Genomic DNA, 70,633 nt, shown 5'->3' on the forward strand with positions numbered 1-70,633 from the left:
GACGTTCATGGGGGTTTCGGTTTTGGTGATAGGAATGAGACCGGAACAGATCTTCTAGAGTTTGCGGTGGCACATGACCTAGGTATTATAAATTCTTTTTTTAGGAAACAAGATTCTCTTTTAATCACTTTTAGCAGTGGCGGACGCGACACGCAAATTGACTACCTTTTGATGAGGCAAGGAGACCGACGTTGGTGGAAGGACTGCAAAGTCATACCTGGAGAGGCAGTTGTGACTCAACATCGACTACTAGTGACAGATATAGCCTTCAGAAATAAGGTGACTGTTCGAGAGAAGAAAGGTACACCGAGAATTCGATGGGGAAATTTGAAGGATGAAAATCTCCTACTGTTTAAGGATAAACTCATGATGCATACGCGGGCTCGACTAAATGGGGACTCAACTCATATATGGGAAGCTATGGAGACAAAGATCATCCAAGTAGCAAAGGAGACTCTCGGGGTCACAACAGGAAAGACAAGTGGGCATAAGGAGTCTTGGTGGTGGAATGACGCAGTGCAAGACAAGATAAGGGACAAACAAGGATGTTTTAGGGAGCTAATGAGATGCACGAATGAGGAGGAGCGAGTGGAATTAAGGGACAACTACAAAACGGCCAAGATAGAGGCGAAGAAGGCAGTGGCGGAAGCAAAGAAGGCGGCCTTTAAACGGATGTATGAAAGTCTAGAAACAAAAGAGGGGGAACATGCTATGTTTAAGATTGCCAAAGCCAGGGAGCGTAGAAGGCAAGATCTAGGACCGGTGAAGTTCATAAAGGATACAGATGGGCATGTACTGGTCAAAGAGCAGGACATCAAGCTAAGATGGCAAACCTACTTCCACAATCTTTTTAACAATGGGACAGCTTTCCAAGAAGAACATGACAACACAAACTTTCAACGACAACAATCGAATAACTGCTACTGCCGTCGGATCACACGAGAAGAGGTGAAGGATGCACTTAGGAGGATGGGAAGGTCTAAGGCGGTTGGCCCAGACAACATACCCATCGAGGTGTGGAAGTGTCTGGGGGAGGAAGGAGTCATGTGGTTAACTACTCTGTTCAATAGTATTCTCAAATCAGGTAAGATGCCAGACCAGTGGAGGAGCAGCGTTGTAGTTCCTATCTATAAGAACAAAGGAGACGCCCAATGTTGTGGTAACTACCGAGGAATCAAACTACTAAGTCATACTATGAAGCTATGGGAAAGAGTGATTAAGGGTAGACTTAGACGAGAAACTCAGGTTACGGTCAACCAATTTGGCTTCATGCCGGGGCGTTCCACCACAGAGGCAATACACCTTATAAGAAGATTAATGGAAAAGTATAGGGAGAAGAAGCGTGATCTACATATGGTGTTTATTGACCTAGAAAAGGCCTACGACAGTGTGCCACGACAGGTGCTCTGGGAGTGCTTGGAGGGTAGAAGAGTGCCCAGGAAATACATAGAGATAATTATGGATATGTATACCAGGAGTGAAACAAGTGTCCGTGCGCCAGTGGGGGATACTGATTTCTTTCCTGTAGAGGTAGGTCTTCACCAGGGGTCAGCGTTGAGCCCGTTTCTTTTTGCAGTAGTCTTGGATGAGTTGTCAAAGTCGATTCAGGAGACTCTCCCGTGGTGCATGATGTTCGCAGACGATATTGTGTTACTTGCTGAGAAAAAACAAGATCTAAACATGAGGCTTGAGGAGTGGCGAACAACCTTAGAGACAAAAGGTTTAAAGATTAGCCGATCTAAGACGGAGTACCTCCACTGTGATTTTGGTGGGATAAACGACAATGAAGACACACAGATCACAATTGAAGGGCAGGTGGTCCCGCAGGTAACGAAGTTCAAGTATTTAGGATCTTTTGTACAGAGCGATAGGGAATTAGACAGTGATGTGACCCACCGAGTTCAGGTAGGATGGTGTAGATGGAAAGCAGCCACAGGTATATTGTGCGACAAGAGTTTCCCGACTAAACTAAAGGGAAAATTCTATAGGGTGGCAGTTAGACCTGCAATGCTATATGGAACAGATTGTTGGGCCATCAAAAAGGCACAAGTGCGGAAGATGGAGGTAGCAGAAATGAGAATGCTACGTTGGATGTGTGGGCACACAAGGCTAGACCGAATAAGAAACGTTGTGTTTCGCGAGAGATTAGGGGTGGCGAACATAGCAGACAAGATAAGAGAGTGGAGATTGAGATGGTTTGGACATGTAAAGAGAAGACAGACGACGAATCCTGTTAGATCCGTAGAAAACATTACTATAGAGGGGAGGAGGGGTAGAGGACGACCGAAATTGACTTGGGATGAGAGGATTAGGCATGATTTGATAGACCTAAACCTCTCCGAGGACATGGTTGAGGATAGGAATTCGTGGAGAAGTAGAATTAAAGTTAAGGATTTTTAGAGAGAATTGAATACCTTAGGGCTTAGACTTAACTTATTTAGTCCACATACCATAATGGTATTTCCCTTGCATATATTATTATTATTATTATTATTATTATTAGCTTTTATATAGCTGTTAAACTGTGATCTTATTATTAATATTATATAATAATATTAATATTAATATTAATATTATTATAATTAGTAGTAGTTTTTATATAACTGTTAAAATTTGATTTCCTTTATTTTGCTTTATTTTCCTTTATTTTGCTTCATACGCATGTTCTTAGAGCCGAGGGTCTCTCTGGAAGCCACCTCTTTATTCCTTTGGATAGAGGTACGGTGTGCCTACATCCCACCCTCCCCAGACCCTACTTATAGCTTTGCTGTCGGTGGGATTTTACTGGGCATGATTGATTGATATAATCTTTACTTTTTCAAAAACATATATTTTTAATTTGATTTTATTATTATTATTATTATTATTATTATTATTATTATTATTATTATTTCCTCGTAATTCAGGTTATTGAAATCAACCCGAATAATATAAATTTAGCTACCAAATTTTCACCAAACAACCCGAAAACTAACCGGCTAAACACCCCAAGCTCAAGGGCGCGAGTATAATCCAACCAGGGATCATCAGTTTTCTATGATCTAACATTTTTACCCAACTTGCCCCAATGCTTATGCAAGATCTATGACAAGACATCAACAAACAATATAAATGGAAATATAAATGATTTGAAAAAATAGAAAGAAGAAAAAAACTTCCAAACATATTCCTTTTTTCTAAGTATTTTAACACTGCTTACTCGCATAGGATGCACTAAGCACATACCTGCACGAGAGTTGATCCTCTGTCCGCTACAATATTAATAAAACGGTACCAAAATTATAACAATAAATAAAGAGCCCCGTCTAAGGCTGGGCTTTACTTATCTACAACTCTCAAGATCCAACTGCAGCACCCAACGGGCTGGGTCGGGCCAGACCAGGCCGCCATGTGGATTTTTCAAATGATCAGGATTGTTTCTAGTTATGGGGAGTATGCATAAGATCAGCCAGCGTGATCTTCCCACAGTTTCCTGTATCAAGCCGATCAAATATTTTGCATATTTGTAATATGTCTTTCTCCGAAATCTTTCCCATTTCCTTTAGCTTGTATATCACAAATTCTGATTTGCTGAAACCATGTAGATATTTAAATTTAGAATCTAGTAAGCAAGCATCAGAGTAAGTAAGATAACAAATTATCAAGCACTAATATTCTATGTACATTTTCTTTCTTGGTTTATAATAAATATCCAGAATCTTATGTTTGACATTAGCTATAGACCATGGTGTCACCGATATTGTACAGGGACAGTTAGTTTTCTATATTATTATTAGATAATCGTAAGTATTAAAATTAGGATTAGACTATTAACGTTAGTAAATTTAATAAGTTAAGATTCTTTATTGGAGAATTATACAAATAGGGATTGAAGCAATATTATATTAGGGCAAATTCGATGCATTAAAGCTAATTAGAATTGTATTTTGCATTATCAGCGAAACGGTTGATCATAGTTAATCATACATGTTGAGCATACTCGAGTCACATCACATATATGCATTTGACAAGGTCTAAAACGCTCTAAGTACCATATATATTCATACAGCTCTTTAAAACGGTATGAAAAGGTAGATTCGCTTAAATTCCTATTTTTCTCATCTCTTTTGCACTTGTTTGATTCCAAGAAAAATCTCCATACTTTAGTTTCTCTTCAACACGTAAATCTTTTTGCTTTATTTGAGTCATAAAATTCTACCATATAGCATAAACTTGATGATCCGAAGAAAACTGAAGCTCAATATTATTACTGACACTTGGTAGATATAATCACTAACAAGAAACGACTTAAAAACGCTCAACATGAAACTCAAAATAATTACATCCACCTATTTTTAGCATTATTACTGGATACATGTATACCATATATACTACTCTTTAACAACTTTGAAGCCATGTGTGATATGATAACTGTGTCACATAATTTATATGTTGATGTATAGGCGATCTAATATTCAACACAATATAAACAGACCCAAAGAGAATAATGGAAAAATCATATTAAAGATGGATAATTTACCTCACGTAACCGTTGTTATCAATATCCGCAGCCAAAAACTGAGACACGGTCAACCCTTGGTCAAGAACCCATTTAGCCATCCTCCGATGCCTCTTATCCACCCGAGCCTCAGCCAAATAAAGAAAGGCTCGAGCCACCGCAAGGGTCGACACAAGCAACCAAATCGAAGCAAAGATCCGACCCGCCATCGACCTAAAAGCCCGATCACCATACCCAACAGTAGTAACCGACATAACCGAAAGATAAAACGAATCAAGCCAGTTCAACCTCTCAACATAATGCATAACACCAACACCGACACCGATACAAAGAACGACAACCCCTAAAGCCAACGCCACTTTCATCCGTATCCTCATCCTCCCCTTCTTAACATCAATAATATACGACGGGTGATCCACATCGTTGTTCCCGTTCTTTAATGACTGCAACAAATGCGTCTCTTGCAAATCAAGAACATAACTAACCATCCCGCTAAGCAAGATATCAATAAACCCAAACCCAACCAACACAAACATGATCGAAAACAGCTTCGTCACAAACGTATTCGGCGTTATATCCCCGTACCCAATCGTGCACATGGTAACTATGCAAAAATAAAGCGCGTCAACCACGACATGAGTCTCGGAAGCCACAAAATGCTCCCTATTGTACCAATAAATAACCACACCAAGTGACAAATAGAGAATCAAAAGCAAAACCGCCTGTCGAACAATCGCCGAGGAGGTCGACTGAGGCGGTTTAGCTTCAGATGGGTGTTCAAAATCATTAATAGCCGCCATGGCAGGGGCGGTTTTCGATCGGTGTAAATTAGTCTTCCCAAATGAATAATTGGGATCTAATAACCATTGAGGTGTTATGGGTGTGGTTGTTGTGGGCTGGTCTAGATCAAAATTAGGGTTTACTAATGAACCTGAATCAGAAACAAACATATTATTATTATTATTATTATTATTATTATTATTATTATTATTAATAGATAAGGCTAAGGCGTCGACGAGTGTTGTACCGGGTTCTCTGGGAGAGCCGAATATGAGCATGTCTTTGAGTTCTGAAGGGGTTAGGGTTACGGGTATTGAGATTTCATCGTCTTCAGGGAGAGTGCAGAGTATGGATGGTGATTTGGGTGTGTTGCTTGAGAGTAGTGGCTCTTTATCCATCGCCGGAAAAGGGTTTTTAATCGACGGTGGTTAGTGGTGGCATACGGTGGTTGGTTGGATGCTAGTGATGATGATGATGATGATGATGAAGATTCAGACGGGATTGACGGAGACAAATCGGGAGGAAGAGAATAGAATAATTCAAATGTTGATTATTATTATTATTATTATTATTATTATTAACACGTAGAAATGATAATTGACATCTGTATGTATCTGTGAATAATAATGTATTTTGGCGTAGAACGTGGGGTGTGTATTTAACTATGGTTTGGGTTTTCGTATAATAATATTGACGTATCCCTTTTGGGTTTTAAGGTCCAGGTTTCAGTGAAAGTGGGGTCGGTTGGTTAGACAAGAGGGGCCCACTTACATTATATAATCTACAAAGACGTATGTATCAGTGTATCACATATCATACGGGTGTATGAAATTTAATATTTTGATTTGGTAGTCAAATAATGCAACTAGGTTTTGGTCTTCGGTTATCTTGTAATGGTTTTCTCTACACGGTGTTGGTGTGTGAAAGGGATAATAGCCGATATTGGTATAGTTCGAATCATGAGCCGGAATCACTTTAAGTCGGACTAGGTCGGAAGGTGCACTAGCATCGTTGAATGTTCGGAAGGTTATATGATATGGGTATGACATGGGCTAACCATGTTAAGAATGTAAGAGCACAAGTTGTATCGATAAATCTCTTGGCAAAATCCTAACTTTGATATGGAATGGAGGGTTACTTTAGCAAGTCGGATCAGAAGATCATATTAGCTTCACTTGAACATCATTAACAAACTGATAGTTAAAGTGATGACTGATGAGTGCCATCCATATTAGCATTGACAATCTCTCTTTTTTACATCAATGTCTTATCCCTTTTATTAATTTATTTTTATTTTTTTTTGAACGGCAAGTATATTTAAAGAAAAAACAAGAAGCTACATAGAGTAAACAAACCTAACATGCAATACAAGGTAAAAGAGACATACAAAACATAAAAAGCCTCCCATAAAAAATGGGCATGGCAGATCACCCTAAAGGAAAGTCCATCCAACGAACCCACTGAAGCATCACCAATTTAATCAATTGGGCACTCAATCCTTAAGGCACGACAAAGGAGAATTAGCCCGGATTGACCAGTCAACTTCATTGTACTTGGACCTAAGTTTGAACCACCCGAATAAACTTCTTTTTTTTTTCTTGAACTGAGAAGTCGGTAGATAATGCCCAAGTGTTAAACACCCTTTCGTTCCTTTGTTTCCGAATGAACCACAAAGAAGAATATATGATTGCAGTCGGTAAACACCTTTCCATTTTCTCTGCGGATCCTCCGACACAGTCAAAAGTTGCTTGAAAGAGTCAAGACCGGTAAAGTCTCAGCCCCTCCAAACCGAGATTAATCTCCAGATCGCTTTAGCCCGGGGACATTCCTAGAAGACGTGATTCGTAACTAACTCATGGGTGGGGTGGCCATTATTCACACCACTCTCGTCGTTAAATTTTTTTTAAATAAGATATAAAAGTAAATGTAAACTAATTAAAAATAATTTAATATAATAAAAAAATAAATACTAAAAAGAAAACAACATTTGATTTAATAACAAAAAACCCACCATTAGTTTGATATAATAAAAAAACCGGTGTGGACTCTTGAAATATGCTCGACGATATTTGTTTATAACTTTGTGGAAGGTTTATTTGTATCTTCATTTACTTGTAGTCCTTAAATGTATGGAAACTCGATTTCTTAAGATGACACAATGCTTTGTGTAAAATGTTGCAAGTGTGCACTATTTCTACTTTTTTCTACGATGCATTGATCACACAAGGTCGCGGAGTATAACCCGACAAATTCTGAGGACATCTGTTATCGCACCGGAGCTTGGTTGCAGGAAGAAATTCCTTATCACTGTGACCATGCTAACGATTTGCTAGTCTTGCAAATCCCATTGTTTGGTCAGGTGTATTATCTGTATCCATGGATCATCATGAGCCCCAAGTGACGAAAATTTGCTTATCAATGAATTGGGTCACTCATATTGTTCACATATACGAATCTAACTTACATTATAATATAAAAAATAATTATGAAACTTACATTATGCTATAAAAATGAAATAATATGTAAAGTTGATACATTTCATGACCAAAAAAAAAGCCTTTTTTAAGAAAAATGTTTTAAAATTAGTTACTTCAAAGGTAAAATTCAAAAAATTGTTACATCACTAATAATATGCGTAAAGTGTGAGAATATACAAACATGATCTTACTTTGAACTTCTAAAAGTTAACCAACATATCATACATGCTCAATTGTATGAATATAAACCTAATTCACTTTATATAATATACCAAGCATATTGACTTAGCTTAGGTTGTATTGTTAGCTGTCTTTTTCTCTGTATTATATATCAGAGATATCACTAGATGTCCAAAACACCCAGCCTATTGCTGGATATTAAATGCATGGGTTTATTGATGTGGATTAATTGATAGCGAGTGGCTCGCAAGGGGCTCACAAACATGTTACAGCAACACCGGCTGATCATTGCCCCCGAACTTCATCCCCTCTCTTGAATTTTTGTTTGTTTGATGTGATCCCTTTGCATATGTTCTAGACAAACACTATAAAAACTTCCTTGACAATCCCATATATAATAAATTGTCAAACAGCATTCCATAATTTCCATGTCCCTGGATATTTTATAAACAATTAAATTATTATGTCATAAATTTAGCTAATTAGCTATATTGTTTTACCCACTTGATGATAACAAAACATTTTAAAAACAAACAGATCAAATGTAAATGGCCAAAAAAGAGTTTACCAATTACCAATTAGTAAATGGCCCAGTCACATCACAAGCATGCATACTCTGAAAGGGATCATATGCATACAAATTACATAATATTTTTAAACATTAAACAATCACAAACAAATGTTTATAAAGTCAAATAAACACTACCCACAAGGGTAGGTAATCAAGTCAATAAATCATCAACATACTACCAAATTCACATAAAAACCCTAATCATCATCATCAAGCACACTCCTACGCCTCTGAATCTGAAGACCATTGAATAACAAACAAAATCAAATTCAGTTTTCACTTAATCAGTCTAATTTAGTAAACATTTGGTTTGTATGGTTACAAGTTACAACAATCCAAGTTAAGGGATAAAACTTACAGTAACTTTCGTTTGTTTGGTTGTTTGGGTGTTTATTTGTTCCAACAATGATATAAGCTTCTCTTCAGAGACCTACATTTTAGTTATATATAAAATCAATATTTTTGGTAAACATTTAATAATGAAATTTAAACGTAAAACATTTATAATATCAGCTACCTTTTCTACAATCTGACCCATTTGGGCAGCCCTTAGAATAACATCTTCAACTCCTCGGGCCTTCTCAGGCTTCACTAATGCTATGCGGGCAACTACATAAAGTAAAACATACATTTAGTCAAGCAGTTTAATAAAATTTGAAAAGTCAACTTTGCAAGAAAGTCAAAGGCGAAACTAACGTCTTTCACGTGCTTGAGATGATAATATCTGACTAAGCATCATTTGTCTTCGCTCATCTGCCTCGCTGGATGAGTTTTAACATGTTCAAATCAGCTAACAAAACTAATAAAACATAATAACTAATAAAAGAATATGAAGCAAATAATGTAAAAAATTCAAGGAAAAAACCTTTTTGCTTCCTCCTGTGCTTGCTGCTGCTCAGGTGTTTGCTGACTTCCCTGTTATACACAACTTTTATGGTTAATGTAAACAAAATAAAATGAATCAAAATCTGACAATTAATAATAATAATAATAATTTGACTTACACCACCACGTTGAGCCATGAGTTCTTGCATTCTTCTTTGTCTTATAGCTTCAAGTTCTGGGTCAGCCTGCAAGACAACCAAGCATAAGTAATCAGTCAATAGCAGCGAACCGTAATATGAGTTGAAACTAACTCTTAGTATGGATAGTGTTGGATTGAGATCAATGCTTAACTAACAACCTAATTGATTAGTTTATCAAAACATAATTTGATTTGCAGCAGAAGAAGAAGTGAAGAACAATAATTGACTAAGAATATTAACACAGATCTCAGAATCGTCCAATTCAAGTAATATCATAATGAATGTACAATCAGGGTAGATAGGGCTGCGACTGTTCAAAAAGTTTGTGGCTCGCGACTCGCTTGAAGCTTGCTTGAAAAAAGCTCAGCTCGATTTCTAAACGAGCCAAGCTTGAGCCAGGTTTGGCTCGGCTTGTTAGCTAGGCTCGTTTAGATTTTCAAACCCTAAATTTTAATAAATAGTAATAATAGCCTACCAAAATAAGGAAAAAAAAATAAAAATAATACATATATTACGCCACTAGAGCTTTAAAACATTATACAAAAAAAAGAACAAAAATAAGACATATATAATGTTATAAATTCTCTAGTTATAAATATTATATAAATTGTTATTAAAATTATATTTTTGTCGTTCATATATATTGATATCTGTAAAATGAAGAAATAAACAAATAAATAGCGAGCTTGAGCTCGGCTCGAGCTTTAAACAAGCCGAGCTTGAGCTTGATTTTTCAGCTTGGTAAAGTTAACGAGCCGAGCTCGAGCCAGGTCGTTTAAGTTCAAGCTCGCACTGGCTCAGACCAGCTTAAATACAGGCATAGATAGGGGGCCATACACAACTTAAAATTTGATTTATGAAATGACAAAATTTTCAGTAAATTATAAAAGAAAAAAATATCAATCAATCAATAAGCTCACGTACAACCAAAGATATAAAATGGGTTCATGTTAGTCACCTCATAATTTAAATTTTATTTATAAGATAGACTGCATTTATTATTATTCTTTATGAAACACACAGAAATCTTGTATATGAGAAACCGGACGAAAGAGAAGTAAGAATCCAGCATTAATACAACAGCCTTATAAGTATCAATCCAATTCAATATTCTAATTTTAAAACAAATTGAGTTATTTTGATTGTTAGTATTCATCATATGTAAAATCAAAGGCAACAGATTCATGTAATTCGCATGAATGCTAATGGTAACCCTACATAGCTTTAGCTTCTTGTTGAATTATATATAATTAATAATGATTATACACATACGCATATATGTATGTATGTATATCAATGATTCGATGGGAGGATTAGAGAATTAATATACCATTGGTTTCGCTCGGAGACGGAGACTTGTGGCTTTGAATTTCAGCGAATAGCAGGTGGCGTTGGGAGGTGTTTGGTTGTGGATGTAAAACTATCTTTAAACGGACTTATTAATGTGTTTACGAGAACTTACCGAACAAGATTTTACGTTAATGTTCATTCGTTACGTACTCGTATACACAAATAAAATCGACAGATGTATTCATCAATGTGAATAATAATGAGGAAAAAAATGTAAAAACAATAAGAGAATATGAATTCTTACTTTATGTTATGGATAATAAAGTAAAGAATATAAACTTATTAGGCGAAATAAAAAAATATATAAAAAACTTTCATGAACAACATGTGTGCAAAAGAACATGGACGAACGTTCATGAACCCGTCACCAAATGTTCACAAAAACAATCGAATGAATGGGGGCTATGTTCATGTTCGTTTGTTTAAGCAATCGAACAAAATTTCTTATTCAAATAAACGAATGAGTATAAACAAACTTTCCACTGAACGATTCACTAATGGTTCACCAAACTTACATTCTCCAATCCATTACTTCATTCCAAATAGACCTTAAGTTCCCCTTTTATCACTTACTTTTTGTATTTATTAAAATATAATATTAGTATCAAATTATCTATTATCTAATTATTATAATTACCAAAAATTAAAAAAATTTCAAATTGCGCAGTTGTGATTGATATTTTTTCTCAATATTTCATTATAAATGTTATTGAAAACGGAGTTAACATCGTGAACAATATATATCGAGTGCCTGTGCCTGACGAACCAAATCGAACAATATTGATACCCACATCGGTATTAATGGAACTGATACCGTCATGTAAAACATGTTTTGAATTTCTACTAGGCATATCACGCCTTTGTTTTTTTGGGTTTTCTCTGTTAGCTGCTATATCGAGTGTCGATGTCATGCTAGTTGGAATAAACATGGATTCTGATGCTGCTAAGTCCCATTGGGTCAAGTGTCGGTAAGTTAGTGGTGCGTGCATTTTTGTCATTTTTTCTTTTAGTTTGATAAGCAAACAATTATTCATGTTAACTCATCGTCGCAACGTTTAGGATCGATAACGTTTGAGTTTTATCAACACTCGGATTTTACTAACGCCTGGGTTTTACAGATCCTTTTGTTTTAGTTCCGGTAACGTAACAAACGTAACTGAAACCGACTAAATTCGCGTCGACTCGCCGCTGCAACACCCAAGAACAACAACACTCGGGTTTACCAATGCTCATGTTTACCGATTGAATAAACGTCAATTTAAAAAGATTTTTTTTGGTTTATATGTTATTTGACGAGTTTAGTTTTTTGGTTTTAATGTTTGGGTTATACCAACATTGTTTATAACGTAACGTGTTAATCGATTTTTACCGAATTCGCGTCGACTTACCGTCGTAACGCTCGGTTTTACCCGTCAGAGTTTTACAAACGTCCGGGTCTCAACCTTTCGGTTTCCCAACACCCTAAGTCTGTCGGTCGTCGTTTTAAATATTTTATTTTACTTATATGCTAATTCAACGAATTTATTTTTTGGGTTTTATTATGGTACCATCCGAACCCACATTAGTGCACCGCTGCAACGCGATGCACTACATGAACAAATTTGACATGCTCGATGTAACGCACCAAGTAAAACACTAGTTGTATAACATTAAGAATACTAAGGATAAGAGGGGTAGTTACTCAAGATACTGATTCCCCACCAATCTCATAAAGTATTCTATATATCTCATATGTTACCCTAATAGCATTCTTAACCTTTTTCTTATAAATATTTGAGTGAGTTTTGTAAATTATATGGTATGATTACAAGTAGTTATGAGTCGAGCAGTAGGGATGATAGTGAAACGCGAACCCAATAGGAAAACCGACATAATTGGGACGAACTTGGGATTACTTTTGAAATTTTTCATGGGTTTGAGACGGGTTTGAGATTTATAATTATACCCGATTACATGATAACATTGGCCCATTTACTTGATTATAAATCCGATGTACCCGACATAACTTTTTATATATGTATTTTATACATATATGTACACATGCGTAGATAGTATATTTAGGGTCAAATTATTCTACAAAGGGTTAAAAAAATGAGAAGTGTAAGAAGCCATAAATAATTGACATGTGTCAAGTGGGGACCAAAAGAAAACGGGTATAGAGATAATTGTACACAGTTTCTCTCTCCAAGTGTAAGGCACATGTTAATACCCCCATCATTTTAGAACGTTTATAACTTTTTCGTATAATATTTTTATAAAAAAATCATCATAATAACAACTGTTTTTTTATCTTTAATATGAGTATGATTTTTGTTATATAAAATTTAAAACAAATCACGTCATTGTGTCTTTTCGCACACCATTGTGTCTTTTCGCTTATCACTGTGTCTATTTTCGTCATTGTGTCTTTTCGCACACCATTGTGTCTTTTCGCTTATCACTGTGTCTATTTTCGTCATTGTGTATTTTCGCACACCATTGTGTATTTTCGCTTATCACTGTGTCTATTTTCGTCATTGTGTCTTTTCGCACACCATTGTGTCTAGTTGGAATAAACATGGATTCTGATGCTGCTAAGTCCCATTGGGTCAAGTGTCGGTAAGTTAGTGGTGCGTGCATTTTTGTCATTTTTTCTTTTAGTTTGATAAGCAAACAATTATTCATGTTAACTCATCGTCGCAACGTTTAGGATCGATAACGTTTGAGTTTTATCAACACTCGGATTTTACTAACGCCTGGGTTTTACAGATCCTTTTGTTTTAGTTCCGGTAACGTAACAAACGTAACTGAAACCGACTAAATTCGCGTCGACTCGCCGCTGCAACACCCAAGAACAACAACACTCGGGTTTACCAATGCTCATGTTTACCGATTGAATAAACGTCAATTTAAAAAGATTTTTTTTGGTTTATATGTTATTTGACGAGTTTAGTTTTTTGGTTTTAATGTTTGGGTTATACCAACATTGTTTATAACGTAACGTGTTAATCGATTTTTACCGAATTCGCGTCGACTTACCGTCGTAACGCTCGGTTTTACCCGTCAGAGTTTTACAAACGTCCGGGTCTCAACCTTTCGGTTTCCCAACACCCTAAGTCTGTCGGTCGTCGTTTTAAATATTTTATTTTACTTATATGCTAATTCGACGAATTTATTTTTTGGGTTTTATTATGGTACCATCCGAACCCACATTAGTGCACCGCTGCAACGCGATGCACTACATGAACAAATTTGACATGCTCGATGTAACGCACCTAGTTGTATAACATTAAGAATACTAAGGATAAGAGGGGTAGTTACTCAAGATACTGATTCCCCACCAATCTCATAAAGTATTCTATATATCTCATATGTTACCCTAATAGCATTCTTAACCTTTTTCTTATAAATATTTGAGTGAGTTTTGTAAATTATATGGTATGATTACAAGTAGTTATGAATCTAGCAGTAGGGATGATAGTGAAACGCGAACCCAATAGGAAAACCGACATAATTGGGACGAACTTGGGATTACTTTTGAAATTTTTCATGGGTTTGAGACGGGTTTGAGATTTATAATTATACCCGATTACATGATAACATTGGCCCATTTACTTGATTATAAATCCGATGTACCCGACATAACTTTTTATATATGTATTTTATACATATATGTACACATGCGTAGATAGTATATTTAGGGTCAAATTATTCTACAAAGGGTTAAAAAAATGAGAAGTGTAAGAAGCCATAAATAATTGACATGTGTCAAGTGGGGACCAAAAGAAAACGGGTATAGAGATAATTGTACACAGTTTCTCTCTCCAAGTGTAAGGCACATGTTAATACCCCCATCATTTTAGAACGTTTATAACTTTTTCGTATAATATTTTTATAAAAAAATCATCATAATAACAACTGTTTTTTTATCTTTAATATGAGTATGATTTTTGTTATATAAAATTTAAAACAAATCACGTCATTGTGTCTTTTCGCACACCATTGTGTCTTTTCGCTTATCACTGTGTCTATTTTCGTCATTGTGTCTTTTCGCACACCATTGTGTCTTTTCGCTTATCACTGTGTCTATTTTCGTCATTGTGTATTTTCGCACACCATTGTGTATTTTCGCTTATCACTGTGTCTATTTTCGTCATTGTGTCTTTTCGCACACCTGTGTCTATTTTCGTCATTGTGTCTTTTCGCACACCATTGTGTCTTTTCGCTTATCACTGTGTCTATTTTCGTCATTGTGTCTTTTCGCACACCATTGTGTCTTTTCGCTTATCACTGTGTCCTTTTTCATCATTGTGTCTTTTCGCTTATCAATGTGTCCTTTTTCATCATTGTCTTTTTGCACACCATTATGTCTTTTCGCACACAATTGTGTCTTTTCGCTTATCATTGTGTCTTTTTTGTCATTATGTCTTTTCGCACACCATTGTGTCTTTTCGCTTATCATTGTGTCTTTTCGCACACCATTGTGTCTTTTCTCTTATCATTGTGTTTATTTTCGTCATTGTGTGTTTTCATCATTGTGTCTTTCAACACATCATTATGTATTTTTAAATACTAACAACACCGTTGTGTAATAATAATATGTAAAAATAATGATAAAATAACAACAAATTATCTAATACATAAAACACAATGATTAATACGTGTTACACAATAATTTGAAACGTAAAACACAATGGTGAATACGTATAACACAATGACCTAAAACGTAAGACACAATGGTGAATACGTATAACACCATGAAACGTAAAACACAATGGTGAATACATATAACACAATGACTTGAAACGTAAAACACAATGGAAACAACATATTACACAGTGATTTGAACGCAATATACAATGAACGCAATACTATTTTTCTCAAATTAAATGAATTTGTCATATGTCAATCCGAATAAAAGACAATGAACGTATTACACAATGACTAAAAGTAAATGACGAACAAAACGACACAATGGCGTAATCTTTGTCTTAATTTTGGTCTTTAATATGAGTACCAATTGAAAAATATAATGATCAAAATCTATAATACAATTCATATGAAAACTCAACTAAAATACACAATGAACAACAAAATTACACATTTAAAAAAACCCATTAACTTTTTGTTATTTTTATGTAACAATATGATAATCATATTAAAGATAAAAAACGTTTATTATTATAGTGAATTTTTTTTTTAAATAATGTCATATGAAAAAGGTATGAACATTTTAAAATGATGGGGGATTGACATGTGCATTGCATGTGAAGAGATAAAATCAACAAATGTGGGTTATTACATTCATGTCATTTCAATCAATTTTTATTTATTAAATTAATTTCAATCATTAAAATATAAGATCAATGGACTAGAACCCTTCTTATCTTTCTTATTTTTGTTGTCTTTTATATTTTAAGTTTACCATATTTATTATACATGCTTATATAGTGGACTAGTTTATAGTAGTTGACTTATGCAAGTTAATCTGGAATTTCATATGTAGATTATAAAGAAAGTGATGCAGTAACAATTACAACTATGCCATTTGGCAACCCAACATCTGTCGTCTACCTTTTAGCTTCATAAATATCGAAGGCACCACATTATAAAATAACATGATTACATTTTGGAAGATAGAAAACCCGACGGATATTTTGCTAAAACTCGATAAAAAACCCAAAACTTGACAGTTAATTACTTGTTTAAAACTCGACGGGTTTGAGATGGACTTTAGTAATTGAGTATGAGTTTGGTAAAACCTAAATCCGACTCATTGCCATCTCTAGAAAAGAAAAAATGTTATGTGAGAAAGTTAAATATAGGTTTACATTGCTCACACAATATAATTTTTATATTTTATAAAAGTGGCTGTGAGTAGATAAGAGATAATAAATAATGATAAACATATAAAAAATATTATTTAATTGAAAATGAGAGAAAAGAAGACGTGATATTTAATGTAATTATATGAATATGGATAAGAAATTAGTTAAAACCACTTACACAATAGACAACATTACACACATAGGCCATCTCTCCTATTCTAATTCTATCGGGTAGTAATCCTCTATATGGGCTACCCGATTTGCCAAAAAGGTGATGCCATCAATGACAATGACACTGTTTATATTTCGATTGCTATACATGATTCGCTTTTAACGCATACGCCCCTCCCCATTTAATAGTGGTAGGAGACTTGGGTTCTTTAATGAATACCCAATTCAATTCCCACTTGTGACACTTTGGGTGAATATTGACGATGAAAGATTTGAGTTAAACCTTGTGAGATTGTTAGTTCGAATCCTGAGCCCATTCGGGTTTTCGTCCCAATAGTTTGTTACACCAGACATTTATGCTTTTACTGTGGCACAACGACTGTCAAGTGGCAGCCGACTATATGATTTCCCGGGAGAATGCCCAAGCCAAACAATAAAACCACCGTGAACCCGGTTAAAACAACATAGTCTAACCAAAGTGTAGCAACAAACCATTCCAAATGAAAGAGTACAGTGAACTACACAAAAGAAAATCGTTCTTATAAAAAAAGAAAACATTTTTAAACAAGATTGTTAATTTTACAAGGCACCTAGTTGATAAAATAATATTCACTCATCCCTCCCAAAAACCCTCGTTAAACCCTTTTTTTCTTAATGAGCCCTAATTCCACTCCACAGTAACCAGCCATGCTTCTCCGGCATCGGAAGCCTCTTCACCGTCTCCTGACTGTTATGGCCTCCAACCTCTTTAAATCCACACCTTCTTACTTCAATTTCTCAAACCCTAAGTCCCACATGATTCCCGCCAATAGATTCATAACTTCCTATCGTTTACCCCCAAATTCAAACCCTAATCTGCTTACTTTGTCTATTAAACCCTCCGATTCATCCTTCTCTACTCGTGCCTCCATCCCTAGACCAGGTATGTTATATTATTCATCTCTAACCACACTGCATTTGTTAAACTTGATTTTTTTGTAACGTGTGGTATTCGCCACATCATACGGCCGGTATCATGTGTTTGACTCACGCAAAAATGACTGATGTGACTACAGAAAAAAGTCACAAAGCCAAATAATGATGTCTGCTGTGCCACACTTGATTTTGACATAATGCCACATGTATGATGTCACTAGCGTGCAAACGAGCTGAACCGAGTCCCAGATCGACTCGTTTAACTTACACAAAGCTCGAAATCTGCTCGCTTTGTTCTCTATTTCTAAAGCTCGTGCTCTGCTCGTGAGTAGTTTTTGAAGCTTGAGCTCGGCTCATTTACTATTTAATTAATTAACTCCTATATTTATAATTACTTTTATATTTTTTTTTCAATTATAAATTTATATATAATGATAATATCTAAAAAAATGACATGCTTGTTTAGACTTGCGAGCCGGCTCAAGCTAGATAACGGGCTCGTTGATTAAATGGGATTACTTTTAGGTTCAAGTTCGGGCTTGTTTAAGCTTGGCTTGATCGAGCTTTTTAACGAGCCGATCTCGAGTAGCACACGAGCAGCTTGGCTCGTTTGCACCCCTAATTATGTGAAAAGCACACTGGTTTATACATTTAGCATCACCATATGATCTGACAGACATGTTGGTGTACACATTTATGATATGGGGATTTTGGATATTTTAACCTTTAGCATCGGTTCTGTATTTGTTTTTAAGACCATTGTGATTGTGAAAACTGTAACTTCAAAGTTATTACAAGTGTAGGGTACATCGTCAATGTTTGTTTGTTTTTTTAATTTCTTTTGGTGTTGATTATGATGTATCATACTTCAAGAATCACTTGATGACTATATCTAGTTGAGCCGTGTCATCCTACATTATTACACAAGTTGTCACATATATTGTGTATCTGCAACATTAGTTCTTTTAAGGTTTGTAGTATTTAGGTTGTGTTACATACACATATTGTTACTTATTTAAGAACACCTACTGGTTTATGAATTATTTACTGTTACAAGAAAACAACTTTGGAAATTTTTATCTAAAAACATTGTTATTCACGTTATTGAGTATTTCCCATTTGGAATGTCAATAGTAGTAATATTGTTACTTCTTTTGTTATAGTTCCTGAAGAATATTTGGAGAAATCTGACGATGGGACAGTTGATACGGCACAGTTAAAACAGCTTAGATTAAAATTGGTGGAAATGGGAATTCCTTGTAAACATTGCAGTCCCGGGGTCGAATATCGCTTTATATGCCCCATGGTATGCAAAATCTTTCAGTTGTTTGTGTGTGACTAATGAACATTATGTAAATATATTTATCGTATGTCCGTATATAGTTTCAATAACTATCTCCTGTTATTAATGGTATATTAAGAACAAATTCTGGGTGAAAAGTCTTTGAACTGGAGTAAAAAAGAGATGAGTAATTATATCAATTTTTCCTTGAATAATTAGTTCGTTTTAGGCTCGTAGGGAGTATGAAACTAACATTAAACGAGACTCCTAATTATTTGGTCACTTAACAATCAAATAATTAGCCAAAACACCAAAAGGTGATTATTGCGACTTTAAGTTGCTATAATAGATTATCAGATTTGATTAAGCTTTTTCCAGCTCTTTTTTGTTGTTTATTGTCATAATAACTATTCATAAAAAAATAATTACTTCTGTTTCATCAGTGTAAAGGTGGCGGCTCCAAGGAGATGTCACTCGCTTTCCTCATTTCTGAGGACGGGTAAGTTGCCTCATTTTACACAAATAAAAATATTTATTTTTATACCTTTCTAACACATCTCATTTCATCGTTATTATGAATATGTTGCAGTAATTCAGCTGTTTGGAAATGTTTTAGAGCCAAATGTGGATGGGTTGGAAGAACACGTGTAATACTTAAATTGATATATCTATATATATCTTATTTTTTTTCTACTTTTTTCCTTTAAATGTTTAGCTGTTTTATGGTGTTGCAGGGTTCAGCAGATATTAAATCAAGTTACAACATGATGAAAAAAATCACCCCTAAAGTGAAACCCGTTAGGAGAATCACAGTGCAAGAATTGGAGTTAGAACCTTTGAGTTGCGATGTAAATGACTATTTTGACCCAGAATAATCAGATATACAGAAACATAATATGTTTGATATTATCATATTTACGTGTTTCAGTTACATGAATATTTTGCTGAAAGAATGATATCTCAAGAGACGTTAAGGAGAAATAATGTCATGCAAAGATACTCTAAAGGCCGGGTATAAAACATACCCTTTTACTATGAGTGAGTCAATTTATGTTTTTCTTTAGGGTCAAAGGGAGAATTGAAATATAAAAGTGTTAGGTTAAAGTGAAAGGGATTAAAGTGCCCATAAAATTTCCTTATATTTTTTTTTATTCAAAATCAGTTTGTTATTGAGACAAATAATGCTTATAGTTATAGGTGGTGCTAAGTGTTAACCCATTTGAGCCCATTTAAGTTCTCAGACATTTAATAATAGTAACCCATTTGATCAGGTTTTCAATTTGAGTAAACCCAAATAGACCTTTTGTAGATTTGAGTTGACTCAGATGAACCTAGGGGTTTAAACGAGCCAACCCGAGCCCGAGCTTGAGCTTGGCTTGTGAGTAGTTTTCTCAAGCTCGAGCTCAGGTCGTCTATTATTTATTAATTAGTTACATAACTAGGATTTAGGACCCCATGCTTCGCGATGGGGCCACTAAACTGAACAGAAACACATAGGTAAAAACGTTAGACCACGTGCGCGCTGTGAGTCGGTGCAAAATCAGCCTGTATCGGATTACGACATCGAAATAAACAAAAGAAATAAACCAATCAATGCCAAAACACAACAAATTATCATATGTGGTCCATGTGGAACAAAAAACCAGCACATTGCATTTGCGAACCGACACAAATTCAGTTAGTATTGGTAGTACCAACACAAATTGATAAACATGAATTAGTAAGCCAAAAAATCATATTTTAAAGACGTGGTATTAAACGTCGAAACACGGATATAAAAACATGTGACGATGTGATAATTTTAAATCATGAAAAAAGTTTCGGTCAGTTTAAAGACTAACCATAACAAATACGAAAACAAATTTTAAGAAAATTTTAACTGACAAATAAAACATGTAAAGCCGACACTTGCCCATGTTTAAGGTTTAAAAATATAGTTTGTTAAATATCATAATTAGTTGAAACATAAAGTAAAATAAAGGGAATAAGAACCATTTGATAATGTAACGATCTATACTGTATTTTTAAAAGTTAAAACATATATAAATTACAAATAATAAGGTAAAACTGAAGTAATAAAAAAATTAAAACACAATATATGTAAAAAACATTGTACTTAAAAAAAGAAAGTGAATAGTAAATTGAATAGTAAATATGTGTGGGGGAAAAATCCCCCTTTTAATGTATATAATTTTTAATAATTCTTATATATATACAATTAAAAATTGTGTATAACTATATATTATTTAATTATTTTTCTCATATTTTTATATATGATAATAAATAGTGTATAATACTCGAGCTCGGTAAGTGAAGATCATGCTGTTAGGATTAAACGCACACACGAAACTGAACACGACACGAAAGCAATAAACGAACACGAGGATTTAACGTGGTTCGGTCTAAACTGACCTACGTCCACGGGTGGCAACTAGGTATATCTTTATTGAGTGACAAATATTACAAGTACATAATGTTGTTTATATAGAGACTGAACTAGGGTTAGTAAATTATTATGCAAGAAATCTAAACCGGGCCGGACTTGGGCCCGACCGCCCACACCCGTCTCCTCTTTTGACTTCATATAATAAACCGGGCCAACAAGGCCTACGAACCCAACAATCTCCCACTCGAAGGCCTTGAGTACTCTCGTCTGCACTCCTGATTGTACTTCTGTAATCTGAACATTAAACTTCTTCTAGTTGCCACCGCCTTCTCATCAATTAACCTGAAGGCCCGTTGAAGCTCCCCGAAGCTCCAACACGTCAGTCACGGCTAAAACTGCCCCTGACCCGTTCTCTGTCCCTACCGGCTCCCACTGAAACAAACTACCGGATCCCGAGATACTCTGAGAACAAACACTCTCCATATTCAGCAAGTAATTCACTGGAGAGACTTTTACAGCTGGAATACTGGTTTTTTTAATCCACTGTCGACATGGAACTGTAACTGAAACACGACCTGTGCTCCCACTGTCACGATGTCCCCCAACTGATTTAACCTTCCTAGCTCGTTCATCCTGAATCTTCACTTTGGCTCTGGGTTTGTTACTTGCAAAACGAACCTTCTTCTGCCCACGAGATTCTGTGAACCGGACTTTGTCTTTCACCAAAACTGGATTCACTCCTTTCGGTGACATGCCGACCATATACAATGAACCAATTTTCTTTCCACGAGCAACAACGAGATTCCCTTTGACTACTTTCCACTGCCCATTCCCGAACTTAACATCGTGCCCTTGGTCATCCAACTGCCCAACTGATATCAAACGTTTCTTCAAACTTGGAATAACCCTCACGTCTTTCAAAGTCCAAGAAGTACCGGCTGAAGTTATCAAATCAACGTCTCCCATACCCGTAACCTCTAAAATATCATCATTCGCGAGTCGAACCTTTCCAAAATCCCCAAATTTAAGATTCTTCATCGTTTCACTACAGTGAGTGGCATGAAACGATGCACCAGAATCCATCACCCAAGCATCAACGCTACTCTCAACACTACAAACCAAAGCCTCATCACTACTGACCCCGTCATCTGTGTCGTCTTCTGTAACGTTCACCTCTTTCTTACCATTCGGACACTGATTCCTGAAGTGTCATTTCTCTTTACAACCCCAACATTCAATATCCTTACGAGTCTTAGACTGACTCCTCTTCCTGCTCCCACTGCCTCGCTGTTTTCTCCTGCCTCTACCTTCTGTGACTAGCATATTGCCTGATGATTCACCTGAACTTCTGCGTCTTGAATCTTCTCCCAGAATCAGATCTCGAATCCCATCGAAAGTAATATTTGTAGACGAACTACAAACTGCAGTCACTGTTTGCGACCAACTGTCGGGCAAAGAGGATAATAACAAGAGGCCTTGAACTTCATCATCAAACTTAATGTCAACTGACACTAAGCGGGACAAGATCGAATTAAGATTATTGATATGAGTTGTAACTGACCCACCCTCTTTCATTATTGTTGTCACTAGCTCTCGGATAAGATAGACTTTATTCGCTGCCGAAGGCTTTTCATACATGTTGGATAGCGCCTCCATCATACCACGTGCTGTGGTTTCTTTCATGATGTTAAACGCCACATCTTCCGACAACGACAAAGTAATACAAGCCCTAGCTTTCTTGTCTAACTTCTTCCAATCTGCTTCTGACATCTTTTCTGGTTTTTCATCCTCAAGCACTACATCCAAGTCTTTCTGACAAAGTAGTGCCTCAATCTGCATCTTCCACCAACCGAACTTCTGTCCGTCAAACTTCTGTATCGAAAACTTTCCGTCTTCTGCCATAACAATGACTAAAACGAAAAACTGGATAAAAAACAGAGACAGACACAGCAACACGAGCCTGAACTTAACGACTGTTCAACTGAACTCTGTTAAACAATCAACATATTTAACGTGCAGCGGAATAACGAACTGTAAATCAGAAACCGAAACTTTAAACTGAAACGATAAACCTGACAAACGCGGTTGGCACTGGTTCTCTGCTTCTTTATCGCTTCTTCTGATGAAACAAAGTTCTTCAAAAAATAAGATCTGATTCAACTGTAATTGTTATTGGCTCGTACTTTGCAACTACGATCTTGACCCAAATTTATTTATAGGCTAAACTACCCAGAATTTGGCCCACACAAACTTAATCAAAATGGGCCTACTACCCTTGTATTCACGATCCGATTAGAAAGCAACCAAAAAAGAAAACTAATTTAGTTTTCCTAATAGAAGTTGAATACCAAAAATTAGTTGGGCCTTCTGACCTGACCACGCTCCTCAAAAATATGTGGTCCAAACAAAAATAAAATTAAGTCTCCAACAAAAAAGGGAAGACACCACGTTCACACACTTCTTCTTCTTCTTCTTGTGACGACGGAATAGATGCAACGATATAATTGCTTTCTAAAAACATAACCCAATACTCCAAACGTCGACGGCTCGGTAGAACAACCGTAGTCAACGTTCAATTTTCTTACCTGCGGCGGCTTGTCCTCGTGGCGCTACCGCGGCAACGAGAAATAACGGCGGAACCCTAGCGACTGCTAGCAGTGACGCGGCGGCGTAAGAAACGGTTCAACGTGTTCTTCGTGTGATCCGAACCTAAGCTCTAGATACCACTTGTTAGGATTAAACGCACACACGAAACTGAACACGACACGAAAGCAATAAACGAACACGAGGATTTAACGTGGTTCGGTCTAAACTGACCTACGTCCACGGGTGGCAACTAGGTATATCTTTATTGAGTGACAAATATTACAAGTACATAATGTTGTTTATATAGAGACTGAACTAGGGTTAGTAAATTATTATGCAAGAAATCTAAACCGGGCTGGGCTTGGGCCCGACCGCCCACACCCGTCTCCTCTTTTGACTTCATATAATAAACCGGGCCAACAAGGCCTACGAACCCAACACATGCCCGGGCTCGTTTATTAATCAAGCTTATTTTTAGGCTTGAGCTTGGCTTGATTCGAGCTTTTAACAAGCCGACCTTGAGTAGAACCTACGGGCAGCTTGGCGCCTTGGCCAGTGCTATCTATAACTAATGCTCAATATTGTTTTGGCAGCTTTATATTGCATTTACTTATAAACGAAAGGGGGAACTTATTAGTTGCAAGTACCGGGGTCTTCCAAAGAGTTTTTGGCAGGTTTGCTCTCTCTCTCTCTCTCTCTCTCTCTCTCTCTCTCTCTCTCTCTCTCTATGTACACACACAGAGAAAAGATATCATGAGAAAACCGAGGAAACTACTAATAATTTGTTTTGATTTGATTTTTTCACCTCTTTTTATTGTAAGGTTAGAAACGTAAAAAGATACAAAAGTAAAATAAAATATGTAGCTCACGAAGTTGCATATATGTAACTTCTACGTATGTAACTTCGTGAACTACATATAATTTCTTTTTTAAAGAGTACAACAGTTAAATATACAAAATGGTTGGAAAAATATATTAAAAAACAGCAGTTAAATATACAAATATTTAAATAGTGCAGTCTTCAAATATGCTATTTTATGTAATTAACTACAAGGGCAAAATCGTCATTTTGTAAAATTTAACAGAATTTTAACAAAATTTGGTGTAGAACCTAAACATGTTACAAAATGAAAACCATAAATACCAAACCTGTTCTCAAAATTAGACCCCAAACCTGTTATTTTTTGTCAAACCGCAAGGACCATTATTAGTGTAAATTTTTTTTTTTCATACAAAGCATTTTAGGAGATCATAAGCATTCGAACACACTTGGGCTGAATTTGACCTGTTGGAAGGAAAATAAGTTAATTAATATATGTTTGTTGTTGTTTCAGGTGGAACCTGCAGTTGGGGCAGCTTTGCTAGCATGCAATTTGTTGATGAAGGAAAAAGGAGAGGAATGAGCTTTTCTTGTAGATGACCATCACCATTCAAACTCATGACATCAAACTATACATACATAATACATGCATATATCCTAAAATCTAGTATGTTTTTGTTGTTTGTGCACTGCCTAGTTTTGTTAAGACTTTTTATAGGTAATTGAGAACAGGACCTTTTTAGTGTTTGATTCTTGAGGTGTTCATGTTCCTTTTGCCGGTTTTGACAAAAAAAAATATGGGTCCAACAGCTAACTACGGTTTTTGAAAATAACAAATTAAATGGTGAGGTTGGAATATTTGGTTTTATTAGGGTGACGGTTCGCTTGAAATGGAACTATTTTTATGTTTTTAGTTTCAAGATCGTTAAGTGTTAAGATATATTTTAAATGTAAAAGATAGATAAGCATTCTTGGGTTAGGCCTTCAGGTTTGTTGGGGACACCGGCACCTATGGCTCGGTTTTCCAAATTCGGGTATTGAAACCGATCAATTTTGAAGGTTTGAACCTTTGCCAATGATCTCGTGATTGTTTGAGACAAAATTTCCTAATAAAACTAATATTTTTTTAACCTATAAATCATATCGATGATTAATTTTTACACCAAAAAAATACTCATTCCATACTCTCATTTCTACTATTTATTTTGCACGACAAAATGGATAATCATATATAGTACTTCTACAACCTGATTCATTGGATGAGTTCGGCTTGACTTCGGCGAGCACATCAAGTAGTCTTGATGTTTTCACGAATATTGTCGTGAGGCGGAGCCTTAAGACATGACATCTCAAAAAATAAAGAAAAAAAGTGGCAGTTGATCGTGAAAAGGCTCTAGAGGTTTTTGATGAAAGATTTATTTTATCAACCACCCAAAATATGATGACGGGAATGTGATATCACCCGTCTACTTAAGGATTCTTCTTATCAAAAGCCAATTAATGTTGATAATGTTTTTTGAGTTGCACCATTTGAGTTAACATTTAAGACTTGGATTGATATTGTGAGTTGTGATTTGAAGGAAGGGTCGTTTAGTTATTTATGTTTGAAAATGAAAACAAACAGGAAAAAAGTAGTATTGTATATATTTATACAATACAGGCTCCCTAATCCCCTTAATCTTTTCCCGCTATTGCTTCTTCTTCGGTTGTCCAAATGATGATATCTTCTTCGGCTCAAGGATTCTTCCGTTCAATTCGAACATCATCAAATTCTATGCCTTCGCTTCCGCCTTGCTGTTTTCGCCGCTTAAATTCTAATTCTAATTCTTCAGGTTTTACTTACTGCTATTTTGTTTCGTATTTCGTTTAATAGTTAGACATATATTAATTTAGCTTTACTGGATGATGATATATATTTTTTATTCAAGTAAATTTGTCGTCAAATCATGAACAAGTAGAAGAAGATGGTTTGAAGCACAAGGTGGAGAAAATGGGGATAAGATTCGATGATGATGGCCAATACACTTATCAAATTTGTCCTCTGGTAAGAATAAGAATCAATATTCATCATTCATTTACCGGTTCATTCTTGTAAAACTCACTAGGCCCTAGTCGCTAATTTATAGACATTAATTTTCTATATCCAGTTTTTCAAAACCATATTTTACTTGAAAACTCGTTATTTTTTTTTTTCATTCTGTTATGTTATTATTTTTTGTCGAAACTAAAAAGAATTAAAAAAAAATAAAATAAAAAAATATATATGTATCTCATAGGAGGCAATATATGTAGATTACGAGCTACATATCTTTTTTGTTTAATTTCTTTTTGGGTTTGGTAAAGATTAATAATAACATATAAAAATAATTAAAGTTACAAATTTAAAAATTAAGTGTTTAAAAATGGTTTTCACAAGTTTTCCGATTTGTTTTTTACCGGTACGAAGGCCGATTAGGTGAACTGATAGCCCTCTGATTTTTAATTAATCACCGACACAACACTGATTGGATTGCCGGTAAACATTTTGATGTTGAATTCAAATATTGCATCAAAATTTTGAAGAAAATTAATTTAGGAGCTGACATGCTTATTAATCTGAAAATGTGTTGGCTTCATCAGATAATTTTGTTCCAAACTTTGTGCAATTAGCTTGCTTGAAAAATTAGGATTTATATGGAATTAACTTGTGTTGAAACAGTGCAAAGGCGGGCAGTCTAAGGAGAGGAGCCTGTCATTCCATGTAAACCAAAATGAGTAAGCCAGTCTCTTTGTACCTTATCGACATTGCAGTCCAAACAACTTACTTAAGTATTTCAAAACTCATATGAATGTTAGTTTTTTGGGGAAAAATGTTTGCGTTATTGACCCTGTATCAAGTACTTCATATAATATTCAAATATGCAACAAAATGTATGATATTTCTTATTCAAAACAAGAATTGTGTTGAACTTGTAGTGGGAATGAAGAGTGTTTGCTTCCATGTTTCATTACTGTCTCAAACTTCTTAGAGAAGTTATGTTTTCTTCTTGTATCAGGAAACTTGCAATATGGAGATGCTTTAATTTTGAATGTGGATGGGCTGGTCATGTATGTATACTTGATATTTTGTGTCTTCACTTTATCTACTTAATGTTGGCGATTAAGTTATGTGTCAGGTATCTAATGCTGTTGCAGGTTTTGGCAGATGTAGGTCCTACACAAGATGGACACAACAAACTGAAGTTTTCTAAAAAGTTGACTGAAGAGACTTTGCGGTTAGAGCCATTAGGTGACGAGGTACTTCACTGTAGTTTGTAACCTTTGATATAGGTAGATAGTTTTGTAGTTTAAGCTCTTAATCTTTAGTGCCAATTTTTTTCAAGATTAAACAACTTAGTTCTTAAGCTCCGTGGCTAAAGCCCTCAAACGTGACCGAATCGTTTTGAAATAATATCAATGACAAGTCAATTGGCTTATTCTTGAACACATAGATACTCCTTATATTCACATATGTCCCAAAAGTTAATCATCAAGCATACAACAATATGTGAATGTGATATTAATCATATAGACCTTTATGTTACTAATAATGTTATTACATGCTTCAGCTGATTAATTACTTTGCTGAGCGAATGATTTCGGCAGAGGTATTGCAGAAAAATGCTGTTATGCAAATGGTGGATGATAAGGTATATATTGAAATATTACTTTTAGTTTGTGTAACTACAATGCTTCAAATGTTTAAATCTGTTACATTTCCTTAATTTAACTAAAGTGATGCATTATGTCATTTCTTTTGCATGAACAGAATGTGATAGCTTTTACATATAGAAGGAAAGGAGAGATTGTCAACTGTAAGTTTCGCAGCATAACAAACAGAAAATTTTGGCAGGTATTGTCAACTTTATTGTTTGTAAAAGATGCATGGACTTTTTATAGCATCCTAAATAAAAGAGCTTTTGCTAAAAACTTCAGGCGAAGCATGGAGAAAGGATATTATATGGAGTTGATGGAATAAATGAAGGAAACGCCATTGTTATAGTAGTAACTTTTAACCAATTTGATTTCTTATGTTATTAGATACATGTATTTGTGTATGTATGTGATGACTTTACTTAAATGGCGATAGTAGGTTGAAGGGGAAATTGACAAGCTGTCAATGGATGAGGCTGGAATACTGAATTGTGTTAGTGTTCCTGATGGTGCACCTCAACAAGTGTCACTAAAAGCATTACCATCTAAAAAACAGGTTAGTTGTTCACTCTTATGCAGGTATATAATGCTTATTTTTAATAAAAAAAGAGTCCTTTTAGTCATTTGACATGGAATTTGTACCTAGTAATCTCCAATAAATAATGCCTCTTTGTTTAGTATAATACATTTCTAGCCTTTTATTTTTTTGTCTTTACCATGTTGACTTGTATAGAATATTTGTGTCAAATGAATGACTTTTAAGATCATAATTCGATAGAGGGGTAAAATGGTCATTCATCGTCGTACACAGTCATAACAACAGTTTTCATGTATGGCTTAGTCAACAAACCATAAAACACCTACTGAGAAATATTGAAATAGAACTAAGATAATAAGAATCATTTCATCTGTTTTCATAATCAGCCTAAAGCATTTTCAGTTATATATCAAAATGCTTATATATTGAATTGTATGTATTATCAGGACGCCAGATTTAAGTATCTACTGGACTGCAATCTCGATAAGGTATGTAATCTTCTTCCTTTTTTTTTTTTCATTTCAGTTTTATTAGTAATGATGTAAATATGTCGTTTATGGTCATTTATGTATATATTTGTAGTAGGCATCCAAAATTATATTGGCAACAGATGGTGATGGACCTGGTCAAGCCTTAGCTGAAGAACTTTAATGCAGACTTGGAAAAGAAAGGTTCTATAACTGTCAATTATTTTACCCAATTTGAAGATAATAAAAACTAAGATCTAGAGGCGGAATTTTTGACCCGTTTACTTATAAATGTGCCCATTTGGGTTATTGCTAAGCTTTAACGGGTAAAATGACGAACAAGTTAAAAGAAACAGGCTGAATGGCTCAATAGTAGCCCAAAATGGATTTTTAATGAAAAACTCTCCTAAATCCATATATTAGAAAAACTTGATGTTTTCGAAACAGCATATTTTTTTAATTATATTTGATACTAATATGTTTATATTATAAAAATTGGTAAAATGACGGACAGCTTAAGAGAAACAGGCTGAATCAGTCAAAAGTCGCCCGAAATGTATTCTTAATGTAAAAAAATCCCTCCTGAATTATTATATTAAAAAAGTTAGATTATTTTTAAACAATATATTTTTTTTAAATTATGTGTTTATAGGTCAAACAGAACAGACACGTTCGTAACAGAAATAACCTGTTTCTCCAAAGTTTTTTATTTGGGTGTTCAATAAATAATTAACGTGTCAAGTATGCTTACAAAGACTACCTCATTTAATAGATTTATTTTATATAAATAAATCAATTTAAAAGGTTGTAAACGTTTAAAATACACTTTATTGCTTATTTATTTGATTTGACCCGTTAGGGATAACCCTAAACCTGACCACTATTTAATCATCTTGTATAACTCTTTTGGCAGATGTTGGCTTGTAACATGGCCTAAGAAAGACGAGGTCACGCGTTACAAGGATGCAAATGAGGTAACATGATTGTTTTTTTTTCAATTATTTATTTGATTTTGAACATTGCATAGTAATATTTTGCCGGGATAGGTTCTTGTGCATTTAGGTCCGGATGCATTGACGCATGTTGTTGAAGCTGCTCAGTTATATCAGGAGAAGAATCGCATTGAAGATCTAACCTTTTCTTAGGAAAACGTTTCACCATTACTATACAACATGTTTTAGTGTAGGATCAAATCGGTTACTATGATGCTTTCTTATGTGTCCGGGATCCAAATTTTTGTAACGCAAATGATGTTTCAATGTTGGTTCTTTAGAAAAATGGTGTTTTTTTTATATTTCTTTTTGGTAACTAGAATTTGTTACATAGAAAACTCACAAATTGTCAATACCCTGTTAACTTCTCATGTAAATTGCAGCTTGTGTTGAGTATGTGGTCATCAAGAGGTTGTGGCACCTCAACCTTTCGAAGGTTAAAGTGTTACTTTTAGTTGATTTGATGATATTAGGCTTTATTCGCTAGATATGTGTCATTACACCATGGGATCATTAGAGTAGCTACATACAGTTCACCTAAGAATGTGGATCTATACTACAAATACCTAGCATTGCGCGTCTAGCAGATAATGTAGTTTTCGATTGCGCGTCTAGCAGATAATGTAGTTTTCGATTGCGCGTCTAGCAGATAATGTAGTTTTCGATAATGCATAACGTGTTATTCTAAATAATGTCAAGACTAATGAGTTAAGTGCATAGGCGTTCATTCGGTTTCAACCTGAATATTTGAAAACCAAACCAAATACTATACGGAAAGCCTAGCAACCTGAGTTATACTTGTGTTTTTATTTGTACAACTCATTACAGAAATCAAGAAAACAAAACTCAAATCAACAAACACCCGAAATAAAGAGTAAGAGTATGTCTCATATATCATATGGTAATGCTCTGTTTGAGATTTGTGTCGAAGACATGCGTAAAAATACTAAAATGAGTCTTTGAAGGTTTTAAGCATTTAAACAAAAACTAAATCTAAGTTTTGAAAATGTTTTAAGCATTTAAACACACTTTACTCAACTTTCTAGAGACAAAATACAACCCAAATTCAAAAAAATAACAATAAATGGATCAAACCCAACACCCCATGCAACCCAAATGCTACCACCGAAGAGTACACCTTCAAAAATCCGAGAAGAAAAAAATTGCACTTTGTAAAACACTCTTCTCAATGCAAATTAAGCCTTAGCTTTTCCAGCCTGAATCCTTTGTTGCAACTTCAAAATCTGTTAAGAAACATCAACAACAATGGTATTTGCGTAACTTAGAAAAGAACAGATATTTCACGCAAATTTGACTTATTTATTTATTAATTATGTCGACTGAAGAACATTTTGTATTATCTTAAAAGAAAACGAGCCAAATGGGTCGAAAGTAGACCGCATTAGCTAGTAATTTTAACGCATAAAGTCTCCTAAAACATGTTTTCATCATGAAATATAATTATTGATAAAAAATATTTTTGTAATCATTCTTGACATAATTAACAAATAATAAAAAGAACTTGATATATAACATATAAATGAACAAAAAATTATAACTGACCGCCTCTTTCTTGCTATTTAGCTTTTCCTCCAAATCCTGAAGAGTTGAATCCAAACGCTTCCTGTTGTAAAAATTACATAAACCGTTGTATTAAAAGGCAATTTCGTATAGTACACCAAACATTGCAATAATATCATAATTTGCCCAACCAGAAACCTAATATCAATTAAACTCATTTGAAGCACTTCAGAGTTGATATTCACCCATTTCATTAAATACAATTTGTAATATGACCATTATACCCTCGTATTCCCTTTAAGACTTTAAATTCTCTTAACCTAAATCCTTACATCAATGAAGGGTAGTTACGTAAAAAATTATGAAATTGGGTATGTTTAATATTGTGTTTTTCAGTTGTGTAAATACGATATTATTCTGTATTAATCAATTACTTCCTTCATTGCTAATGGAGAAAATAATTCAGAAAAAACTCAATAAAAGAGACTTATGAAGTCAAGTTTTTTAGCAAACAATTAATCATTATATTTAACACTTTAGCATAATCTAAACTTACAGTTCAGCTGAAATATATTCGATTCTCTTTCGAACATTTGCATTTGCTTCTGCAAGATCCTGCTTTACGAGCACTGGTCCTATTAACTTGTACACATTTGCATCTTCATTCAACAGATCCAACTCCTTTACAACCACAATAAAAAAACAGTTACATCTCAAATAATACAAGTTATTATAAAGATTAATACTTTCACATGCTACACTGAAATTCAATACAGATTCAACTTAAACTCAATACTTAAAACCCTGTATGTATTCAATCAGACCAAAAGACCAATATAATATTATTCCTGATGTTGACCTAAAGCAGCAAGAGTGAGTGTGGTGTACCCAAATAAATGTAATGAATGACCTACCTTAAGAACAAGCTCGTTTTCACCAAGCTGGATGGTGTACTTCTTTCTCACTTGGTGGTTCTTTGATATATCTGTATATATTAATAATAATCGATTAAAATGAATTAAATCCCAACCAAATCTGATTAAATAAAAAAAAACAAAAAGATGAGTTAGTTACCCTTTTGGATTTTGCTGAGATCGTTGGCTTTCGCCTCCAATTCTTTCTGCAATTCTCGTGACGATGAAGAAGAAGAAGCAGCAGCCATTGAAGACGATGAGTTAACAGTAATTTTGGGGCGTCAAATCAATTATATTATATTTATATGGGCTTCACCTTTTTAACGGGTCTCCCAGAAACGGGTTAAACCCGAACCACATGTTATTTATAATTGATTTGGATCGGGCGGGTCATATACAATATTTTGAATTTATACCGCATAACTTGTAATTTGTGAAGTTGTAATTTTTCAACACACAACACACCCATCTAATCATATACTCTTAAATTATAAACGGGTTACCTGGAACCGATTTACAAAGAAATGTGATTGGAAAATATCATGGGTTTGTGATTAAACGGATTTATGCAAGTGAATGTAAGAAATAAAGTTTTTTAACACTTACTGTTCCTAATCCTTTAGGAGGTACTGATAAAATTCTACTTGTTATTACTCAAACTCATGATATTTCCGTGAAGAAACCTTTAGGGAAGACTCTATAAGTACACTAGCATAGTGTGATAACCGAAGAAAATGTTTTGTAAGTAATTTAAACAATAATTAAATAACAATATTAATATGATACTTAAAAAAATGTATTTGACAAAATTCATGTTTTTAGTTGATATGCATTTCATTTAGTCAGGGTTTAGATGCTTTTGTTAAAATAAAGTTATGATGTTTTTTGATTGAATTAATGAATACTCTATTTGGTTCATGTTATTACTCGTAAAAAAAATACCTTTTAATGTACTCACACACACATATATACACACATACGCACGCGGCGTATTTAGTTCCAATCATAGTTTGCTCACAATACACATTAACATGAACAAAACATTCAACACAGAGAAATACTAACTCATTATATGTCATCTCATAGTTTGCTCACGTTAACAGGACTTTTCCTGTAGTTTTTTTTTGTTCAAACATACATCTAGTTGCAAATCCATAACTTGGTCTAATTGTTGTAAATTTTCAATGATGTAGTAATGTTTTTTTTTTCGTGCCTTCCTTCGGGTTTTGGAGGTTGGTTTGTGGCTTCGGCTTTGTTTATAAAAGTTCACAGTTCTCAAACCAACTTGTTACTAACCCACCATCCAACCCACCCCATTTACCCTTTGTTCCGAGTTTATTTAAAGTGGAGTACACAAAATTTGTTAAGACCATACACAATACCGGTTAGGGCTGTAAATGAACCGAATGAACACAACAAGGTCTTTGTTTGTGTTTGTTCGTTCGTTAAGGAAATAATGTGTTCACGAACGGTTCACGAACACTTACCGAATGAGATTTTATGTTCGTGTCCGTTCACTAAGGAAATGAATGTGTTCACGAACGGTTCACGAACATAAGCGAACACAAATAAAATCAACAGAGCCTAGCGATTGAGACCGACGTATTCATCAATGTGAATAATGAAAGTCTGTAAACGAATCGAACAAACACAAACAAGGGCATATACGTGTTCGTTCATTTAACTTTAAACGGATACGAATACTTAATCGAGCAAATATTTATGTTCCTTTTCGTTTATTTAAAAAAAGAACATTTGTGTTCGTTTATATTTATTTGTTTATAATCTAATCTAACGAAACATAACTGAATAAAGATAAACGAACATAAACGAATATAGATGAACAAATGTAAGTGAACACAACAAACATAAACGAACATAAATGAAAACACTTCAATGAACACTTCAACGAACACAAATTAAAAAATATATAAAACTTTTAATGGACTCATCCAGATAATAATTAATTATTATTGAACACAACAAACATATACGAACATAAATAAACAAACATAAATAAACGAACGTTCATGAACATAAATTAATGAACGAAACATGTGTTCATGTTTGTTCGTTTAATTAAACGAACACAAATTTTTTGTTCGTGTTCGTTCGTTTAATAATTAAACGAACATAAACGAACTTTCCGTCGAACGTATCGCAAACAGTTCACCGAATACTACCGGTTGAAGCTGTATAGATTGGTGTTGTGTAGCAGTGTATCTTGTCTCAGAGCCTGACTTGAGGGTAGAGCTAACATTCCAAAACCCGAAAGTTGTCCTCCGTTTTGTCCGTGCACCCAAGAAAGAAGCCACCATCATCAAATCGTAATCCCTAATAACCACTCCACTCTTCCTTCCTTCCTTATTATTATTATTATTATTATTATAGATACCTTTCTTTCCTCAGATCACAGGTACGATCTGTTTCTGTTCTTCGTTACCACAGATTGATTAGATTCATTCACTTTAATTACCATTTATCAATGGTGGGTTCTTCCAATCTCTTCTGTTCACTTTCACTTAAATCACCAATTCTATTCTCTCTGTCTGTCTGTCTTATTATGTTTTCATTTCCATGCTCAATTCAATATATAGGATCACAGGAGACAACAACAACAACAACAACTCATCAGCATGGATGTCGATGGCGGAGGTATGTCCGCCGATATTAATAATATTAATATTAATCACCCTCTTCACGCCCGTTCCAAAGGTAATTTACTAACTAACTAATTCATCCTTCATTTTATTTAAATATACATACGTACATAGATTCAATTAGGCATAAGTACCATTACCATCTTTTTTAGGTAAGTTCGACAACCCGTTACCCCTAAATTAAGCATAATTAGTATGCTCATATTTTTATTCGTGTCAAAACACATTAACTTTGACCCATATATTCTATCTAAACGTGTTAAACGAGTCACAATATATGTCTTAATTGAGTTATTAGCCACTCACTATATTAAGCAGGCTAACCCCAACACGACCCGTGCTTTAAACGGATTATTATATATGCCAACCCAAAATCTAACTATATTTGTCGTGTCTTGTCCGGAATCACTATTACCATTATTATTCACATGTTTTCACATCGTAACTCGACTTCAAACTTCATCAATAATATTCATTTGTGCTTTTGCAGCTATACACCAATTCACCCAACAGACTCTCCCTGCTTGTAAACCCGTTCTAACACCAGCATGGGTGAGTGCACTGCAAACACACAAAATCTTTCATGTGAATGGTGTCATACATATCAATTATTATTCTTTTTCAGGTCATTGGGACATTCTTTCTCATGGGTGCCGTTTTCATCCCCGTTGGTTTAATCTCAATTCACGCTTCACAAAGTGTAATCATCAGTTTTTTCGGTTTTGCATTTACAATCTTTTGTTTAAATGGGATTTATAAAATTGTTTTACATTACCCTTGTAGGTTAATGAAATCGTGGATAGATACGATATTGATTGTGTACCCGACACGTTTAAGAGCAACAAGATAGCTTATATTAAGAATGCATCAACTCCAAAGAGTTGCCACCGCTATTTAAAGGTGATTCTGTTATTAATGGTTGACTTTTTTATAATTATTAATGGTTTGTTGTATGTCTTATTAAGGTTTACATTATGTTTGTTGCAGGTGGATAAGCCTATGAAAGCACCAATTTACATATATTATCAGTTGGATAACTTTTACCAAAATCACAGGAGGTTAGTGCCTTTTTGTACAATCTTTTTCCGATTTCTTTGTTGGAATTTTGGTTTCGTTCGCTTAACTTAAAGTCTTAAACCGAACAAACGATCGAACACCGACATTTTAAATGAACATGGTTTCCATGTTCGTGTTCGTGTTCATGTTCATTCATTAAGAAAATGAATGTGTTTGTGTTTGTGTTTGTGTTCGTGTCCGTGTTCATTTATGTTCGTTCATTAGCTATATAGATGAATAGTTAACAAACGTAAATGAACAAACATGACTGAACATAGATAAACTACATAATTGTGCTCAAACCAATTAAAAGTAAATGTGAACAACAATGTAATAGGTTAAAAAGTGAATAAAACGAGACTAAATCGTTATGAGCCTAAAACATTTAAATGAATATATTAACGAATGAACACTAATGAATTTAAATGAACCAATGTTCAGTAACATAAATGAACGAACGATACATGTGTCCATTTTCGTTCATTTAACAAAATGAACATATATTTTTTGTTCATGTTCGTTCGTTTATTAAATAAACGAACTTAAAAGAACTTCTTGCCAAACATTTCACTGAACGTTCGGTTCGTTTACACCTAATTTTAGTATCAACTTTGTATTTTAGCATTATTTGCTTGTTCCAAATATGGGATGCATTAGATTTTAAGATGCCAAGCCTAGTATTTATCTTTAATGATTAATGCATTTTGATTAATACGTGCACTTAATGTAGGTATGTGAAAAGTAGAAGTGAGGATCAACTCCTACATGGACTAAGATACAACAAAACAAGTTCATGTGAACCACAAGCATTTGAAAATGGTCTTCCGATTGTCCCGTGTGGGTTAGTTGCATGGAGTTTATTTAACGACACATATTCCTTTTCACGCGGAACTAAAAAGTTGAAAGTTGAAAGGAAAAACATTGCATGGAAGAGTGACCGCGATCACAAATTTGGCACCCAAGTTTATCCTTTCAATTTTCAAAATGGCTCTTTTATCGGTGGTGGAAAGCTAGATAAAACTATCCCGGTTCGTTTATTAGCTAAATTTTCATTTACTTCTCTTTATAGGTGGTAGGCCTGTAAATGAACTGAGTGAACACGAACAGAGTATGTTCGTGTTCGTTCTTTTACCTTTAACCAAACAAACGATGGAACACGAACAATTAAACAAACAGGGTTTTCTTGTCCGTGTTCATTTGTTAAGAATGGAACATGTCCATTAATCGTTAACAATATAAACAAACGGTTTGTTTAAAAACTTTTGTTCATGTATGTTCGTTTAAAAAATAAATGAACTTTTCACCGAATGGTTCACTGAACGTTCAGTTCGTTTACAGGTCTAAATGTAGATGATATTATTGTGCTGAAGAAAATTTCTTATATTTGTGTATTGAGTCAATCAGTTAAGTGAACAAGAGGATCTTATTGTGTGGATGCGGACGGCTGCGTTTCCAAGCTTTCGTAAGTTATACGGGAGAATTGAGGAGGATTTAGAAGAAGGTGACATCGTCGTCGTACGCCTCATGAATAATTATAATACTTATAGTTTTGGTGGGACCAAGATGCTTGTGCTTTCAACATCAAGTTGGCTGGGAGGAAAAAACAGTTTTCTTGGAGTGGCTTATATCTTTGTTGGCTCTTCTTCTATTCTCATTGCCCTCATTTTCTTGCTGCTTCACGTAAAAAATCCAAGGTACTTGTTTATTTTAATCAATCCTTCTGCTATTTTCATGCTCTATGTTTGTGTTTGCTTTTAATACTAGAATATTGAAAGTCCATCATTGAGGTCCCAGGTTTGAATCTAGCTTCCACTAGTTTCTCGCCTTAACCCTTGAAGGCCACCTGTCCAGTGTAAGCTACACTTTACTCGGTTTCACTGGTTAGCAAGGTATTGGTGGGGCCATGCAAGATTTCCCTGATGGGTAGGTTCTCGCGGTTACCAAAAGGAAAACTATTATTAGTGTGCACTGCAATATATATGTGTTTGTGCTTGTATGGATTTGTTGCACATGAGCTTGCATACAAGTCCATTGAAATTTTGTTACCTTTTTGACTGATAACAAATATCTTATCTAGTAAATCAAGCCAAGTTGATAATAAAGTGGCACTATTTATACATCTGATCCATTAGTCTCTGTTTTATAGTATTATTCTCCATTGGAAAATACGTTGCTATATGGGCAAACTAGGTGCAGGAGGCTCCTGCATGTGCAGGATCCGGGGATGGTTGGGCCAACTCGGGCCAACTTGGGCCTGATGTACACATCCTTACCCTTCTGCAAGAGGCTGTTTCCATCCTGCGACTCCATGACACATGGCAACAACCTTACGACTGTTTCAATGTTTGCCCAAGAATATGCTGCCATATGAAACATTTAGTACAAACAAACAAACAAACACCCTTTAATATCCCACCCGAAGGTAGGGTTTAGGAGTGAGATGAGAGCAAACCTGACATAGAGGCTGCTCGCGATGAGACCCTTGGCTCATCAAATCTTTACAATTAAGCTCGTAGAAAAAGCCGCATTGGTTGTCAGGAAAAAAAATCCTGTCTTAATTAGGTAAGGTAAAAACCATTTAATGCAGCTACGGGGGATATTATTGTCAGTTTGAAACAACTTGTGATAACAGGAGTTTCTAGAGAGAGAGCTTATATCTTGTCTGCGCTTCATTTCATCCTCGATTCTGTTTAGTATACAAACGACTAACCAACATATGTCACACTGTTATAGTTTCTACCCTATACTTTACACAAGTGGTCCTTTGGCTATTATTGACATATCAACTTGTGAACAACTCATTGTATTGATATAATAGTTATGATATGCTGTCTGGATGGTATTATAACCAATTGGAGTCTGAATTGACCAAAAGAAATCAGACCAATGACTACATTCATGAGTTGCATGTTTGTGACATTCTTTCTATCTAGTGGGGAAGATGCATAGATTACAGGACCTTAGGGCCTAGGCAGTGTTTGAGCGGGTCAAACGGACTTTTTTAGTATTGGTCAAAGGTCAACACTGGTAAATCTAAATGACAAAAATCGAGTGATTGAAAAAGGTAGCATAAATATGTTGCTACTGATGTGGCCAAAACAGGAAAGTAAATAAAGCCATGCAACTCTGTAGACTAATTAGACATGACCAAAACAACATTGGACAGCCCTGGTTGAACCTTTAAAGACCTTAATTCTATATATATTATTTGTGTATTTTTTAAACATTGCGTGCTAATTTCATCAATGGTTTTATCTATAACAGTTTTAATTAATTAATTTCTATCATTTTCTTTCTTTGTTAACAGACCATACGGGGACACGACGTACCTATCTGGAAACAGGAAGGACATTTCTAGTTAAGTGGCAGCCTGCATATTCAAAGAAGGTATTGGATCATGAAAAAAACACCCTAATTCTATATTTTAGTGGTAAATAAGCTACCAAAAAAAAAAAAAAAAAGAAAGAAAAGCAAGACAGTGAAGTTTGAAGTTATCTGGTGTGTATATGGGATCAAATCTGTCAATCGTCGCATATGTTTATTATGTGGTCAGTGGTCACGCATGGGTTGGTATTAATGTGACTTAATATTCCACAGATGAGGCAAACGTTGAAATTGCTGAACGCGATGATACCTCCAACTTGCTGACAGGACTTTGTCTCTAATGTAAAGAGATTTGAAATGCTCATAGGACTGTTTTCTTTCAACCTGATTTTGTTATCGGTAGACTTGTATATGGATCTGTGATTCTGTTCTAAAGGACTCAGTAGTAATGTTATATGAATTCAACTGTTTCTCCATCTTGTATATTGGTTTTAATTTGGGTTGTGATTTATCTCAAATGGGTCAAATGAGACTGGTTGAAATTTGTAGTCTATTTTTGATGTTATACTGTTTTACCCATTTGGAATACTATTGTACCTTTATTGTTTTTTTTAATCACAATTAAAAATGTTTTATTTAGAATATTTTTTAGTCAACAAAAGTCAAGAACTAGGTCGGGCAGATGAAGGTTCCAGGTATTGTCAGGCTTTTTATCGGGTTTTGGCAGGGTAGAGGTGGAACTGGTTTCAGCGAGTTCAATTTTCGATTTCTTTGAGAAACCGAAGCCTGGTTCGTACCTGCGGTAGTGTAGGACCGGTTTCGGGTTGGGTCCCAGAACTAGGTTTTTGCCCACCTCCGGTCATAGGTAAAGAAATTTGCAGGGGAAAATATTAAGCAAACGTTTTATCTAATAACTTTTAAAAAATTTAGTTTTGCTATTCAAAAAGAGCTAATGTCCAGCTTGTTGCCCGTTTGCATTCTATTTATCCGACATTTTGGCTCAAAAATTGTTATTTGAACTTTCTTGGCCTAAAAAATTGTCACCGTCTGTTCCCATGTGTAATTTATTTTGTTGTCTAATTAGTCATCGTCCCACATAAGCAACTTTCAAACTTGTAGCATAACAATCACATGAGATCATATTTGGTTCAAACAACATCCAAGATCTCATCCCTAGCCAAATCAGGAAGAATTGAACATGCACGTAAACTGTTCGATGAAATGCCTCACAGAGACACAGTGGTTTGGAACACAATGCTCACTTGTTACACCCATTTAAACCTTCACCAAGAAGCCATATTACTCTTCCACCACATGAAAGCAGCATCTACCAACACCAAACCTGATCATTACTCATTCACCTCGACTTTGAGCGCGTGCGCAGGCTCCTGTAATATCCGTTACGGACAAAAGATTCATGCTTTAGTTGTTCTTTCAGGTTACTCTTCTTCAGTTGCAGTAAATAATGCATTGGTTTATATGTATGCTAAGTGTTTGACCCCTTGTAATGCTGATAAAGTGTTTAAAGAAATCGAGTTAAAAAACGATGTCTAGTGGTGTTCGTTGCTGTTTGCTTATGCTTATGCTCATGCTAATCGGTTTCAATCTGCCGAAACTGTTTTTAATTCCATGCCGAATAAGGTTATTATTGCTTGGAATACTATGATTTCCGGTCATGCTCGACATGGGAATATTGATACTTGTGTTGACTTGTTCAAGAAGATGATGCTTGACTCGTGTGATCAAGATCAATGGACTTATAGTGCTCTAATGAACGGTTGTTCTGAATCACAACGGTATGATGTCGGTTGTATGGTTCATGCTGTTATTGTTAAGAACGGGTGGGGTTCAGCAGTTGAGGCTAACAACTCGATTCTCAGCTTCTATGCACAAACCGGTACCCCCGATGATGTCATCAAGATGTTTGACTCGATCAAGACTCCAACCCAAGTTTCTTGGAACACGATAATCGACGCCTACATGAAAATAGGCGACACCTGGAAAGCAGCTATTGCATTTCAACAAGCCCCTGAAAAGAATATTATTTCTTGGACTTCAATGATGACAGGTTATGTTAGAAACGGAAACGCTGAACAAGCTTTCGGTATTTTTGTAAATATGTTGAAAACCAGCATCCAGCCCGATGAGTTCTCGTTTGGAACGATTTTACACGCGTGTTCTGTTATTGCAACATTAGGACATGGTAAAATGATCCACAGTCTTGCGATAGTTCACGGTTTTAATAACTATGCTTATGTGGGAAACGGGTTGGTTAACATGTATGCAAAATGTGGAGACATTAACGGGTCAAAGCAATCGTTCGACGATATTATGGTTAAAGATTTGGTTTCGTGGAACACGATGTTGATTGCATACGGTCTACACGGTTGGGGCGAAAAAGCCCTGAATGTATACGAACAAATGTTATTGTTCGGTTTGAAACCGGATAAAGTGACCTTTATAAGTTTGTTAATGACTTGTAGTCATTTAGGTCTTATAAACAAAGGGCGGGATATTTTCGAATCAATGAGTCGGGTTCACGGGGTTGATCCCGAAACGGACCATGTGGCGTGTGTGGTGGATATGCTGGCTCGAGGGGGGTACGTGGAAGAAGCACGAGAGGTGGCGGATAGGTTTATGGCACGTGGCGTGAGCGAGGCGGTTTTAGGAGGTTGTTATGCACATGGTGATGTGTTGATAGGGAGTGAGATGAGTTATGTGGTGCTTTCTAATATGTATTGTGCAAGTGGGAAGTGGGAAGAGGCTGAGTTGGTTAGGAAACAAATGGATGATAGTGGGGTGAAGAAGGTGCCTGGTTGTAGTTGGATTGAGGTTAGAAACAAGGTGATGTGTTTTGTTGCTGGTGGTGATTTGTGTGTTTATGAGGAAGATATGTGTTCTGTTTTGTACTTGCTTGAATACCAATTGAAGAATCCATGATGATGTAACAAGTAACAAAGGTTACTGTCAAGTTGATAATTTGTTACTTGTGCAATTAAGCAATTCTTTGTTTGTAAATGTTATTCAGTAGTAATGTTACATGAATTCAGATGGTTTGGTTTTAAACTTTTAACTAGAGAAATTTATTTAAAAGTCAGCATGTTAATAATAATAATAAGAAGAAGAAAACAAAAAGAAAAACATTAAAGATATCGAAGGTTTTGAAATGTTTGTAGTTTAATGAAACATGCAACGGATTCTACAATGCATGCCGACCTAGCTAGTTCATCTTTTGGTCTTTTTCCAACATATTCATTCTTCATTATGCTAGCTAACTTGTTCTTCTTCTTTTTCCCAATTATTTAGCCATGGGTGATTCAATGCTACAAAACCAACAGGTAAACTTTCTTTTTTGCTTCAACTATATTCAACATCACATCAATCAGTCTCACTAATTTTAATATCTATATTTGTAACACATATTTTTTACACGTTTTTTTTTGTAATATCTATCATTTTTTGTGTGTTATGTTGCGTGAAAATAACTAAAATATGATAAACAAATTAAGGAGCTTATTTATTTATTTATCCAGCTGCTAGCTATTTTGAGCTAGGTGTGTGCATGGGACAACCGACACTGAAAATTCGGTTTCTGAGGTTTTGAAACCCATTTAGTTTCAGTTTTTCGTTTTCAGTGTTTGGGTTTGGTTTGGTTCGGTTTTGTTTTTTCGGTAAAGGTTTTACCATTTGGGCTTGAAATTTTTGGGCCATAAAATATTAGTCTAAAATAGTGCATTTGGACACTTGGGTCTAAAGATTTAGGGCTAAATATTTTTGTTAATTACTGATTAATTTTGTTACCAGCTAAAATATCCCCCAAAAAAAATTATTAAATTTTTTATAAAAAAAGACATTCAAAATAAAAAAAATGAGATTCCATAAATTCGGTTGCTTCTTTTTTCGGTTTTAATTAAATGCAAAAATGAAACTGAACCGAAAATTCTGTTTTCACAAAAATATAAAACCAAACCGTCAGTTTTTGTTTGAGTTCAACCTTTTGTTTTGGTTTTTATTTATGGATGGGTTTTTCTTCGGTTTCATGCACCCCCTAGCTCGAGCTTATCCTAGCCGAGCGTGAGCAAATTTCACTTCGTTAAGAGTTTTCAAGCCTAGCTTGAGCTGACTTGTTTAACTTCTAGCCTGAGTTCAAGTTGAAGCTGGCTCATTTAACCCGAACTCATTGACAAAGTAAATGAGTTAAAATGGTACCCATCCATATATTAACTAATCGAGTTGATTTCAAATAGGGAAAATACACCCGAGCTCGCGAGAATCCATTTTTCGACGGGTTAAAAAGAGGAAACGGTAACACCTCTATGAACAACAGGAAACCTCTATTTGAATTTATGTGAAAGACCCGTAACCAGAAAATGATTACCCGATCATCCTCGGTTGCAAATCATAAGGATCATGCAACTGACATTTTAGAAACTGTTTCAAACAGTTCATCTAAAGGTTCACAATCAGACCTTATAAAAGACCCTTTTGGACTGTCATTATCTGAATCTGTTGGTTTAACTTCACCTCAGATAACAAATGATATTCAAACCGATCGCGATCTTGAAAAATCGTTTAAAAGTTTTAATAAGAGGAAACAAGTTCCACTTCCATTATGTGCAGCATCTTTTTATTATGGTAGTTTACCACAAATAGATGTTATGGAGACTTGTCAAAGCATTCAGAAGCTAAATAGGTATTTGAAAGATTGTAAGAATGCGGTTAACGAGGGTGTTCCGGGTCGGTTTTTGCGTGTTGTACTTGGACCCATCTCAGGTATGCATGCTATGTAATTATATTAGTACAGGTCAAAGCGGGCTGGGTCAAAATGGATTGACCCATAAAAGTAAATATTTTTCATTACTATAGACTAAATTATTGCGAGAACAAAAAGAACAAACCTGAATCTTTTAATTTTTTCTGCCAGTGTTTATATTTTTAATAACTTTTACTTTTTACGTACAAATGTGTATGCCATGTATATAAAAACAATTAAACTAGTTTTTCATATGATCTTTTTTCATTTTTAAACGTTTACCTACACATGTGTAACTGTGTAAGTTATATGTAGGTTTTATGAAAAACAAATTTTATTTATATACATTTTTACAATATTATATGAAATAATAAACACTGCATTTCAACCATTTTCTTGTATTTTATATATTTTTTAAATTGAAAAAATGAATGGTTTATTTTGTTCTTTCTGTTATCGCAAAAAACTGTCATCCGCGTAGAACCTTCCCATGTATTTACACTGTTGCAACTACATGCAGATGCGGGATCGTTTATTTCAGTTATCATGTATTCGTTCTACTTGCATGAAACCGACACGACCTCTCGGTTTTGCACCGTGCCTGTTATTAACCTTAAACGGGAAGATATTAATTCTCGTGGTGAGCTGGAATGGCTACTTAGTTCTTGCAGCATTGATCGGTCGTCACTTTTATTCATCGATGAGGTAAAGTTTAATTAAAAGAATACTGCATTTTGTTCTCATAGTTATTGATTTTGATGTCTTATGTTTATTATAATATTATCTGAGCAGGTTGATCTTTCATATTATGATCTATTTGGAAGTCTTAAAATTGTTTTACTGAATGCTGATAAGCTTCAAGAGAAACAGGAGGTATTTTTATTTTTATTTTTATTTTACCTCAAAGTCTCAAACGGGCTTTTGTGGGTCAAATGAAACGTTTTATTCAAAAGGAAAACATGTTAGACGGATTGAACGTCGCCCAACATTTATTATAATGCACACAACCTCCTAAATCATTTTATTGCAGAACTATTGTTTTAGTGATCATAAGTCATAACTATCTCACATTAATTAATAACTAAAAAAATTGGATTAATTACACGGATGGTCCCATTTTGACACGTTATCCAACCCACCGGAACTAAAGTTGCGATAATAAAAGATTGTTAGATTTATGATAGAGTAATTTATTTGTTGCCTACTTGTGTCTTCTTGAAACAGGCATTAAAGGATTCTATAATAGAAGTATTTAATTGCCAAAAGGTTAGATTACATGTGATTATTCATATATTTTTGTTGTATTTATAATTAATTTATAAAGTTTAGTATTTGATGTGATTTTGACTTTTTACCAATATGATATTTGACAAATCAGGACGGTTCGTGTTGTGCCCTTATTGCTGAAAAATTTGCTTCGATATCACCCGGGATATTAACAGGGAAGGGTTTCTCTCGCCTTCTGGTAAGCTGTATACAATCATAAGTATATGATTATATAATGTGATGTTTGTAATACATTTATGTATTTGTTCTTGCAGCTAGCAGGTATCCTATTGGATGCTGACAATTTGACTAGTCCTCAATGTACTTCTGTAGATAGATACATGTCAACTTTATTATTTAATGGGGCGGGTCGACTTGGTATCAACGGGCTTTATCAAATTTGTAAGCTTTTTAATTTTGTTTGCATAATTATAAGTTTCTGTTTTTGCATTTGTTTTAATCTTTTTTTTAACAATAGTGAGATCCAAAATGCATGACGTATCCCCGCTTAGCGTTGGTCAAATCTTGCAGAAAGACTTCAGAAAGTGGTCAACAACCGGTGAGAATACATTCTTATCTATTTTGTAAATAATATATCGAGTTAGTTACACAAATAGCCCCAGCGGTTTTGCAAAAGTAACAACTTTGTGGTCTAACTTTAGAAAGTTACATATTTGTAACATGTTTGGATTCTAAAACTTTCACTAAAAACTTTGTTACGTTTGTGTAAAATGACTATTTTACCCTTTTGACAACTAAAAGGGCTGTTCATGTGTTTTACTCGAATGAGTGCATATCACATATTAAACCTGAACGAAATGAGTAGCTTCCATAGTAAAGATTGATTTAATTCTTCTGTTTGACTTATGTTGACTTTTTGAAAATAGGTCAAACTGATATTGGTGGGCCCAGATTGGTTGTAGGGATGAGTGCAGTTGGGATATCTATTTCTCAACTTCTGTCCCATAATGAGACTTCAATTCAAGAGATCATCCTCTTCCAGCGTGAGTATTATCATCTAAAACGCGTTTTAAATGTGATTTTGAATAATCATGATCAGGCAACATGTGTGGTGGTACTTATTGTTTTTTGTGTGTAGAGTTGGAGAAATTAAGTTTGCTCATAGTTATCTCGGGTTACAATCATCAAAAGAATTTTAAGGTTAGGAGATACTTTATCATGTTTCTTGTTAAGTATCCTCACGAGTCACAAATGGTCCGTTTGGTATTTTCAAATTTCACTTTTGGTTCTCAGGTACGAGAAAGTGCATCACCGGTACTCTCACATACCTGATGACCAAAAGTGAAATGTAGACATACTACAGGAACCATTTGTGCCACTTTTTTTTTTATTAATATAATACAATCATTAACATTTTTTTGTCACTTCTGTTTATATTTGAATATTTTTTAAGGAAATTATGATCTCTGCTGAATCTGAGGATCTTATGAAGGACCTCATTCATTTTCTACATACTCATGCTTCACTTCTACCACTTCATGCATTGTACTATCCAGGTTTGATTATATTTCTTTTTCTTCTTCTTATTATTATTAAAATTACCCTTTTCAGTTAAACTTATTTTTATAATGTGTTTTGTTGCAAGAAGAGACCGAACCAGTTAACTAAACTTGTTTAAATAAGTCCGGTTTTCATTCATACTAAACTGGACCGAATCATGATTCGTTTAACCCGTTTGTTTTTTCAAGTTTTCTTAAAAATATGTGTTAAGTCATAACTTAAAACTTTTGGGTATTTTATGCCAAGGTTAAAAAGTTAATAGACGGGTCACATTCGTGTCAACAGACGAATACGTGTGCGGTGTTTTTGGTATTGTTGTGACAGGTTCAACTTGCAAACACGGCCCATTTAGTATTTTAGATTGAAAAATTGTGGTGCAGGCTTAGGTGATGAGATGAAAATATTTAAAATCGATAGTGTTCCATCAAGGACAACAATTGAGCAGCTGCTACAAGATTTTTGTACCACTTAAAAACGCAATTTGTTGTTTCACTAAAGGTGATCCGTTCTGGAAAAACGGAGCGTTTCGTTTAAATAAATGAACGTGAAAGATTAAAAAGGTTAGCTAAGATTGAAATGGGTCGAACAGAAGATAAGGTGTGAAAGTGTATTCAAAAGGCATGAAACCTCCTGAAATTGATTTGTTTGAGAGATATGTTGTTTTAGTGTGACATGCTTATGTAATTATGCTAGATGCATTGTTTTACTGGCTTGTGTAATTTATTATGTTAAATTCTTGTTACACATCTATATGCCCAAGTTGACACATTTTTGTACTTGTATTTTTCATGATTTTTGATGCGCATATATATATTTTTATAGTCCAATCACACTTCGTTATTTAAGGTTGCTTGGTCATGTGTTCTTAAATCTTAAATATTTACTCTTTAGTTTGCAAATGAAATATTTACTCTTTAGATTGCAAATGATACTATAGTATTCACGGTCTCTAAGGTGTGAGATTGGTCTTTAAGTGTGAGAGTGTTGGATTTGTAGGCAATTTGACTTGAAATTTTTAAGATTTTATTCTTTTATAACTTTTAAAATATAAACTTTTACGAAATTCAAAATATACCGTTGCATCATGCTTATTTTTATCTACGTGTTGATATAAATTTTACTTAAAACGAGTCATATCAATTTTTTAGTGAATGTTAAATGAGTCAGGTTAAATTTTTATTGAATGTTTCGATATAATTTTAATCGGGCTCGGTTTTAAACATAATTTATGTCGGCGCGTAGGGCTGTAAGCGAACCGCACATCCGGCGGACGTTCGGTCGTCCGCTCGGCAAAAAGTTCTCTTATGTTTGTCCGTTTAATAAACGGACCGGGCATGGACAAAAAGTTTTCCTTTCGGTAAGCTTAACGGACGAACACGGAGAAGGGCCAAGTCCGTTCGATAGTGTTCATGAACGCCCGGTAAGGTTCATCTGATTACGTCCGGTAATGTCCGTCCGGTATTGTAAGTCTTTAGATTGATCCAATAATGTAATTTAATTGTGAAATTTCTAGTGTTATTAATCACACTTTTGTATTACTACATATGTCTGATGGCTCTTATAGTGATCCACTTTATGTTAATATATTAAGTGTTAAATATATTTGAATGTTATATGGTGTAATTCCAAATTTGTAGGTGAAGTTTTTGGATTTATGTTTGGAATATATATGTAACCGTTTATGTTTGTCCATTAGTGCTCGTTTGTCCATTATTGTGTGTTAATGTTCGTTTACAATATTAACGGCGGACACGAACAAACTCAATTTCTTAATGGACGGACACAGACATGAATTTTCGTTCGGTAGAGTGTTCGTGAACCGTCCGTTTGCCCGTCAAAAGCTTAACGGACGGACACAAATAGGCTCTCGTTCTGTCCGTGTACACCCCTATCGGCATGTATATAAAAATAAAGATGTTTCAACAGTATATTCGAAATTTTATAAAACTTTATACATTAAAACTTATTAAAAAAAAACAAATGATGAGTAAAAAAATATATTATGTTCAAAAATTACAATCCGGTATGAGGCGATATAATTGAGTTTGAAATTGGTCAGAGACGACATAGTTAAATGGAATTTGATATTGTTTACTTGTTTCATGCCATTTGTCGATCAAGCACTGGATACACAAACTCATTGACATTGACGATTTAGTTCAAAAGAGGAGACATTTTGAGTTTCTCTCTCTTTTTTTTTAAATAAAAAAAAGGAACAGTTTGAGAATTTTATTTTATTATTCTTTTTCTTGTTTTGTTAAAAGGGAAAATGAAAGAAGTCAAGTAGCCTGAATAGGTCATGCACTATTACGTGTTGAAAAATGAAAACTAGTACAAGTCTATTGAATTCTTAGTCAACCCTTTAAATTGTTCTCTAAAGTAGATTATTATTTCAACTTTCTTTAAATCCTTTTTCATATCTAATCCGTAGTTAATCCTTTTTTTGAAATTGTTAAAACTAAACTTCTTTTCGGTTAATATAAGTTATCTAGTTTGACTAGTTTCCAAATTTTAACGTCACATATTGCCCTTATGACTCATTATCCGTTATAATGTTCATAGATTTATTTCTCTTTCACTTGCTTTATAAGTTTATAATCCATGATATATTTGATGTGTTATTTTTCGTGACTAGCTTCTTGCTAGTCCTATCTTTTTGTTTATAATATATTTGCGACGTTGAAAAAAAATAGATTTAAGCAAAGTAATGATTTTAGTGTAATACTAAACGAATAATTGGTTTTGGGTTACACTTTGTACGTATTTGTATAAAGGCTAATCTCTTTATTAAGAGAGTATACTTTTACTTGGAGTAACGGTAAACTATAGTTACTAAAAATCTAGATATGTCAATTTCCACTAATACGATAATAATTAGATTTTAGGTGATTTTAATTAAACGGATTATCAACTAAACCCTTTTATAAACATATTGTGTCCTAGTTGATCAATTGTAAACGAAACAACTTACCAACCCTTTTAAAATAAACATTCAAACTATATATATAAACATATTACAACTCGGTCGTCGATTCCAGCTTTACGAGTCGTAAACAAGCCATGATCTATTGTATTTAAAATGTATAAATAAATATACGAGTACCCGAAGTCACCAATATACCACCATCATCACGTCTTTCTTGATGTTTACAATGGTTTGTTTCAAAAAGTTGAAAAAGGGAGAGAGTAATCGAAATTCGAACACCTTCCATGGTGTGATGGTATACACCAGCATATGACAACATAAATGTGATATTATACAGTTGCATTTACTTTACAGACAGACAGACAGGGTTGGCTGTACCTATATATTATTAATAAGACCATCCGCCTCCTTTTTAGAACAACGTGAACCAAACAGAATCCTCATCATATTTTTTCAGGGTAACATAATAATATTCATTCCACCTAAGCTTTCTTTTACAACTTCCTTCATCTGTCTGTCTGTCGTTGACAATTATTATTATTATTGATCGGTTACTGCTCAATCAACTGCTTTCAGATTTTGAATTATCTGTCAATTGATCCTTTCTCTAAGCTGATTCAATTCAGTGTTTCGTAAGTCCATCGATCAAGTTGAAATTTATTTAATAATTCACGACGGTTACATTTCGATTTTTAATTATTAACTTTGTTTGGGGATCTGATTCATTCTTTTCATTTCTAGATTATTATTATTATTATTATTATTATTATTATTATTATTATTTTCACAAGTAAACAAAACAATAATGAGTCGCCAAACATCATCAGCAGCTATTGGCAAAACAACAACTTCTGGTTAGTATCATTATCATTCAATTCAAAACAATACAAACTGCAATATGCTATTAATTAATATCACCAAGATTCTTTCAAATTCATAGCATTAAAAATCATCGATTAAAGGAAAAACTGTATTTAATTACTAAATTTTGCTCATTGGTACACTGATAAATCACCATTTTTGGATATCTACTAGGAATATTGTAACAGTGGTGCTTACTAGTATAAGTTTTTCCCATTTTTATTTATTTTTCCTTTTTAAGAAAATTTTGGACATCCATAAAAAACATATTTATATGGAGTATCTTGAATATGTGAATGCTTTTAACTTTTTAAACTTGGTTTAGTCTATTAAACTACATGTGCTAATAATGTATGTAGGTAACAGACGCTTAAAAGAACTACTGCAGCAACATGATAACCGAAACTGTGCTGATTGTGGTGCACCTGACCCTAAGTGGGCGTAAGGCTTCTTATATTTTTCTACTCTAATGATGATTTTACTTTTTATGAGCGTTTTGCAGCGTTTAAGAAGCCTATAATGCATCCGTATTTATGGTTTTATATCAGCAAGTTTAGTATCATATAATGATTATATTAAAACAAGTTCATTTTGATTTTCAGGTCAGCCAACATCGGAGTTTTTATATGCTTAAAATGTTGTGGCGTGCACCGCAGTCTCGGTGTTCATATTTCAAAGGTAGGTACCATACCTCATATTTGGTTTCTTTATTATATAATAATTAGTTAACTGTAAGTACAAAAACAATATTATTACATGGATGCATAAATAAGTTTTGATTTAACATTTGACGCGTGAACTGGACAGGTTTTATCAGTGACATTGGATGCATGGAGTGATGCTGAAATTGATGCAATGATTGAAGTTGGAGGAAACGCGTCCGCAAATTCAATCTATGAGGCTTATATTCCAAAAGGAATCTCTAAGCCTGGACCCGATGCTACTCAAGACCACCGTTATAATTTTATTAGGTCCGTTTAAACATTCAATTTTTCACTTTTTTGCATGACTATCTCTGTACTCGTGAAATGAAACTGAACCAAACTGAATAAGATAAGTGTGTAACCGAACTGAAAAACCGAATAAGGCGTTGGTTTGGTTTCTGTTAAAAACTGAATAAACTGATTTTAACGGAATTTAACTGAGTTGATTTTCTTTTGGCTAAAAATTATCCTTTTTAACTTTATTTACCTTTTAATTTTTGTTATAATCAACTGGTAATATATAAAGATAAGCTAATGTTGGTATACTTTTTTTAAGAAACTAGTTTAATTAATTAATATATAAACAGAAGCTAATTTGGTATAAAACCTTTTATTAAGTAACTAATTTAATTGGTTTAGAGTATTCTACAAAGATTAGTTATGATAGTATTAAAAGTTTTGAGTTGGAATTTTGAAGCATATTCGTGAAGTATTGGATATGTCATATATGTCTTTTTTTAAAAACAAGTATATTATGGATGTTTGGTTAATCAGTTAATACTCGTGATTCGGTTATAATCGAATGCAAAATGTGCATAACCGAATAAGAATTTGGTTTGGTTTTTTCGGTTTCAATTTAGTTCGATTTGAAACCGAATAATAAATATCCCTATTGTATTACTGCTGCTCAGAAACTGTTGAATGGACTGAACCATCCAAACCTAAGCAAGTCGGCTGGTTTAAGATCCAAACAGTTAGGTTTTTACGGCTTGATGGTTTAGCGGTTCGGTTTGTTTTGAAACTTTGAACTGGCGTCTGGCGGTGTAAACTGAACCGACCATCTGTCCTTTCAATTTGAGGTTTCTTTTCATTTTAAATATGTAATTATGAATATGTATCATAACCATGCATGGTTTTTCAACATGTAATACAAACTAGGATATAGCCCATGAAATACACGGTTGGTTAAAAAAACGAAACAAAAAAATTGAAGTTAATAATATACATAATAACATACCTTATGGATTCATAAGATATAAATAATGATAAATAAATTTCATAATTCATAAATATCTAAAACCTCATTTAATACAAAATTTAAAGTTATATTTGTAACTTTGTTAGTAATTCATTTAATACAAAATTTAAAGTTAAGCTTGTTTAATAAATGAGCTCGATCCCATGTTTCACTTATCGAGCTGGCTCGCGAGCCTAACCGAGCCTGTAGTTTATATTATTGTTGTTTAATATATTAAATATATATTTGTTATAGGTCAAAGTATGAGCTTCAAGACTTTTTGAAACCTAGTTTAAGGATCTTGTCAAGTAGTTCAAGCTCTTTGAAATCAAGTTTGTCCAGAAAGAGTATGAACAGTTACAAAAGTATTCCGAGTACTGTAAGTTTATTTATCATATAAATCAATGTCATAATTCATAGTGTGGGTTATTTCAAAAAACCGATTTTGACCCACTGATGTGGTAACTAATAACAGAAAGGCATGGTGGAGTTTATTGGAGTGTTGAGGATTACAGTTATAAAGGGTACCAATCTTGCTGTCCGTGACATGTTATCGAGTGACCCTTATGTTGTTCTTACATTAGGGCATCAGGTCAGTCCCTTTTCTGTAATTCTTTAACCCATTTGTTTTTTTTAATTTGTTAAAAATTGTTTTGATGTTATAATATTGGGTATTTTACTTCAAAATTTTAAAGATATAAGTTTAATGGGCATAGGTTTATAATGGGTACCGTCTAGACGTTTCTGTTTTCGGTTGAAAATTTGTAACGTTGGATTATTATTATGCAAAAAAAGTAATATAAATGTTATTTTGGGGTTGAACGGGCTGCGTTGAGGTCAATATGTGAGCACGCATGTTATATCCAAGTTCATTTGTCTAACACAGTTTTCGGGCTTGTCTAACAGTTTTGAACTTGTGTGTGGTTTGACCTGCCAACCCGTAAACATGACCTGTATAGCAACTTAGATAGGGAGAATTTCATATATACCCCTACAAAACATTTAAAAATATCATCTATACCCAAGTCAAATTTAAAGTAACATATCTTAAAGTTGGTTAAAATATCAAGTTTACCTTTTTCAATAAAACACTTCAAGAAATGACCATTTACCTTTTTTTTCATAAAACATTAAAATTTCATATTTACTCATTACCACTAGACCATTAGGTCATGGGTATATATTATTTGAGCTCCAAATAATCCAAACATAAAAACTTGATTATTGCAACTTAGATAACCAGTTTTAAAACATTAATCCAAGGTAACACTTTCTTTAGGTGACGGTCTAACCCTTTTTTGAATTCTTTTTCCGGGCTTGTGTTGATGGCATTAGAAGGCACAAACAACCGTACGAAACAGCAACTTGAATCCAGTTTGGAATGAAGAGCTTATGCTTTCTGTTCCTCAAAATTACAAGCCTGTTAAAGTGGTAAGTCTAGATGCTTTTTAATATTAATAATAATTTAATAACCTCTTGAAATAGTTTCTTCAAAAAGGTTAAATTAATATCTTAACAATATACTTTCTTACTCAAAGTATTTTTAATGCAGCAAGTTTTTGATCATGACACGTTCTCGGCTGACGACATAATGGGAGAAGCGGAAATTGATATTCAACCGCTGATAACGTCTGCAATGGCATTCGGGGATGCGGGCATATTAGAAGATATGCAAATAGGAAAGTGGTTGAAATCACAGGACAATGCATTGTTGGAAGATAGTGTCGTAAGTATTATCAATGGGAAGGTGACTCAGGACGTTACGCTTAAATTACAACACGTTGAATCTGGTGAAATTGATCTGCGAATAGAGTGGACGCCACTTGAACAGTAAGTGGAAATGCATATTTAATAATTTTAAAAAGATAATTATATTTAGTGATTGCTAAGGTTTTTTGATTGTATTTATGAGGTGATCAACTTGTATTGTGTATTTAAGCTTTTGAATTTGTGTTTGTTGATAGAGGTTTTGGTTTTAAACTATGTACTTATGCATTTAGTTCATTTTTCATGTGCATTATACATTTCGGTTAATTAGAAAGTGTTGGCCATAACCAAAACTGGTCGGTTAACTCGGCGGTTACGGTTATTTCGGTTATTTGACTATTTTTTCTGCTGCGTGTTGAGATGTTATGCATATCGATGGTTAGAATTGGATTTTAGCTACAAGGGTGACTCGATTCAAAGTGTTCGGTGTAATTGAAATGCATGTGTTTCTTTACGGTGACAACACATTTCAGCATTTGTTCTGATGATGTCGATGACAACGATTAATCTAGACAAGATTTGTGTGTTGTGCGGTATTTTCAAATTACACAACATTTAATCTAGTCAAATAGATACTGAATGCTCCTTAACTGCAACTATAACAGACTGGTAGGCTAATCATATTCACTTAACCATAACCAATCGGTTTTGATCAGTTTCAGTTAATTTTTCCGGCTAGCAGTTCGGTTATTTGTTATGATTTGTTTTTTTTCCTCTTTTTACCATAACCGACTGGTTTGTTTTCTCACTCTTAGTGTATTGTAAATGGTGGATAAGAAACCAAAGAAAAGGACCATGTCGTAAGACCTTGTTCCTTTCTACTTGACGCACTTCCAAGTTCCAATCAGTGGAATTGCCTGAGTTTTGAAGACTTTTCACCCATGACTTGATGGTAACTGATAAGATGTGAGCTAGTGGACGGAACATATTAAGTAAAAAAAAACATACCTCTACTCTTTAACACTATCTCATTCCCAATAAAATGATTATATATTTTCTTTTTCTAGAAACCCAATAAGAAAAGCGTTTTATATTTACATTTAAAACAAAAATAAAGGTTTGAAAATACTTATGACATGATGCTAAATAATTTAAATAAAAACACCATTACATTACAAACACATGTTAATACCATGGTTGTAAACGGACAGAACGTTTGACATGAAGTTTCTTTTGATACATGAAAGAGCATAAATTCAATTACCTAAATGAACAAACACGAACACGAACAAGTGCCATGTATGTTCAATTGTGGTCGTGAGCGTTCGATAAGGTGTTCGTTAACATCCATTTATGTTCACTAATATTTGTTTGTTTATGTTTGTTCACTAAAAGTTTTGTTTTTATAATTTTTAATGACTTTTCTAAGCATATCATATAGATTTAATAAAACGTATTAACTATAAAACAAAAAAGATATATGGGTATTATGTAATTAATTTATATGTAAATTAGCATATGAATATGAATGTTAAAAAAAGACCAACACAAAATTAATAGTCGGACCGAACTGTTGACATTGGCCATTATTGGTTAGCAAAATCAAATCAAATTTTTTTTATGTTCATTTGTGTTCATGAACTATTCACAAACAAGTTTATTTCCTTAATGAACAACACGGACATGAAATTTTATTCGATAAGGTGTTCGTAAACCGTTTATTTGTCTGATAAAAGATTAATAGACGAACACGAATAAGGCCTTGTTTGATTTCATACATTTACAAACCTACTTAATACTATTGGTTATTGGTGTAGAAGGATATACCTCAAACCACGTCTAAGCAACACCCACAAATAACTATGCGTTTTATTTTTCTCTTCATGTCCATATTTTTCCACAAGTTTAGCACTTATATGCCATAATGATTTTGTTTAACCACTTATTAAAGTTTTCCAACTATAGTAAAGTGAAAATAGAAATAAGGACTTTCAAAGACTCCAACCAAGATATTTTAAGTTTTCCTTATTCATAAATAAATCTATTATACGGAAAATAGTAATTATATTATTATTAATTATATTTTAACCATAGCCTATGAGGTATAACTAGCATTTCTCTTTGAGAGTGGTGGCGAAGTCAAGAATATTTTTTTAATGAGTTCACTAATATTTAGTATTTCCGTCCGGATCGAGTTGGGTCGCCGATGATTTTGAAGGCAATGTCACAGATTATTTTGGGTTTTGAATCAATTTGATAATCATATAAACTTTAGATATATTTTATTTGATAGCAAAAACTGACAACCTTATTAAGGTTAATAGGTGAACACGAATAAGGACTTGTTTGGTTCCATACGTTTGAACCCGATCATTTTAAGCTAGCTCCTCCCCTGCGTAAGAGTAATAAGTTTTGAATGATTGAATAAAACTAACACTTCATAGACTTATAGTTTATATTGATGAAGGTTGATGGCCGAAATATATAGTGTAATCACTTTTAAAATACAAATTAAACCACCCCTAAAAACTAATGTTCCAAAAGAAATTGTTTATTAACCTTGAAAGGGTGGTGTTGTGACACACATATATTTACCTTCTATCATATATCTAAGTTCGAATCTTGTTTTCAATGATTTTCTATAATAACCTTTTGAAGGTCATCTGTCGCACATGATCACAAGCTACAATTCTACCTGATATCATTGATAAGCAGGTTAGTAGCAGGATTTCATGACTTTTCCGTAAATGGTAGAATAATAGAACATGTTAATCCAAAAAGAGTTGTTTTTAAACCATATTGGTCCCAGGTCAATATATATGAAATGTCAGCTAAAATTTTTGAAAAACTTAGTAAGTGGGTTATGTCCATATTCAAACCGTATTCAATTCAAAACTGATAGAAAAATCAGTTTGGGTGAAATCAATCTTAATCTGGCCTGATCAGATCCGTCAGTTTAAAATTGGTTTGAAGTCGTTAAAACGACTGATCAAGTTTCCCCCTTATATGCCAGTTTTTAATCCGGCTTGGGTTGATTCGATCTTGAATTTATGTGACTCGATCTGAAATGGTTTAAAAATAATCATGTTTGACACGATATACAATTTTATGGACCTCTAATTATACATGATAGATTCAGAAAAGTTTACAAAGTTTTGCTATTATAAATGATAATAGTCACCATCTAAAATAAATGATAATAGCAAAATTTTCCAACGTATCTTTTCCAAAATATCTTTTCCACATTAACGACAAATAATTCACCATCTAAAGTCATTTACAAATTAAAGTTACAAAAATAATGAAGAAACACTAAGTGACCCCGGCAGATTACGGATAATCTGGGGGTTAAGTAGATGTTTCCCACGAGGGTTAGGTCCGGCAAAGATGGTTATTCTTCTGATGACCTGCAAAACAGACACCGTGAGCTCGTCACTGAGAAGGGGGGTTCCTCCTTGTGACCACCCTCCAGCGTGAGAATCAGACTAGATTGCTCTGAATATAAGTGTATATTAAGAGAAATAGCTAGAGAAGATAAGATGATGATACCGTTCCAAGGTGTTGGAGTATTTATAGCCGAAGGTAGGTTTCCAAGCAGGTACAGCCAGCTGTATAATATTCCTGTTCTACCAACTGTGGGCTACGTACGTGCCATGCTGGTGGTTGGTGGGTAGGCAGCGGCTGATAGTGACATGGCCGGCTGTGTACTGTTCCTTTTCCACCAACTGCAGGCTATGTACGTGCCACGACAAGGGTTGGTGAGTAGGCAGCGGCTGATAGTGACATTAAGTACTAGAGCGTGCTCCTCGTCGTACTGTTGTCAGTGAGCTGTCGCTGCTTTGGTCAGATCTTTTATCCATACCTTGGCAGGTATAGTACAAAAGATCCTCCAGTAGCGTACGGACTGGCTCATTTGGGCGGGAGTATTCCCGGCTTTGGGCGGGAGTGTTCCCGGCTTGCTCATTCCTTCTTCAGGTGACATTACTGAATTATTTGAGAGTCAGTGCCTTGTGCGTGTAGCCTTGCTGTTAGTGCGGGTAGCCTTCCCTGATGGCTAGTATCCGCAGCTGCGGGAACAGGCGGGGTACGTCACCATTGGGAGGCTTTTCCTGTGGGAACAGCTTGCGTACTGCGTTTAAGGACGTCATCTCTCTGAGCATGGTGGGTCCTGCGGATCTAGTTGGTCTTTGCGCAGACGTCCCTCCTTAAGGTGAGTCTTGCGGGTCCAACCGCGCAGACGTCCCTCTTCAAGGTGAGTCTTGCGGGTCCAACTGGGCTCTGCTGGGACCAATCTCTTCAAGTCCCCCCAGTCCAATGTTCTTCTCATGAGTTGTTAATAAGTGATGTGAACTTTTGGACTTAAGCAAGGGGTTTTGAAAAGGGTTTAGTTTTAAGGTTCTCCGCGGGGATTCTTCCCGCGGGTTTCCTAATGTCACGTGCAGAAATTCCCGACTTTTCTGCTTGATCTTTGGGTATGATGCGGGTAGGTGTGTAACCTCCTCGCAAGTCAGGAGCGTTGAGTTTCACTTGTGTAGATTCTCCACGAGGTTTTGGTAGTTTTAGACATAGTGATCAATTATGTTAAACAACCAATTCCATCTTGGAGTTTCAAACCATCTAGTTCTCAACGTTCCCGCTATGCGGGGATGTTATTTCCCTTTCCACAAGCATGGCCCAGAAGATCCTTCTTGGTTTCAATTCCCTGCGAGTGCTAAGTATGTGAAGGGTTTTGCCTTGACACTGTACCCGCACTCGTCTTATAGTTACTTTACTTCCAAGGTATTCTTGGGTACCCAAAGATCAAGCAGAAAAGTCGGGAATTTCTGCACGTGACATTAGGAAACCCGCGGGAAGAATCCCCGCGGAGAACCTTAAAACTAAACCCTTTTCAAAACGCCTTGCTTAAGTCCAAAAGTTCACCTCACTTATTAACAACTCATGAGAAGAACATTGGACTGGGGGGACTTGAAGAGGTAGGTCCCAGCAGAGCCCAGTTGGACCCACAAGACTCACCTCGAAGAGGGACGTCTGCGCGGTTGGACCCGCAAGACTCACCTTAAAGAGGGACGTCTGCGCAAAGACCAACTAGATCCGCAGGACCCACCATGCTCAGAGAGATGACGTCCTTACGCGCAGTACGCAAGCTGTTCCCACAGGAAAAGCCTCCCAATGGTGACGTACCCCGCCTGTTCCCGCAGCTGCGGATACTAGCCATCAGGGAAGGCTACCCGCACTAACAGCAAGGCTACACGCACAAGGCACTGACTCTCAAATAATTCAGTAATGTCACCTGAAGAAGGGATGAGCAAGCCGGGAACACTCCCGCCCAAAGCCGAGAATACTACCGCCCAAATGAGCCAGTCCGTACGCTACTGGAGGATCTTTTGTACTATACCTGCCAAGGTATGGACAAAAGATCTGACCAAAGCAGCGACAGCTCACTGACAACAGTACGACGAGGAGCACGCTCTAGTACTTAATGTCACTATCAGCCGCTGCCTACTCACCAACCCTTGTCGTGGCACGTACATAGCCTGCAGTTGGTGGAAAAGGAACAGTACACAGCCGGCCATGTCACTATCAGCCGCTGCCTACCCACCAACCACCAGCATGGCACGTGCGTAGGCCACAGTTGGTAGAACAGGAATATTATACAGCTGGCTGTACCTGCTTGGAAACCTACCTTCGGCTATAAATACTCCAACACCTTGGAACGGTATCATCATCTTATCTTCTCTAGCTATTTCTCTTAATATACACTTATATTCAGAGCAATCTAGTCTGATTCTCACGCCGGAGGGTGGTCACAAGGAGGAACCCCCCCTTCTCAGTGACGAGTGTGACATCTGCCCCGATCCGACCCGACCCAGGTACCCGTTTCTCTGACCCGATCTCTCTTTTATTATTTAATATTTATACTTGTATTTTATTTTTAATAATAATTTCCTGCCCGCCTCTTTCTCCCTCTTTCTTTCCGCCGTCCCCTCCCTCTTCCTTCTCTCTTTCCGCCTTCTCTTCCCTCTTGTCCTTTGGTTCTTTCCGCCTAAGGATGTCTGCAGCTCCACGCGCCAGACTCCTTACATGGAAGCCTGCGTGAAGACATCTTGTTCCTGCGATGCGTGAAGAGAACTCTTCTCGCAGCGCGCTAAGAATGCATGTTCTTCCCGCAATGCGCTAAGAATGTATGTTCTTCCCGCGATGCGCTTAGAATTCTTGTTCTTCACGCAGCACGCTAAGGATTTGTGATTCTTCCCGCAGTGCGCTAAGGATTGTTGTGCCAGCCCTCGCGCTCGCGCACTCAGCCTTCCCGCGCTTAACCCTTGTATCTTCTGTTTAAATCTAGCCGTTTGCTTTTGTGTTGTCTTATCTTTTGAACTGTTGACCTAATCTGCTTTATGTCTGAATAGTTACTTTCGGCGCAGCATGCGTACCAACCCCCATTGGTTGGTAGAAAAAGTGACTGACATTATCTTTTGAGATCTGCTTTTGCCAAGCTTTATCCAGTACCTTTATTTGAACCGCCCATGCCTGTTACTGTTCCCTGTCAGCTTTATCTTGCCCCCTGCAGCTGCCATATCTTTTGATATCTTTTGCTTTTGGATTCTTATGCTTTTTGATATCTTTTGCTTTTTGAGATCTTTTCCCCTTTTCTAGGATTGTGTTCCCTAGGGTTTCTCTATAAATAATAGTATTATTTTTCTTAACACTACACACACAAACACTTAATCTCTCCTGTTCTCTTGCTCCTTGCTCTCTCTGCCGTCTTCCTCTCTGCCTCCGTCTTCCTCCTTGTTCTTCCTGCTTTTCCGGTAATATATATATTATAATTTACTTATTAATTATGCTAACTTATAATCAAGACTTAAAACAAATCATTAAAACAATAATCTTTAATTATAGGTTAACCTTGCTTGTTTAAGAGTTGATTCTTGCATATCTTACACCGCATCGTTTATCAAGTGAGTTATCTCGTATCTAATCCCTTTTTATTTTAAATGCTTTGGGATGTTCATGTGTTCATACAAAACTTGAGTCTTAAACTTGTTTATGAACTTTAGTCGCGCAGTATCCCATGTAACACCCCGACCAAAGGCGGATTATACATCGGGGCGCCACATATTGCTTCATTACTCGCGACACTATTGGTGTCAATATTTATTAATACACATTTTATCGCGCACGCGCAGCGGGGAAAATAAAGAACATAAATTAAACATAAATCAAACATAAATCAATATATTATAAATTATAACATTCAAACAACATTAACTTGTCTTGATACATTTTAATTCTAGGTCCAAAAGTGAAAACGTCCTACGTGTCCACAAGCTCCAAAACAGCTACTGCAAACCTGAACATGTGTTAAAATAAACGTCAAACACTTGCGTGTTGGTGAGAAATCAAGTTTAATACAATACATAACAATAAATCTGCGCGCAACATGTGTATGTCTGGTTTTCAACAAGGGTGTAATCTGATCGGGACCAACTCTAAGAGACAAGACTGCCAGTGCTCACAATTGAGCTCACAAACAAGACTAACTGTGCATGTGTGTACAAAAGAGAAAATCATAAACGATAGTTCTCCCGTGTTCATCTAATGGTACCATGAAAACTGCGGAATAGACCGTCCATACGGTTAATGATCCACACATACAAATAAACAGCCAAGTCTACGTCCTCAACACATGGGATACTGCGCGACTAAAGTTCATAAACAGTTTAAGACTCAAGTTTTGTATGAACACATGAACATCCCAAAACATTAAAAGCAAAAAGGGATTAGATACGAGATTACTCACATGATAAACGATGCGGTGTAAAGCAAGAACCAACTTTAAACAAGCACAAGTTATCCTATAAATAAGATTATTGTTTTAATGATTTGTTTCAAGTCTTGATTATAAGTTAGCATAATTAATAAGTAAACTATTATATATAATATATATTACCGGAAAAGCAGGGCAGAACAGGGAGGAAGACGGAGGCAGAGAGGGAGGCGGCAGAAGGACAATCGGCAGAGAGCAAAGGAAAAGAGAGAACAGGAGAAATTAAGTGTTTTGTGTGTGTAGTGTTAGGAAAATAACATTATTATTTATAGAGAAATCCTAGGGAACACAATCCCTAAAAAAAGGGGAAAAGATCTCAAAAAGTAAAAAGTTCCAAAAGCAAAAGATATGGAAAGATATGGCAGCTGCAGAGGCAAGATAAAGCTGACAGGGAACAGTAAACAGGCATGGGCGGGTCAGATAAAGGTACTGGTCAAGCATGGCAAAAGCAGATCTCAAAAGATTATGTCAGTCACTTTATCTGTCAACCAATGGGGTTGGTGCGCATGCTGCGCCGAAAGTAACTATTCAGACATAAAGCAGATTAGGTCAACAACACAAAAGATAAGACAACACAAAAGCAAACGGCTAGATTAAACAGAAGAAAAACTCAAAGGGTTAAGCGCGGGAAGGCTGAGTGCGCGAGCGCGAAGGCTGGCACAACAATCCTTAGCGCACTGCGGGAAGAATCACATCCTTAGCGTGCTGCGTGAACTAGAATTCTAAGCGCATCGCGGGAAGAACATGCATTCTTAGCGCGCTGCGAGAAGAACATGCATTCTTAGCGCGCTGCGAGAAGAGTTCTCTTCACGCATCGCAGGAACAAGATGTCTTCACGCAGGCTTCCATGTAAGGAGTCTGGCGCGTGGAGCTGCAGACATCCTTAGGCGGGAAGAACCAAAGGACAAGCAAAGAGTTGAGGGAAACAAGGCTTAAGGGCGGGACGGCGACAAGAGGGAAAAGAAGGCGGAAAGAGAGAAGGAAGGGGGAGGGGACGGCGGAAAGAAAGAGAGAGAAAAAGGCGGGAAGGAAAATATATATTATTATTAAAAGTAAAATATAAGTATAAATAAATATTAAATAATAAAAGAGAGATCGGGTCAGAGAAACGGGTACCTGGGTTGGGTCGGATCGGGGCAGATGTCACAGTCTCCCCTACTTTAAGAAATTTCGTCCCGAAATTTATCTTGAAGTAGGTTGCGCAGAGAACAGGTGCGGGTACTTGATCTTCATTTGATCTTCCCTTTCCCATGTAAACTCGGCTCCGCGCTTGGACTCCCAGCGAACTTTAACAATAGGGATACGACTGCGCTTGGTTTGCTTAACCTCGCGATCCATAATCTCAACAGGCTTCTCAACGAAATGCATAGTTTCATCAACTTGAACTTCATCAAGTGGAATGTGAAGGTTCTCGTCAGCTAAACACTTCTTGAGATTGGATACATGGAACGTTGGATGCACATTACTGAGCGCGGGCGGCAGGTCAAGTCTGTAGGCAACTTTTCCCACACGCGCGAGAATCTTGAATGGACCGACATAACGAGGAGCAAGCTTACCTTTCTTCCCAAAGCGGACAACACCTTTCCAGGGCGACACTTTGAGGAGAACAAGATCACCAACTTGAAATTCGAGAGGCTTTCGTCTACGATCTGCGTAACTCTTCTGTCGGCTTCTGGCAGTCAGCAGATGATCACGGATCTTGGCGATTTTATCGGTTGTCTCTTGAACAAGTTCGGGTCCTGTGATTTGAGCTTCACCCACTTCGCTCCAACAAATCGGGGAGCGGCACTTACGACCGTAAAGTGCTTCAAATGGGGCCATACCGATACTGGAATGATAGCTGTTATTATAAGAGAACTCGACCAAAGGCAGGTGTGAATCCCAATTACCTCCAAAATCAAGAACACAAGATCGGAGCATATCCTCAAGAGTTTGAATAGTTCGCTCAGACTGACCGTCAGTCTGAGGATGATATGCCGTACTCATGTCCAAGCGAGTTCCTAGCGCAGATTGGAGAGATTTCCAAAAGCGAGATATAAAACGGCCATCGCGATCGGATATGATGCTCAAAGGAGTACCATGGCGGCAGACAATTTCCTTGACATAAAGCTGCGCGAGTTGCTCAACACGGTAGTTTTCACGAATGGGCAGGAAGTGAGCAGATTTAGTCAAACGATCCACTATTACCCAAATGCTATCATGTTTGCTTGCTGTCAAAGGTAACTTGGTAATAAAGTCCATCGCTACACATTCCCATTTCCACGTAGGAATTTCTGGTTGTTCGAGCAAACCAGATGGGCGTTGGTGTTCAGCTTTCACTTTAGAACAAGTCAGGCATTTAGCTACGAACACAGCAATATCCTTTTTCATACCGGGCCACCAATAAGTTATGCGCAAATCCTTGTACATCTTATCAGCGCCAGGATGAATAGAATACCGAGATTTATGCGCTTCACTCAGGATATCAGCGCGAAGATTCTCATCAAAGGGAATCCAGATGCGATTGAGATAGCAGAGAATTCCACTCAGATTAGGGACAAAGAGTGCTTCCGCGCCACACGCTAACTCGGCGCGAAGGTTACCGTTACTGATGGATGCGCGCTGCGCGTCACAAATACGCGATTCAAGGTTGCTTTGAATCGGCGCGAAGTGAAGCTGGGTGCGCGGCAAGATACAGTTAAGTTGGCAGGGTTTTCGGCTGAGCGCATCGGCTACCACATTAGCCTTACCAGGATGATACCGGATCTCACAATCGTAATCGCTGATGAGTTCGTTCCATCGGCGTTGTCTCATGTTAAGTTCCTTTTGATCAAAGAGCTGAAGGCTTTTATGGTCAGTGTAGAGGATACACTTAGTACCATAAAGGTAGTGTCTCCAGATCTTCAAGGCAAAAACAACTGCACCAAGTTCGAGGTCGTGAGTTGTATAATTCTTTTCATGAACCTTAAGTTGCCTCGATGCGTAAGCGATAACCTTGCCTCGTTGCATAAGAACACAACCAAGACCTTGGTTGGATGCATCGCAATACACGACAAAATCATCATTACCCTCAGGTAGCGCAAGAACAGGAGCTTTACACAACAAACGCTTGAGCGTCAGAAAGGCTTCTTCTTGCTTCGAGCCCCAAATATACGGTTTACCTTTGTGCGTCAGAGCTGTTAAAGGCAAAGCGATCTTCGAGAAGTTCGAAATGAAGCGCCGGTAATAACCAGCTAAGCCCAGAAAGGAACGGATCTCAGAAGGAGAGGATGGCGTAATCCAGTTCTTGATTGCTTCAATTTTGGATGGGTCAACATGAATACCCATCTTGTTAACAACATGGCCAAGAAACTGTACTTCATCCGACCAAAATTCACACTTGGAAAGCTTAGCATAGAGCTGCTCGGTTCGGAGCTTTTGCAACACCAACCGAAGATGTTGCTCGTGCTCGGCCTTGGTCTTAGAATACACCAGAACATCATCGATAAACACGATCACGAATTTATCCAAGAAAGGCCTACACACCCGATTCATAAGATCCATGAAAACGGCGGGTGCGTTGGTTAGACCGAAGGACATGACCAAGAATTCAAAATGGCCATAACGAGTTCGAAAAGCAGTCTTCGGAACATCATCATCGCGGATGCGCAACTGGTGATAACCAGAGCGGAGATCAATCTTCGAGAAACAAGAGGCACCTTGGAGTTGATCAAAGAGGTCGTCAATACGCGGTAAGGGATACCGGTTCTTAATGGTGAGTTTGTTCAACTCGCGGTAATCTATACACATGCGAAACGATCCATCTTTCTTTTTAACGAACAACACCGGAGCACCCCAGGGCGAAGAGCTAGGGCGAATGAATCCTTTAGCAGTCAACTCTTGAAGTTGGCTGGCCAATTCTTGCATCTCAGCGGGTGCAAGACGATAAGGAGATTTAGCCACGGGGGAAGCGCCAGGGACAAGATCAATACGAAACTCGACTTCACGAGCGGGAGGGATACCAGGAAGATCATCAGGAAAAACTTCAGGGAAATCACGCACAACAGGGATATCGCGAAGCTTCTCTTCTTCAGCAGGTTTAACCACATGGGCTAGAAATGCAATACACTTCTTCCGCATGAGTCTTTGGGCTTCGGCGCAAGACATAAGTTTAAGACCACTGGAGGGTTTTTCGCCGTAAATATGAAGATCACCATTTTCTCGAGGTATGCGAATCATCTTCTTGGCGCAAATAACTTCGGCGCGATTATGCGAGAGCCAGTCCATACCAATAATAACATCAAAGCTTCCAAGAGGCATAGGGATGAGGTCGATCAGAAAATCGTTTTCGTTAAGATTAAGCGTACAATCTTTAATCACCGAGTTAATTAAAACAGTTTCACCGTTAGCCAATTCAACTGAAAAATCTTCTTTTAAGTCGTTGCGCGGTCGCGCAAGCTTCTGCTCGAAGGCGCGAGAAATAAAACTTCGATCGGCGCCAGTATCAAAAAGTACAGAAGCATAAAATCCGTTAAGTAAAAATGTACCATTAACTACGTCATTATTCGCTTGCGCTTGGTGCGCGGTTATGTTAAAAGCTCGTCCACGCGTCACTTGGTTTGAAATCTGGTTCACCGGATTCGCTTGCGTAATCTGAACTTGTAGTCTCGGGCACGCGTTCCGGAAATGACTGGGATCACCGCAGTTAAAGCACGATCTGGGTCGTGGGTTTTGGTAGGTTGGTTGTGGATTCTGCGGGTAGACTGGTGGTGTTGGCGCAATTGGATTGGCGAGAAGGACTCTACAGTTCTCAGCAGTGTGACCAGTACGGCCACATCGGTTACAAAGTCGACACGGGGTTTGGGTTGGGTGGTGAAATCTACAGGTTGGGCAAAAGGGATGGTTTCCTGTGTAAGGTTTCTTAGGAGGCGGGGCAGGGAGTGCTGGATTGGTTAGGGCATAGTTGTGAACTACAGGGGGAGTTGGGTAGGCTGACAGAGGGTTAGGCGCGTAAACTGGGGGTTGGTATGCGGGTTGCTGGACAATGGGCGGGTTGGTAAGCGCATAGGCCTTGCGCCTGCGCTTGAGGTTGTTACGGTTTGAGGGTTCTGGTTTGGTTTCTGCGGGTTCAGGGACAGTTTTGGTGGTTTTGGTTTTCTCAGTTCCCCGCAGGAACAGAGTTCCTGCTCTGACATGGTTGTCGCTGAGCACAGCGGCCAACTCAATGGCGTCAGAGAGGGTAACTGGGTTTCTGGCCCATACAGAATCTTGAATTTCCATGGGGAGACCCCCAAGGAATTTCTCGATTGCTCGGCGTGAAGGGGTAACAAGGTGAGGGACCAGTAAGCTTAGCTCGTGGAAGCGCGTCGCGTACTCGCGCGCTTCACCGCTGTACTGCTTCAAGTTCCAAAATTCTTCCTCCAGGCGCTTAACTTCGTTGGGAGGGCAGAATTCTCGCGTAAGAATTTCCTTGAATTCCTCCCATGTCATGCTAGAAGCAGCTTCTGCGCCACGCGCATGGGCTACTCCATTCCACCATGTAAGCGCTCTGGATTCCAGGACACTGGAAGCATATAGGGTTCGTCTTTCTGAGGGGCATTGGGTGTGAAGGAAAGTGTTTTCTATCTTCTCGAGCCACTGGAGCATCACGGTGGCTCCTTCGAGACCTGTGAACTTTGGAGGGTTACCCGCGTTGAAGGATTTAATGTTATAACTGGAGGTATTGGTATTGTTTTGGCTCAAGGCTTGGGCTATTGCGGCGGCCATTTCCTGGGAACGTTGCTGTCTACGCATGCGCGAGGCTTTTCTTCTCTGAAATCGGCGAGATAGCGGAGGCATTCTATAAAATTTTAATTTTAGTTAATATCTTAGTTTTAGCACAAAGTTTAACCTCGAAAAGCTTGGTTTCACGGAGTTAGATACTATCAAAAGTTAAAGTAAAATAAATGACCCTAAATGCAGACTTAATAAAGGTAACAAATTCGAATCAGAAATCGACAATTCATGTATCACCATGACTTTCCGAATTCCCAATTTAAAATATACGAGTAAACGAGTATTGGAGATTGACGATTCATGTATCACCATGACTTTCCAATCTTCAATATAAAATATACAAGAAAATGAGTATTGGAGGTTGACAATTCATGTATCACCATGACTTTTCAAGTCTCCAACCTCAGAACATAATCGTAAATGGAAATTGAAAATCAACTATTCATGTATCACCATGACTTTTCGGATTTTCAAATCCCACAAACGAATATGTAAGTAAAATCAATAAAAATCGAAATTCAACCAAAATCGAAATATCGCGAAATAAAACATAAAATCATATACTGCGCAAGTGCGAGCATATTCATAAATAACAAGTAATTAACAATAAGCGCGCAAACATGAGATTTCTCTCATGCGCGAGAAGGGACTCTTAGGTATTCTAGGCCGTTACGTCTAACCACCTATCCTAAAGTCAACGAGCTCTGATACCAATCTGTAACACCCCGACCAAAGGCGGATTATACATCGGGGCGCCACATATTGCTTCATTACTCGCGACACTATTGGTGTCAATATTTATTAATACACATTTTATCGCGCACGCGCAGCGGGGAAAATAAAGAACATAAATTAAACATAAATCAAACATAAATCAATATATTATAAATTATAACATTCAAACAACATTAACTTGTCTTGATACATTTTAATTCTAGGTCCAAAAGTGAAAACGTCCTACGTGTCCACAAGCTCCAAAACAGCTACTGCAAACCTGAACATGTGTTAAAATAAACGTCAAACACTTGCGTGTTGGTGAGAAATCAAGTTTAATACAATACATAACAATAAATCTGCGCGCAACATGTGTATGTCTGGTTTTCAACAAGGGTGTAATCTGATCGGGACCAACTCTAAGAGACAAGACTGCCAGTGCTCACAATTGAGCTCACAAACAAGACTAACTGTGCATGTGTGTACAAAAGAGAAAATCATAAACGATAGTTCTCCCGTGTTCATCTAATGGTACCATGAAAACTGCGGAATAGACCGTCCATACGGTTAATGATCCACACATACAAATAAACAGCCAAGTCTACGTCCTCAACACATGGGATACTGCGCGACTAAAGTTCATAAACAGTTTAAGACTCAAGTTTTGTATGAACACATGAACATCCCAAAACATTAAAAGCAAAAAGGGATTAGATACGAGATTACTCACATGATAAACGATGCGGTGTAAAGCAAGAACCAACTTTAAACAAGCACAAGTTATCCTATAAATAAGATTATTGTTTTAATGATTTGTTTCAAGTCTTGATTATAAGTTAGCATAATTAATAAGTAAACTATTATATATAATATATATTACCGGAAAAGCAGGGCAGAACAGGGAGGAAGACGGAGGCAGAGAGGGAGGCGGCAGAAGGACAATCGGCAGAGAGCAAAGGAAAAGAGAGAACAGGAGAAATTAAGTGTTTTGTGTGTGTAGTGTTAGGAAAATAACATTATTATTTATAGAGAAATCCTAGGGAACACAATCCCTAAAAAAAGGGGAAAAGATCTCAAAAAGTAAAAAGTTCCAAAAGCAAAAGATATGGAAAGATATGGCAGCTGCAGAGGCAAGATAAAGCTGACAGGGAACAGTAAACAGGCATGGGCGGGTCAGATAAAGGTACTGGTCAAGCATGGCAAAAGCAGATCTCAAAAGATTATGTCAGTCACTTTATCTGTCAACCAATGGGGTTGGTGCGCATGCTGCGCCGAAAGTAACTATTCAGACATAAAGCAGATTAGGTCAACAACACAAAAGATAAGACAACACAAAAGCAAACGGCTAGATTAAACAGAAGAAAAACTCAAAGGGTTAAGCGCGGGAAGGC

General features: G+C 36.0%; 7 protein-coding genes and 2 pseudogenes across 9 annotated transcripts; 6 read left to right on the forward strand and 3 right to left on the reverse strand.

Annotated features, from left to right (window-relative positions):
• Positions 1–3,137: 3,137 nt before the first annotated feature.
• LOC143608411 (two-pore potassium channel 3-like) lies at positions 3,138–5,969 on the reverse strand. The gene is made up of 2 exons (XM_077083459.1): positions 4,520–5,969; positions 3,138–3,570 (listed from the first exon to the last, which is right to left on the reverse strand). Exons 1-2 carry the CDS (start codon positions 5,674–5,676, stop codon positions 3,420–3,422), a joined length of 1,308 nt encoding a protein of 435 aa, XP_076939574.1. The 5' UTR covers positions 5,677–5,969; the 3' UTR covers positions 3,138–3,419.
• A 2,707-nt stretch (positions 5,970–8,676) lies between these two features.
• LOC143608413 (uncharacterized) lies at positions 8,677–9,591 on the reverse strand. The gene is made up of 6 exons (XM_077083460.1): positions 9,511–9,591; positions 9,372–9,421; positions 9,203–9,267; positions 9,024–9,115; positions 8,865–8,936; positions 8,677–8,742 (listed from the first exon to the last, which is right to left on the reverse strand). The coding sequence occupies exons 1-6, from the start codon at positions 9,538–9,540 to the stop codon at positions 8,704–8,706; spliced, it is 348 nt and encodes a 115-aa protein (XP_076939575.1). The 5' UTR covers positions 9,541–9,591; the 3' UTR covers positions 8,677–8,703.
• An 8,000-nt stretch (positions 9,592–17,591) lies between these two features.
• On the forward strand, positions 17,592–25,431 carry LOC143608395 (twinkle homolog protein, chloroplastic/mitochondrial-like). Its single transcript, XM_077083442.1, has 8 exons — positions 17,592–17,781; positions 18,938–19,080; positions 19,500–19,555; positions 19,646–19,703; positions 19,791–19,904; positions 19,985–20,068; positions 24,622–24,702; positions 25,363–25,431. Exons 1-8 carry the CDS (start codon positions 17,592–17,594, stop codon positions 25,429–25,431), a joined length of 795 nt encoding a protein of 264 aa, XP_076939557.1.
• A 1,131-nt stretch (positions 25,432–26,562) lies between these two features.
• On the forward strand, positions 26,563–30,670 carry LOC143608426 (twinkle homolog protein, chloroplastic/mitochondrial-like). The gene is made up of 12 exons (XM_077083472.1): positions 26,563–26,680; positions 26,777–26,892; positions 27,547–27,602; positions 27,884–27,935; positions 28,023–28,124; positions 28,436–28,516; positions 28,636–28,719; positions 28,803–28,868; positions 28,960–29,076; positions 29,505–29,546; positions 29,644–29,729; positions 30,439–30,670. Exons 1-11 carry the CDS (start codon positions 26,563–26,565, stop codon positions 29,707–29,709), a joined length of 900 nt encoding a protein of 299 aa, XP_076939587.1. The 3' UTR covers positions 29,710–29,729; positions 30,439–30,670.
• A 742-nt stretch (positions 30,671–31,412) lies between these two features.
• LOC143608405 (prefoldin subunit 6-like) lies at positions 31,413–33,200 on the reverse strand. The gene is made up of 5 exons (XM_077083454.1): positions 33,113–33,200; positions 32,953–33,023; positions 32,595–32,719; positions 32,081–32,141; positions 31,413–31,761 (listed from the first exon to the last, which is right to left on the reverse strand). Exons 1-5 carry the CDS (start codon positions 33,198–33,200, stop codon positions 31,714–31,716), a joined length of 393 nt encoding a protein of 130 aa, XP_076939569.1. The 3' UTR covers positions 31,413–31,713.
• Positions 33,201–35,410: 2,210 nt separating this feature from the next.
• On the forward strand, positions 35,411–40,396 carry LOC143608443 (putative ALA-interacting subunit 2). 2 transcript variants are annotated; one of them, XM_077083483.1, is made up of 10 exons: positions 35,411–35,440; positions 35,550–35,607; positions 36,103–36,164; positions 36,238–36,312; positions 36,396–36,512; positions 36,600–36,670; positions 37,399–37,696; positions 38,073–38,362; positions 39,976–40,055; positions 40,266–40,396. In XM_077083483.1, the coding sequence occupies exons 1-9, from the start codon at positions 35,438–35,440 to the stop codon at positions 40,028–40,030; spliced, it is 1,029 nt and encodes a 342-aa protein (XP_076939598.1). In that variant the 5' UTR covers positions 35,411–35,437; the 3' UTR covers positions 40,031–40,055; positions 40,266–40,396. The 2 variants fall into 2 exon arrangements, with proteins under 2 accessions (XP_076939598.1, XP_076939597.1); XM_077083482.1 differs by lacking the exon at positions 35,411–35,440 and having other exon boundaries at positions 35,576–35,667.
• A 188-nt stretch (positions 40,397–40,584) lies between these two features.
• On the forward strand, positions 40,585–42,932 carry LOC143608442 (pentatricopeptide repeat-containing protein At2g36980, mitochondrial pseudogene; annotated as a pseudogene).
• A 1,287-nt stretch (positions 42,933–44,219) lies between these two features.
• LOC143608410 (uncharacterized) lies at positions 44,220–48,079 on the forward strand (annotated as a pseudogene). Its single transcript, XR_013149248.1, has 11 exons — positions 44,220–44,765; positions 45,266–45,450; positions 45,538–45,618; positions 45,970–46,012; positions 46,083–46,210; positions 46,287–46,413; positions 46,490–46,570; positions 46,899–47,015; positions 47,111–47,172; positions 47,426–47,528; positions 47,913–48,079. The product of XR_013149248.1 is annotated as an uncharacterized LOC143608410 (transcript).
• Positions 48,080–51,239: 3,160 nt separating this feature from the next.
• Positions 51,240–55,276, forward strand: LOC143608378 (ADP-ribosylation factor GTPase-activating protein AGD12-like). The gene is made up of 8 exons (XM_077083427.1): positions 51,240–51,312; positions 51,679–51,760; positions 51,922–51,997; positions 52,127–52,290; positions 53,516–53,639; positions 53,736–53,852; positions 54,596–54,691; positions 54,813–55,276. The coding sequence occupies exons 1-8, from the start codon at positions 51,264–51,266 to the stop codon at positions 55,092–55,094; spliced, it is 990 nt and encodes a 329-aa protein (XP_076939542.1). The 5' UTR covers positions 51,240–51,263; the 3' UTR covers positions 55,095–55,276.
• The last annotated feature ends 15,357 nt before the right edge of the window (positions 55,277–70,633 follow it).

This window comes from Bidens hawaiensis, unplaced genomic scaffold (genome assembly GCF_021521415.1).
Source record: "Bidens hawaiensis isolate Kalapana, Puna unplaced genomic scaffold, B.hawaiensis_p1.1 tig00419365_1, whole genome shotgun sequence".
Lineage (NCBI taxonomy): Eukaryota > Viridiplantae > Streptophyta > Magnoliopsida > Asterales > Asteraceae > Bidens > Bidens hawaiensis.

What these genes read in the sequence shown, in the direction of transcription:
- LOC143608411 (XM_077083459.1), bottom strand. Translation starts at nt 5,676, where the DNA reads ATGGATAAAGAGCCACTACTCTCAAGCAACACACCCAAATCACCATCC. An exon ending in GATAACAACGGTTACGTGAG is followed by an intron (nt 3,571 to 4,519) that starts GTAAATTATCCA and finishes ACATGGTTTCAG; the next exon opens with CAAATCAGAATTTGTGATAT.
- LOC143608413 (XM_077083460.1), bottom strand. Translation starts at nt 9,540, where the DNA reads ATGCAAGAACTCATGGCTCAACGTGGTGGT. An exon ending in TCATGGCTCAACGTGGTGGT is followed by an intron (nt 9,422 to 9,510) that starts GTAAGTCAAATT and finishes TGTGTATAACAG; the next exon opens with GGAAGTCAGCAAACACCTGA. An exon ending in ATCTCAAGCACGTGAAAGAC is followed by an intron (nt 9,116 to 9,202) that starts GTTAGTTTCGCC and finishes TACTTTATGTAG; the next exon opens with TTGCCCGCATAGCATTAGTG.
- LOC143608395 (XM_077083442.1), top strand. Translation starts at nt 17,592, where the DNA reads ATGGCCTCCAACCTCTTTAAATCCACACCTTCTTACTTCAATTTCTCA. An exon ending in TGCCTCCATCCCTAGACCAG is followed by an intron (nt 17,782 to 18,937) that starts GTATGTTATATT and finishes CTTTTGTTATAG; the next exon opens with TTCCTGAAGAATATTTGGAG. An exon ending in TAGAACCTTTGAGTTGCGAT is followed by an intron (nt 19,905 to 19,984) that starts GTAAATGACTAT and finishes TACGTGTTTCAG; the next exon opens with TTACATGAATATTTTGCTGA.
- LOC143608426 (XM_077083472.1), top strand. Translation starts at nt 26,563, where the DNA reads ATGATGATATCTTCTTCGGCTCAAGGATTCTTCCGTTCAATTCGAACA. An exon ending in AATGTGGATGGGCTGGTCAT is followed by an intron (nt 27,936 to 28,022) that starts GTATGTATACTT and finishes ATGCTGTTGCAG; the next exon opens with GTTTTGGCAGATGTAGGTCC. An exon ending in TGGACTGCAATCTCGATAAG is followed by an intron (nt 29,547 to 29,643) that starts GTATGTAATCTT and finishes TATTTGTAGTAG; the next exon opens with GCATCCAAAATTATATTGGC.
- LOC143608405 (XM_077083454.1), bottom strand. Translation starts at nt 33,200, where the DNA reads ATGGCTGCTGCTTCTTCTTCTTCATCGTCACGAGAATTGCAGAAAGAA. An exon ending in TCTCAGCAAAATCCAAAAGG is followed by an intron (nt 33,024 to 33,112) that starts GTAACTAACTCA and finishes TAATATATACAG; the next exon opens with ATATATCAAAGAACCACCAA. An exon ending in AAAACGAGCTTGTTCTTAAG is followed by an intron (nt 32,720 to 32,952) that starts GTAGGTCATTCA and finishes GTGGTTGTAAAG; the next exon opens with GAGTTGGATCTGTTGAATGA.
- LOC143608443 (XM_077083482.1), top strand. Translation starts at nt 35,589, where the DNA reads ATGGATGTCGATGGCGGAGGTATGTCCGCCGATATTAATAATATTAAT. An exon ending in CAATTCACGCTTCACAAAGT is followed by an intron (nt 36,313 to 36,395) that starts GTAATCATCAGT and finishes TTACCCTTGTAG; the next exon opens with GTTAATGAAATCGTGGATAG. An exon ending in GTTGCCACCGCTATTTAAAG is followed by an intron (nt 36,513 to 36,599) that starts GTGATTCTGTTA and finishes TGTTTGTTGCAG; the next exon opens with GTGGATAAGCCTATGAAAGC.
- LOC143608378 (XM_077083427.1), top strand. Translation starts at nt 51,264, where the DNA reads ATGAGTCGCCAAACATCATCAGCAGCTATTGGCAAAACAACAACTTCT. An exon ending in TGGCAAAACAACAACTTCTG is followed by an intron (nt 51,313 to 51,678) that starts GTTAGTATCATT and finishes TAATGTATGTAG; the next exon opens with GTAACAGACGCTTAAAAGAA. An exon ending in CACCGTTATAATTTTATTAG is followed by an intron (nt 52,291 to 53,515) that starts GTCCGTTTAAAC and finishes TATTTGTTATAG; the next exon opens with GTCAAAGTATGAGCTTCAAG.